Source organism: Panicum virgatum, chromosome 1N, assembly GCF_016808335.1.
Source record: "Panicum virgatum strain AP13 chromosome 1N, P.virgatum_v5, whole genome shotgun sequence".
NCBI classification, from domain to species: Eukaryota; Viridiplantae; Streptophyta; class Magnoliopsida; order Poales; family Poaceae; genus Panicum; species Panicum virgatum.
In genome coordinates, this window is record NC_053145.1 from 43,119,786 (window position 1) to 43,191,550 (window position 71,765).

General features: G+C 47.0%; 2 protein-coding genes, 1 non-coding gene and 3 pseudogenes across 5 annotated transcripts; 4 read left to right on the forward strand and 2 right to left on the reverse strand.

Annotated features, from left to right (window-relative positions):
- The first annotated feature begins 7,118 nt into the window (after nucleotides 1–7,118).
- Nucleotides 7,119–10,558, forward strand: LOC120655940 (glucan endo-1,3-beta-glucosidase 14-like). 2 transcript variants are annotated; one of them, XM_039933924.1, is made up of 4 exons: nucleotides 7,119–7,461; nucleotides 8,559–9,598; nucleotides 10,025–10,182; nucleotides 10,295–10,558. In XM_039933924.1, exons 1-3 carry the CDS (start codon nucleotides 7,335–7,337, stop codon nucleotides 10,079–10,081), a joined length of 1,224 nt encoding a protein of 407 aa, XP_039789858.1. In that variant the 5' UTR covers nucleotides 7,119–7,334; the 3' UTR covers nucleotides 10,082–10,182; nucleotides 10,295–10,558. The 2 variants fall into 2 exon arrangements, with proteins under 2 accessions (XP_039789858.1, XP_039789859.1); XM_039933925.1 differs by having other exon boundaries at nucleotides 10,292–10,548.
- Nucleotides 10,559–10,700: 142 nt separating this feature from the next.
- On the reverse strand, nucleotides 10,701–15,991 carry LOC120655939 (uncharacterized protein At5g03900, chloroplastic-like). Of its 2 annotated transcripts, none has more exons than XM_039933922.1 (13): nucleotides 15,458–15,991; nucleotides 15,272–15,379; nucleotides 15,078–15,178; nucleotides 14,630–14,704; nucleotides 13,911–13,983; nucleotides 13,742–13,807; nucleotides 13,528–13,620; nucleotides 13,301–13,366; nucleotides 12,964–13,103; nucleotides 12,710–12,796; nucleotides 12,565–12,628; nucleotides 12,188–12,331; nucleotides 10,701–11,357 (listed from the first exon to the last, which is right to left on the reverse strand). In XM_039933922.1, exons 1-13 carry the CDS (start codon nucleotides 15,866–15,868, stop codon nucleotides 11,217–11,219), a joined length of 1,569 nt encoding a protein of 522 aa, XP_039789856.1. In that variant the 5' UTR covers nucleotides 15,869–15,991; the 3' UTR covers nucleotides 10,701–11,216. The 2 variants fall into 2 exon arrangements, with proteins under 2 accessions (XP_039789856.1, XP_039789857.1); XM_039933923.1 differs by having other exon boundaries at nucleotides 14,630–14,701; nucleotides 15,458–15,990.
- Nucleotides 15,992–26,416: 10,425 nt separating this feature from the next.
- On the forward strand, nucleotides 26,417–33,880 carry LOC120655941 (annotated as a pseudogene).
- A 7,860-nt stretch (nucleotides 33,881–41,740) lies between these two features.
- LOC120653543 lies at nucleotides 41,741–46,640 on the forward strand (annotated as a pseudogene).
- A 311-nt stretch (nucleotides 46,641–46,951) lies between these two features.
- TRNAC-GCA lies at nucleotides 46,952–47,023 on the reverse strand. The gene has a single exon. It is a non-coding gene; the product is annotated as a tRNA-Cys (tRNA).
- Nucleotides 47,024–62,891: 15,868 nt separating this feature from the next.
- LOC120653544 lies at nucleotides 62,892–63,735 on the forward strand (annotated as a pseudogene).
- The last annotated feature ends 8,030 nt before the right edge of the window (nucleotides 63,736–71,765 follow it).

The window sequence follows — 71,765 nt, forward strand, 5'->3', positions numbered from 1 at the left end:
TCTCAATCCATTCTATGATGAAAACACTTTTGTACCCACAGTAAAGGTACGTCTAGGTGTTGGCTTTACTACCAAACACCTCTCTTTTGGTGAGCAAGACTATCTCTGTATGTATAACTTTACTCGTCAAGTTCCAGTAAGAGTGACAAAGCACTCTGCCATGGTCTTATTAACTGGATAACTTTGAGTAATGTATATAATTTATTCAGAGAAGTATGAGTCGACTCATGTAGCCTTTATATGATATAATTCTCCGGTTATCAAAACTCAAAATGGACCCTAAATGACTCATCGTGACTTCCTTAAACGAGAGTCAAGGCTTTCCGATATCCCAGCATCCGTATTTTGGTGCACCTCTGAGCTGGGTTGTGGATTATAAATGTCCACAAGACATAAAATGTCCTCTAGGTATCTTTCAACCAAAGGTTGAGTTGTATTTACTCATTTAGAAGAAAATTCTTCTATTGCTAGCATGAATAATCTTGCTTTATGGCCATACTGCTCCCCCCTTTATTTACAATTGGGAGTTGAGTGGTTTTACTTAGTACCACTACTCTTTCTGGCACATACTTGCATTAGATTAATGATTAGTAAATGCATGTGGCAGTTTATTTGCAATACTATGCAAATCTTTGAACTCAAAGTTCAGTTAATTTAGTACGTGATCCTGAGCTTGAAATGCTTTATGCATTCAAATATTTTCCGGGCATTATATATGCTACTTCAAATCTCCCCCTAATGCCTGGAAAAGCTCATTTATACTAAAATCCAGCATACAAGTTGTAAATAGATCCTCTCTAAGAGATCTGTACTGAACAATCGACGGAGATTAAATCTCAGATTGATCCCCAATTTCTTGTGTGAACCCATCAATGTATGTTGCGGTGGTGAGAGTGGTACGTATACAACGTAACCAATCTTACGCAAATAGGAAATCTTCATGGATCTCCACGTACTAAATGCATATAGGGGATATGCAGTTAATTATAAGTCAGGAGTGTGTAAATCTACCTGACTGCAACACGAATTTGGTAATAGTATTTTACTAATAATGGTCCTGCTATGACTTAATGTCATACATCTAGATTCCAATTTATCTTTTTGGATATGTAACTAAACCTATGTTATACCAAACAATCATCATTGAAGGTACAAAAGTTTAGTAGTGTTCAGGATAATGCTCATAACAAAAGGCATTATCTATCAAATGCATGGCTGAGTGTGTAAACTTTAGACACTCTAGATCATCTCATAGATGTATCTATACAACCATGAAATGTCTGAACTGTCCATACAATCTTTGTATCGGACCCATACATATTCTTTTGAATATGATCAAGAATTTAATAGAGTCAACCTGATTTTAAGATAAGAGGATCTTATAATCCATATCCCTGTGGTACTTCAGTATCCACACTTTGGGGAAATCAGGACCAAAAGAATTACCAATAATTTTTCACGCATCCCTATGGATGGCCAGTTGATCATTCCAAATCTTGAATGGATCAACAATGTGAAAAATTCTTATACGCAACTGGTTGTACAGGAATGGTTGTATGCATAATACAACCAAAATGAGATCCATCTCATTACTTATATGCCATATCCAAAATTATCTTTTTGTGTTTTCCTAAAAACACATGTGGATATCTCTATACTTTAGTAAAATATGAGTTGAATTAGGACATAATTAAATGTCCTCAATTATTTACTCATATCCTTAGGAAGAATGATAGTGGAAAAGAGTCGACCAAACTATCATTGCATCGCATCAGCGATAGCCAAAAATATTCCCTTTTCTTGTCACAAGAACCAAGAATATTTTGCTTCCGTAATTATAGAGTTTGTGGTACAAATTATCCACTAGGCACAAATATCATTCCACATTGGAATGATTCCCGTACAATCTATATATGACAAAAATTCAATGAAATTCTCATCTAATATATAGAAATCCATAAATATTGTCAAGTATCAAATTCATAATATGATACGTACAATACTTATGCGTTGACAATAAGTATTACAACATGTTTGATGTATAACGAACAACTCTAGATTGAGGTTCATGAAATTTTTCTTAGTCAATGGGATAAAACCAATGCTATTGTCCACTGTCCATGTGGGATAGTGATACCATCTAGAGCGAGTTCATCAAACTCCTCTAAAGTCAATATCCACAACTAGTGACAACCCATTGATGTAATGAGTTTATACCTAAGGTAAACTCAAAATCACTATGGTGATGTTGTAAACTTCAATGCAAAATTTAGGGAATCCATATCTTCACTTTGTTTTGGATAGTTGGAGGTAGTCAACAAAACTTTAAACCTCACAACAATTAGAGTTAGTCACAAGGTGTGTAGACCTCATAGACAATCATTATTAATATGGTACACACATAGCGGATAATCTCTATGTCCGAAACATAGAGTATATCTCTCAGTAGTAGGCAAATAAATTGCTGCTATAGGCACGGTCTCTAGGCTGATATATTCATATGAATATACCGCAGCCAATGCCTAAGACTCTACTACCTGTGTGTAACCTTTAATAATGAATGATGGTAATCACCATAAAAGTGTACCATTTGTATATTTCCAAAACACTTATTTGGGAGAACACAATGTAGGTAATCATCAAGTTTAAAATAAACGTGATGTAGACCTCTCAGCAATGGGCGAATAATCCCTGCCACAGGCACGGTCTCTGGGCTGAATAATTCAATATGAATTAAACGCAGCCAATGCCTAGGACTCCATTACTTATGTTAGGATCCCAAATATATCCAAAATATAGATATAACAATTTTGCATAACCCCTCAATAATTAAGAAATTTTTAATTAAGAGGAACAATCTTTATTAAAATGTTACTTATAGAAAAATAACCAAATTAACAATGTTAACAAAGTACTCTACCATATTGATACTGTTAGAGTGACTCAAATAGAAAATCATATACACAGAAAATATATCTAAAAATTAACATAGTAAAACAACTACAATATATTATATTATGATGTAGTTTATAAAGACTCGTAGGTCTTAAAAAAAATTATCTATTTACTCAAGGTAAAGAATTTGCATCATAAGGCATTTAAACACAAGGTCTAAAACATGGATTTATATCGTCAATTATAAATGCAGTATATTGCAGTGTTGTATCTAGTTTAGGGGCTAAAATAGAATAATCTAAGGCCTCAAATGTAAACATATAGCACTAAATATATTAAAATATATTAATATATTAAAATCAGAGAGCCTTTGTGCAATTTGCAGAGGAGCAAAGCTTGCTTGCGGTTGGTTTGTGCGGCCTGCTTGGCGGCCCAGCCTGCAAACGGCTCGGCTTGGCCTACAAGCCGGCCAACGAGCCGGCCTACGAGTGGGTTCGGGTCGGCTTGCGGGCTGGCAGCCGCAGCTGGCCCGTTGGGGCCTGGCACGGCCGGCCCAGGTGGCCCAGACGGCCAGGCTAAAGGCAGGAAGGGTGGGGCGGTTAGGCATCCACCCGAACCGCCGCCTCCCCTGCAGACTGCAGCCGCCCCTTCAGTGTGCCGCCACCGCCCCATGGCCGCCGGCCCTTGGGCGCGCCGCCGCCGGTGTGCGCCGCCCATGGCGAGCGTCGCCATGTGCCGCACGCCGTCCTGGCGGCCGTTCCTCCAGCCGCCGCTGTGGGTTCGCCGGTGGGGTGCATAATCGGCGGGGTCGTGTGCCTCCGTCTATGCTCCCCTGGTCTTCCCTGTCTCTCCCTTGGCCGCCACAGCGAGCGCCGGTCCAGGACCGGTCGTCGGGCTCCACCGGCCGGAGGAGAGCCCCTGCGCGGCGGTGTGCCGCGGGTGGGGGAGTGCCGGCCGCCTCCTGGTTCACCGTCATTGCGGGGACGGGCGGTGCCGAGGACGCCGCCACTGATGGCGGTGGAGAGGCGGCAGCGGCCACCGATGGCGTTCATGTGTCGGCGGCCACCAAGCGGAAGGGCAAAATCGCGGTCCAATTGAAAAAGTCGTAAGTTACTGGGTTAATTCTTACTCAAAGTGTCATCCTTGTTCCCATTGCTCTTGCCGTGGTCCATTGCCGGCGGGCACCATGCACATTTGTTGGCGGTCGGCGTCTGTGTGTTGCTATGGTGGTCCAGAGGCCATCGTGTCCCTGTCTTCTCGGCGAGTTCACGTGGTCGTCGAGTTCCCTCTGTTCGTGTCGCCGGAAATCCTCGAGTTTTTCCTTGCCCAGGGAGCGAGTTCGCCTCCTGTGTCGCTCAGCGTTCGAGTCAATGCGTGCGTGATAACGTGTTAGAAGTAGGAGAAGGAATGGAATGGAGTGAATGGATTGATCCTCAGTAGTATTCTGATGAACAGTACAATATATATATTAAGCCAATGAGTAGGTGTCCCTTGGCCAAAGGGTGTCTCGTGACTCTCAAGAGGTGTCTATTTGTTGCCTATGGTACAACCGTCATTAGCAGTTGCCAATGACGGAATTATCTCTAGTTGATTAATATTAATTAATTCTAATTAATCCTAACATGTTCTACTCACGGTAAGGACACGGCGTCGTGGAGCCTCGTAATCGCTGGCAGTGCTCCAGTACTCCGTGAGTGAGTTCGAGGATGTTGTTTGAGGTTCGAGATGAGAATGGGCCGGGTCGACTCATTGGGTCGCTAGTCCTACCCACAATAACAAGGCCAATGGACTATCGGGTCGGTCTCAAATGAGAAATAGTCCATTTGGAACCGATACTTGTTGATCCGATGGGTTGATAGGGTCGACCCGTGGCGTGACACTTCCCTCACGCGACCCTATCCACAAGTGCGCCGCCAGACTCCTCCGCTTTGGCACGCGCTGCCTTTGTTCCTTTGTTCCGATGTGCGTGAATCACCTCAGCGAGCTGACGGGTGGATCAAACCAGCAACCAAGCCAAGAAAACGGTGAAGATACCCAACGCGACCGCGGGCATGAACCACCCGAACGAGTCATCCATTCCAAGAAGCAAAAGCCATGACAGCCATGCAGCTAGTACACAACACTCAGCAGAGTAGGCAGGCAAGCTTCACTACCATGATGCGTCATCCATTGACAAATGCAATTATGCAGATGCATTATTAGAGCACAGAACAGGGAAATCAAGCAATCAACAACAGGTTTTGAGTTTTGGCCGAAAATTCTTTTTCCTTCCATAAAAGCTTTCATCATCATCATCAGAGGCTCCCCCGACAGAAAAAACTTCTTGATATTTCCTTTAACTGTAATAACATAGCAACAGCGATGAATAACATCTAGTGCAGTTATATAGCAGCAAAGTCTACAGAGAAAGAAAAGAATTGATCTTTGTTGTCGCTGCAATAACCTTTAACTTTAGAGATTTATAACTGTAATAACATTTGCCAACTGTGGAGATATCTATTGTATAATGATGCCTGAAATGATTGCATATGCATATGTTTAATTGGGCTGACCCGTGATGTCTATTGGGCCATCAAAATTGCAAAATGCTAATTTGGGTCAGCCTATGGCCTCAGAAGTTGACCTTCAGGCCATGAGGGCCAGATCCAAGACCTAGTCCGGACCGGCCCATTCTCATCCTGATGTGAGGTGAGACTGAGGCCCGAGGGCGAGGGGGCCGGGGGTTCCCCCGGCCGACAGCTTCCTTTCCGTCGTGCGGATCAGACTAGACGCTGTTTTTTATTTTTATATTTGTTTTGTTTTTTACAAAAATATATTTTCAATTTAAAAATTTACAAGAATATACCCCGGCCGCCCCGCTGCCGGACGGCAGGGGTTTATCTGCAAAAAAGTCGACAAAAAATTGCGCCGATGTCCCTAGAGGACCGGCCGCCCGGCAGTGGGGCGGAAAAGGCTGGCGCGGCAGATAAGCCCTCCAGGTCGATTTTTTTTTGCAAATAAGCCCCTGCCGCCCTGCTGCCGGGCGGCGGGGCGGCCGGGTATATTATTGTAAATTTCCAAATCGAAAATATATTTTTGTAAAAAACGAAAATAAAAAATAAAAAAAACCGCCAGACTAGACCGCGCGAGCCGCAAACGCGATGCGATCCGCAGGAGCGGCGACGGATCACGCGGAATGCGTGGCCGCTAGCCCCACCTACCGATCGGTCGCCGTCCAGCAGCCAGCGGCACGTGCCGCCGAGCCCGCGAGCCGGGACGAGTGGTGACTCGGATCCGCGTCTCTGCAGACGCAGAGCGCACCGACGCTAGCTCCGCTCTCCCCAGCCGCCCGCCGGGCCACGGTGTCAGCGGCAAGTAGGATCGGTACGGTCACCGGGGACGTGTCACGTGTGAGTGGCGACGGCTGTTGGTTGACTACTCCGAGCGCGAGGCTGCGGCACCAACTGGATCACTGGAACCTGAAGGGAAGAGAAGCTTCCCGGTGAGTCGGATTTGAAAAGCTGTTCCGACTTCCGAGCTGTAGCTGGAAAGCCTTTTTACGTGTGATTTGAGGAGCTGTGTTTAGATCTGTAAAATAGTGGTAAAAAGTATTACATCGGATAGTAAGTATATTGTAGAATTTTTCGTTTGTTTGTGATAATTATTATCCTATCCTGATCTAACTAGGCTCAAAAGATTCGTCTCGTCGTGTACATCAAAACTATGCAATTATTTTTTTTATTTACTGACATTTAATACTTTATGCATGAGGCAAAAGATTTAATGTGATATGTAAATAGTAAAGTTTGGAGAGAGAAATTTTGGAACTAAACACAGCCCAGATCTCTCTTTGCAGGGAGGGCATAGGTCAACGACGCCCGACCCTGGCCACTCGGAGCCCGTTTAGTTTCTCAAAAAATTTCACGCGCTACAGTAACTTACAACGATTGATTATTAATTTGGAGTATTAAATGTAGATAACTAACAAAACCTATTTCATAATCCCCCGGTGAAATCGCGAGACAAATCTAATGAACCTAATTATGCAATGATTAGACAATGTTGTGCTACAGTAACCACCTCTAATGACAGATTAATTAGCCTTAATAGATTTGCCTCGTGATTTCTTGTCCATCCATATAATTAGTTTTATAATTAATTTATATTTAATACTCCTAATAACGGTCAAACGACCAAAAAAAATATCGGGAACTAAACGGCCCCTCATCCGACTGCCCCCCGTCTCCTTCCTCGCACTCTCGCCACCGTCCGCCACCCAGATGAGGCCAGACAGATGCGAGACCCTTTCTGCCTCACCTGCAAGTCTGCAACTGCCTATATAGCCATCGCAGCCACCAAGCTAGCCATCCCCCGGCCGAGGAAACGCAACGCAAGCGCACACGGATTCATATACCTCTCTGTTTGGGGGGAGCGGCGGACGAATCGGGTGGGAGCGGAGGATGGCGGCAGCAGCAGGAGCCGGGAGGCCGTCGATAACCGCGCTGCCGACACCGCCGGCTCCATTACCCTCCAGCAAGCTTGTTACCGCCTGCTTCTTCGCCCTGCTCCTCCCCATCCTCCTCACAGGTGAGTTCAGCCAGCTGAATCCCCATGTGCAATTGTCCATAGAAGAATCAGCTTGCCAAACGCCAATTCTGATAGCATATGACCAAATCCCAAATGCCATTTGTCTCCTTTGTCAGTGTACCTTCTTGTCAGTCCCCCGGTCATTGACTCCGTTACGTTCTTGTGCTGCCTTGCCAATGCAATCTTGGAGCTCGAACCCATGATCCTAGTTGTTCAATCCCGGGTTCATTCAGATCACCTAGTTAGAAATAAAATAGAATGCGCGTTTGATGAGACCAACCGTATCGTCATCCACCACTTCACCGTTTCAAGCAGGCGAGATGGAATGGGACGTTCTCCAGCTCGCCAGGTAGGTGCGCCATGGCGTAAACCGCCGCCCACTACGGCGGCATATCTCGACGCCGAATCACCGCATCAACTTTTTTCACATCTCCTCTCCAAGCTCGAAATGCCCAGTGGCCGCCTTAGTTTACTCGCTCCAGCACAGCACCCCCATTTCCTCCCCCGTCCTCTGCCCAAGCTCAAAATGAGCTGCCCCTCCTTAATTTCTCCACAAAGTTGCAGTCGCCAGCTGGACCCCCCATCCCATGAACATACTACTAGCATGCAACTCGCGATTCGGCATTCCGTGTGGTTTTGGAATAGGTGGGCCGATTTATCAGCAGTTATCTTTTCTTGGGGTTCTTGGGCAGCAGCTCGCAGTGGCAGTCCGGCAGGCAGAACCACATGCCCATGTGGTCTCCTGAGATCTTGCTTCCATTGGATCGCGTACTCCGTACTGTCATACCTGTATTCTACTTGTAGTAGATTTCTTTCTTAGACAAAATTGATAGCGTATTCGACGACATTGCCGTGCGTGGTTTCCAAGTTAGTGCTGCTACAATGGTCAAACTGTAGCACGAGAATCGAAACTGCGCTTGTTCATTCGCTTGTTTCACTTTTTCACGGATCAAGGTCTCAAGGACGATGATCGATCGATCGATGAAACTTGGCAGAAATGTGCAACGAGATCATACTTATTATTAGCATGAATGGTTTACACGTCCTTCCTGGATGATGCAAACAGGAACCAACGAGAATGAACTGTTGATTTGCAGGGGAGGTGGCGGTGGCCGAGGCTCTGTCGATCGGGGTCAACTACGGGCAGATCGCCAACAACCTCCCGTCGCCGGCGCGGGTGTCGTGGCTGCTCCGTTCGATGCGCATCAGCAAGGTGAAGCTCTACGACGCGGACCCCAACGTCCTGCGCGCGTTCCTGGGCACGGGCGTCGACTTCGTGGTGGGCATCGGCAACGAGGCCGTCCCGGCGATGGTGAGCCCCGCGGCTGCGCAGGCGTGGCTGCAGCAGCACCTGGTGCCGCACCTCCGCGCCGGCGCGCGCGTCACCTGCGTCACCGTGGGCAACGAGGTGTTCAAGGGCAACGACACGGCGCTCCAGGCGGCGGTGCTCCCCGCCATGGAGTCCGTGCACCGCGCCCTGGGCGCGCTGGGCCTGCAGGGCCGCGTCAACGTCACCACGGCGCACTCGCTGGACATCATGGGCGTCTCCTTCCCGCCGTCGGCGGGGGCGTTCAGCCCGGCGGCGCTGCCGCACCTGCGGCCGTTCCTGGGCTTCCTCTCCGCGACGCGCGCGCCGTTCCTCATCAACTGCTACCCCTACTTCGCCTACAGGGACGACCCGGCGCGGGTGCCGCTGGAGTACGCGCTGCTCCAGCCCAACGCCGCCGGCGTCGCCGACCCGCACACGGGCCTCCGCTACGACAACATGCTGTACGCGCAGGTGGACGCCGTGTACGCGGCCATCCAGGCGCTGGGCCACACGGACGTCGAGGTGGTGGTCTCCGAGACCGGGTGGCCGTCGCGGGGCGACCCCGACGAGCCCGGCGCCACGCCCGAGAACGCCGGCACCTACGTCCGCAACCTCCTGCAGCGGATCGAGGCGGGGCAGGGCACGCCGCTGCGCCCCGCCGCGCCCGTCGGCGTCTTCGTCTTCGCGCTCTTCAACGAGAACCTCAAGCCCGGCCCGGCGTCGGAGCGCAACTACGGCCTCTTCTACCCCGACGGCACGCCCGTCTACAACGCCGGCGTGCACGGTTACCTCCCGCCGATGTTCGCCGTCTCCAACGCGGCGCGACAGGTAGCCAGCCATTGTTCAGCTCTGCTTCAGGCTTTGTTTAGCAATTGCTAGTCTCGGCACGTTTGTTTCTTGCAAAATTTCGACGTGTCGTGCGTGGTTTTGGATAGCTACGGTTCTTGCCTAGCTACCTTTTGCCTGTAGCCCTACCACTTCGCCGTCGATGCCGTCACCGGATTGTTCCGGCCTAGTCACGTTTTAGTGGAGCTGGGAGATGCCGAGTGGCAGCTAAAGTGGCCATGCCCGGGGTTAGGCGAGGAATAGAGTTGTCCACCAAGGCCAAAGGAAGATGCCGTAATCGGTAGTTGCCTTAGCACAAACACACAAACACACAAACAAATGCATGTGTCTGCAATGATGGGCGAAAGCATCGTTCCAGCATCAGGTAATCGTCACAACTATTCCCTCGTGCATTTGTGTGTTTGGCAGGTGATTCAATTGTTTACGCTGGTGGCCGTCGCGTCCGTCGCCTTCGTCTTATCCTGACAGCATGAGCTACCGACGACGGAGTACTAACAACTACAGACAGGGAATGTGAGCTGAGCATCTCGTGCTGACAGGGTTGGTTTCCTGTTGCAACTCGCGAGGTAAATCAGTTTGAAATTATTTCTTTTTTGCGGGTACAGTTTGAAAAAAATGATTTTACATCATGTGTTTCTCTGTATGTCTAGACAATTAACAAAGCTGCATGTTCAGCAGGGGCTTACTGAGTGGTCTGGTCATCTACACCTTGGTGTACTCTGGATTTATGATGGCGTTCAGGAGCCCCCTTCCTTATTGGACTCATACTGACATTAGGTTAGAGCTGACTGAAAAATGTGCATGATAGACTCATCAGAGCTTATCTTTTGAGCCAGAAAGGTAGGAACAGTAGCAACAGCTGCATTGACTGCTACTATGTATTGGCAGATAATTGATATCGATTCAATACCATGCAATACTATTCTTTTCCAGCTTGGTAGATTTCCCTTGTTTTAATCTGCATGTATGGAGTTAGGAAGCTGAACGCATCGTTATTTGACTGAATGCTTGTCCTTTAGTATTTCAAAAAAATGCTTGTCCTTCACTGGCGAAGACAAGCAACAGGCAGGAGACACGTTTCACGTCAATTCTAGAAATTGTCACTTCCAATCATGAGTCAATTCCCAGAAGGCTATAACAGTGTGTGCCTATCAATAGACAGAGTTTGAAATTAATGCCCAAGTCTGATGGCCCTATTTACGGGTGTGTTTCCTTTTACATGTTCTGCTGGGGCTCCATTCAAAACGAGTAAAATCATACCCCTTGTTTTCGTGCCATATTCTGAATTTGATCTCCAACCCCGTGAATGGAACTACCTATACAAATGTGCAGGTCAATGACACCGGTATGTACATCAGCTTGCAAATCATGGTCTTTCAATTAAACCAACACAGCTTCCAAAAAACTGGCATGGCAGAGTGGTGGACTGGTGGTATGCCGTATGCCTGCCAGTGAGGTCCAGAACCATCAGATTTCACTTGGTTGAATGGTTCAGTCAGATCTTCCATTCACTTGGATGCCAGATTAAAAATTTATCATCCAGCCAGGACAGAAGATCATGTAGAGCTACTATGTGTGTCAAGTATATCCATCGTGCCCATCACTCTGATTCAAGCTCCTTAAATCTCCTCTCCCACTCCTTGACTTCATAATCCTGCTCTAACAGGTCCTTTTGGGTAGTGTAGACAATCTCCTCTGGTGTAATTACTTTCCGTTGTGCCATGTCACGTGCACTGAGTAACTGAAAAGATAGGAAAGCACAAGACAAATTTATGGTACTTCAAAAGTTCATATTAAAAAAACTATCATTTAGTGAAGGTATGAAGCCAAGTATCATCAATTACTATCTAAAATGGGTTAGACACCAAGATAAATTGACTAATATTGAAGAATGCAATAAACATGTGCACAATGAAAACTTTCATGTTCACCATCTATTTTCACTTTATACAAATAGCCAAATATGAAGCAGCTATTGACAACAGATGGTCCAAGCTCCAAGCTGCATAATAAATGAATAATATCGCACGTTGTTATAGGTTAAGCACCTCTCCAGTGGTTTCTTTCTAGAAGCTTCTGATGCAAGGAACAATAAAGTTGCTACCTATCACAAACAAGGATGTCCTATAAGGTTTATGTGCATAATCAAACCCATCCTTGTTAGCATTAATCTTGTTACTAGATAGCTGTGTCCAGGTTCAACTAGTGTCTAGATTCATTGCTATTAGTGCTAGCTAGATTTCAGCTCTAGTTAAAAGAGAATAATATGCAAATCATGTGGCCACTGACTGCGCTAAATATGAGGATATCATGGACAGATGTGCAGCATTGTATTAGCTATATATGTGAGAAAAAGATGAAGGAAGTCTGGCCGCATCAACCAAATAATTCTTGTGTTGTTTTGTGCTTTCGTGTGTGTCCACAAGACTAAAAGAGAGAAACGCTAGTTTGTGTTTGTGATAAACACTTAAGATAGTGAGTGATTTCCAACGATCCCAAGGTTCTTGAACAGATCTATGTGTTGGTAAAAAACAATTACATAGAGTTGTGCGGAACTTCAATTGTTATTACCTTTCTTCTGAGAGAAGAATCTGGTGACAGAAGTTCTTGAGCTTGCTGTTCTCTGGCCTTATTCCTCTTTCTAATATCGTTGTTGGTTTTGCGTACCAGAAACCATCTAAATAATGGTATTGCAAAAAAGGAGCCGGCATATATCTACAAGTGACCACATTGTATCAGGACATATTATTGATAATATTCTTAATTCATAGGTGCACAATGTAATTCCACCAATCAACAATTTGCAACATTCACGACATTTTCAGAAGTTCCCATAAACAGGAGAACGGTTAGTGGTTCCTGTCAGGCCATATGTCTAGCTGAAATGACAAATGAATCGAAGGTCCACCTTATAGAGAACTAAACTGGCATTTCAAGGCCAGTCATACCTGAAGTAAAGGATATAATTGTGCAGCAAATGAGATAAGTCCACCAGGAGTCACTGTCATTTGCCTTCAAGGTAAATTTTAATACATATGTTAGTAAATGGAATCACCATCCAATGGTACTTGGGGCCAGAATTAAAATTCTTACTTCAACAAGTTTCCAAGAATGATGACACCAAAAAGATTAAGTCCTCCCAAACCAGCAACCATTGCCTTCTCTGATGCACTCGCTTTACTGCATAATCAACAGGTGACCGCAATGAAAAATACATAAAATAGATAATATAGCAAATTTAGAGCTGATGGGAAAAAAATACAATCAGGCATTTCAGTTTTTCCTTTTTTTTAGGGTAAAATTTTATCTAGGCTAATTCAACATTGGAATGGATGATATATACTGACCTGAATTTCCACAGTTTCTCCTCTAAGTACTTTTCAACTCCACCAAACATAGCAGACCATTTGGTACCCACATATTCCCTACTCCCACCACTTTTTGAAGCAGTACGTTGCAGTGATGGGAACTGATATAGAATGTTTCCCTAAATAAGGAAAACAAAATCATTAAGTTATTTAAAAGTTCAACACATCAAGCAAGATGTGTTGAACAGTTCAAGTACATTGGCAATTATGTTGAGAAAGCCATCTTTAGTATGTAGCCGGGTTGAAAGTTTAGGCTACATTAGACAATGGAAGTTCTCTAAAAGAGTATTAAATATTAGACAGAATAAAGTTGGACCTGCTCATCAACCTCCGGATGTCCCTGGAAGCGTAAAAGAACTGGAAGAATAAATGATTCATCATCCTGCAATTCAAGAGATTATATGAATATGATAAGCCTCGCCTCAATTTATAATTCAAAGGAAGAGTATATTGCTTTTGAAGGTGCCAAGAGTAGAGAACTAAATTAAGTCTAACAAAATAAGTAATACTACATATGAGCACTTTGGGCCAGAGTTTCCATGCCTTGGACTCTTCTGATGGTGGTGGCACGTCAAGAAACGGTGCCAATTCTTCAGCTGTAACAACTCCACCATTTGATGAAATATACTGCCCAATCTATGAAATATTCAAGGAACCATTAGAAATCCATAATAGCAATAGTGAATTTATGATAGATGTCCATGGCAATTTTGAATAGAAAAATCTACATTTTTTTCTGAAAAGTAAAAGGAAATACCATCTTCCACCGCTTCTCTTCAAGCCCATCGTTTGGATCACCATCCCCAAACACAAATGAAAATACCTGTGGAATTGATTTAATCAACATTACATAAAGTTTCAGCTACCCACACATTCCATCATTACACATTAAGAATAAACAATCAAGTCAAACCCTTTTAGATTACAGATTCAATAAAGTTCATCCCGTCGTTCTCTTTTTCTACTCGACGCCTTCTGTAATAATCTGCATCCAAATACCTGCAGGCCCATGAATAGTGTGAATAATAAGAATGTACATGATCATTTTTGTTCAGGTACAAAGTTGCAGTTCCAAATGATATGTGTAGGTTTATGTCCCATTTCATTAATTCATTGTAGTCGCATTAACAGGAACCGGTATGAGGTATAACATTGGACCTCGCAGCACCAGAATACAGATTCGTCTAGCAATTGAATAGCTGGATAGCTTAAATCATTGCTACTGTAGTTAGAGTTGCCGTCACGAATATTCCACCAGGAAAATTATCATGCCCAAATCATTGGTTTCCATGAAGAGTGTAAGGATGCATTCCAAGAAAAACATATATAACAAGAAAGCACTTCAACTCAATGTGGTTTCTACTATTGGTTTGTCAATAAGCAACATTTCAAATAGAACTTCCTTTGGCTTTCCCCCCTTTCCCCTAGGATGGTTTATTTGAACATGAAATTCTAGAACACTACGCATGCAAAGCACTGGCAGTATCCAACTTGACATGTACTGTAATAAGTTATGTGGTGACACTTTGAGTAGCTCCACAAGCCCAAGGGCAAAGGGGGTTGTCTTTTTGTCCCTTTAAGACAAGAATATAATTGGATAATCCAGCAGTTTAGAAACACCTTATAAAAATCACATGAAACTTACCAAAACATATCTGTCGGAATGATGATAGTTGAACCATAAGATCTCCGCCGCCTACCACGACTATCTTCATCACTGCTAGTAGAAGAGGAAGTACTATCAATCAAATGCACCGTTTGGTTAAATGACAATACCTAGCTTAAGTTCCCAAAAAAATAATAATGAAAATCTTCAAGATTTATTTAGCTTTACGCTTTATGAGTCGAATTAAGACAAGAGCACCTCTAGATATAGTCAAACATCCACAAGAAGAGGTAGACATATTGGTTAAAACTACTCTTCATTCTCAGCATATGTTTTAGTCATCGATGAGTAAGATATGACAGAATGATCACTTCAGGGAATTGAATAATATGACAAAGATGAAGACATCCAGGATAGCTTTGGCATTCAGTCAATAAACATACAGTAATTAGCACACACAAACTCCATCCTGTGATAGCAAACATACCTTGAGCTCGAGAGAATGGCAATTATAGTAGTGTACACTAAGACAATGGAGGCAATAAGTGCCGTCCCGAATGAAACCCGTACCAAATAAGCACCCACTTCCTGAAAAGTGAAAAAGAGCACAAGCACAAACCAGTATCAGCAGAATTCAAAGTAATCAAGAGCACCCTTTACATCTTTCCTTACTCCAAATACCTTAGCTTTATCCACCAGAGGCTCGACCCTCATCCTAAATGACTTGCCTGCAAGCTTTGTCCTGTAATCTTTTGGGAAGACGTATAGAACTTCCCCATCCTCTGACACCTACACCATTCGCAACGATTATCACCAAACACCGGAAGGCAAGCTGCGGAGGAGACAAGGATACTAACAACGGCGCACCTCCAGGAATCCTTCGGTGTCGGCGGCGAGAGCCTGGAGCGCGCGCTCGGCCTGCGCGAGCTGCAGCCCGGCTCGGGAGGCGACGTCGCCGATGGTGACGCGGCCGCCGAAGTGGTCGACCGCCTCCATGGCGCGGTCCCGCACGTCGGAGGGGAGGCGGTCCGTCTCCACGGCGCCGCCGGGGCGCGCGAGCCCGGGCGGCGCCCCGATGGTGCTCCCGGCGCGCGCCCGCACGTCGGGGCGCCACGTGGGCGGCGGGGACCGGCCCGGGGCGACGCGGAGGCGTTGGGGAGGGGGGCAAGGGGTGGGGAGGAGGAAGGCGGCATGGCGCGGGGCCCTGCGGGAAGGAGGGAGGGGCGGGCGGAGACGCACGTGGAGGGATAGAGAGATGGCGGCGGCGGCGGCGGCCATGGCGGACGCCGGCGTGGTTTGGGAGCGGGGTTTAGGCGGCGGTGCAGGGCATTCTGCGGGGAGGACGGAGTGGCTGTGGTCTGTGGAAGGGGAGGAGGAGGGAGGAAGACTGGAAGAGATGGCTCGTGTGTGCTGGCCGTGGCCACGAGATCGGATTTGGTCGAAGAAGCCACCGGGTCCGAACCGGAAGTTGGCTCCGGCTTGGGTCCGTCTCCAAGAGAATTCAGCGGGCGGAGGCGGTAGAGGCCGGTGTGTGTCCGCGGATGATACGTATGTAAACGGGTATGTAATCGGATTTGAATATTTTTAGGGTTGTAAATTGGTGATCGAAGCACTTGCCCCCTTCCACCATTGGGATGCGGTATCGCAGGTATCCCAGGAAGCCATATTTGCAGTCGTCACAGGTACACTGGCACCAAGCTCGGCCTGTAGGCGTCTGGTGTAGCAACATTGCGCAATTAAGTGCAGAGGTGACTCATCCATATGTCCACAAAAAGCGGGCACTTCTTCTGGTTCGGCTACCCCCTCCGATCAAGCCAATCTGTAGTCCACAACTGGTTCTGGTAGGCTAGCCAAGCGAAGATTTTACATTTTGGCGGCACCCACGCTTTTCCATACCAGCTGATCCAGATTCGTGTCCATAGCACCAAAAAATTGAGCCATATTTGGTGGAGTACTCTCCGTTTGCACTTAGCTTCCACTCGATTTGTCCGGCACATCCGGATGTAACTCAACACATTGCAGTCGTATCCAAAGGTTGAAAAACTCCACAAAGTGCTGCTGAGAGGTGAGGAGTGGAATCTTGATGTTCCGCACCCATGAGTTATCCTGAATCGCAGCTCTAACTGATAAGCACTTTCTTTTACTGCAGGCAAATTAGTTGGGAGCCAAGTCTTTTGGTGCTTAGCCTTCTAGCCATGCTGATTGCCAGAAATGAGCTTTACTTCCATCCCTAATAGTGCTTGTGGTGGACGCGTTGAGCAACTGTCGGTCAATCTCATCACATAGGATTTCCATTCCTACCCAAGGTTTGGTGTCGCTCTTCCAATAGTGCCAAAGCGAGCGAATCCGTAGTGCCCGTGCAAACTTCCTAAGGTCAAGAATTCCCAACCCTCCTAGCTTAGTCGCCCTGTTGCATCTTCACCAATTGACCTTGCATTTGCCTCCTGAAATCCTTTCAAGGCCAGCCAAAGGAATCTTCTATGCCTTGAGTCAATTTCGTTGTACACCTCATCAGAAGCCCTGAGCGCAGTTAGGAAATAGATTGTTCCGTCCTGCAATACATAGCAGGCGCCCTTGCCAGGAGCTTAATCTCCCGATGAGTGGTTGGAAGTCTACCTGTCGTAGCCTGTGAATGGTCGGCGGCAATCCGAGATACTTTAAGGGGAATGCTACCCGTTTTGCAAGAAGAGGTGCCACTACCCCTTCGAGATCAACTCCTGCACAGCGAATTGTTGCAACTGTGCACTTCTCAACATTTGGTGACCATTCCCATTGCCAAGCCGAAGTGGTAGAGAATGTCTTTTAGCACTCTGACATCGGTTTCTAACATTAGATCCAAAGGGTGAATTGCTAGAGCAAAAAGCATCGGCGAGAGATGATCGCCCTGTCTCAATCCCCTCTCATGCTGAATCGGTGGCCCCCACACTCCATTGACTAGCACCCTAGAAGACAAAAGGCCCAACTCTGATACCAATTGTAAGGATCGCCGGGGTGTCCGACCCTAGAGGGGGAGGGGGTGAATAGGATCGCTAATTCGCTTTCTAACCTAGGGCTCAAACTACTTGCATAAGATAAACCTAACACGTCCTACACATGCTAGTTATGACTAAGGTTTATCCATGCTACTCTCTACTTACCCCAAAAGACTTGCAACCTATAGCCAATCCTAATCAAACTAATTAGGAAAGTAAAGGCACGCAAGATAGAGTAAATACGAAAACGTAATATGGTAAGTAAAGAGGTAAGGGAGAGAATATGCAAACTCCCCTGAAGACACCAAGACACACGATTTAACGTGGTTCGGTTAGGACACCAAGTCCCTCCCTACGTCCACGGCCACTTGTCCAACAAGAACAAGTGTGATGCCGAGTCTCTTCGCTTGATCACCGTCTTGCATTCGCCACCAAGGCTTTCGGCAAGCAAAGGCTAAGTGGCGCCAAGTCACCAAGACAAGGCCACCGCCACCGTCTCTCTCAAAGCGTCACCAACGGCACCGTCTTCGCTATCGGAGTTTCTCACCAAGAGGGGTCTCCTTCCCTGCACAAAGTGTCGTTGCCACTCCACACCAAGTCAGAGGGTCACACGACGATTACAATGATTGCTTGCCGCAACAAGACTTCTCTCAAGAGAGCTCTCGCAAGAACTAATCCCTACTACAAGCACTAAGCCTACTCTCGCAAGAGTGCTTAAGCTTATATGATGTACAATGAAGCTCTATGGTGGTTGGAGGTGTTCTTCAAGTGTAGTGGACTTCTCTATCTCTTCAGCAACTCCAGCACACACAAAATGAGGCATGGGGTGTGATATATATAGCCCAACCCTCCAAAACTAGCCGTTAAGAAAAGCTGACAGATTTCCTTAGCACCGGTTAATCCGACGCTCAGGAAAATCGTCATCGCCGGTTTAACCAGTGAGTGCATTTTCCCAGCAACTAGCCGTTACTGCTCCAACGGCTACTTGATCAATTGCACCGACGCTCTTGAATTTATCGTCGGTTTAACCGGTGTATGTAAGCTCAGAAAACCCCAAAAAATGGAGTCTCTGGACAACTGCACTGACACTTGTCTTCAGGCATCGTCGGTTCAACTGCCGCTAAACCCTAGCCTCAACTTCTGAGTCCATTGCACCGATGTTGGCGCTCCTTAAGTACCCATTTTATCCCTTGTTTATCCTTGATAATGGCATGAATTCAATATCAAAATCACTAACCGTCCTAACCCCGGCCTAATTATTGGTCATTTTCACATATGCACATATATTTTGGAGGAACTTCGTTTTTGCAGGTTTTTGGCCTATTTTGGAGCACGAAATGACGAGGCCCGTGATCGAGCGCTAACACGGAGAAAGACGAAGGCCAAAGCCCAAAGGAAGGACCAAAGCCCATGTTGATTCAAAGCACATTCATGCACATCCATCCTCCAAGAGAGCCCAAAGGACCAAGCCCACGAAGATGAGATCAAGATACTTCGGGTTAAGCAAAGCAAATGAAGATTTAAGGAAGGATTCCCTATCTTATCCTTTCCTCGAAGATATCTCCAAGATAACAACGTCCAAAGGGGTGCAATCGTGAAGGACAGATACTCTAGAAGATGCGAGGAGTCTACACGCCAAAAATGAGACCGAGGCGAGCCCGAAAAGGGGTAGGCCGGCCGGCCTAGGCCCATGGGGCCGGCCGGCCCAGCCCTTTTCTGAGGCGGTTTGCCTTCCCCTTCGACCGGTGGCTTCCTCGGCTTATAAATAGCACGCACCTTATTCAACTCGAAGCATCCATCCAACCAGAACTCGACGAAAACCTAGGGCCAAGACCGGAGGGAGACGACGACTGCCGCAAGTCTTCGAAGTTGTTTAGGAGATGGCTTAGGCCATCCCTAGCCGCCATGGCCTCCCTGCGTGGTTGTGTCATGGTGGAGTTCATGAGCTAGTTGGAGTCGTCAATGGTGTATACGCGGTGGTGGCGATCCAAACGAATCTATTATGTGAGTAATGTCTTCATGTCATCCGATCTATTTAGCGATCATGTCTCTCCTCTTTCGATTTCGTTCTTGCTTTGGGTGCGCTTATTCCTAGATCTATTCTCGAGATAGATTGCATGGGGTGTTCTTGTAGCTATGGTGGCTAGGAGTTCATACCGGATCTACCCAAAGGGGGTTCGACTTGCTTCAGGGTATCCCATTGAAAGGGGTGGCGTCGTGACAGGCCGTTGCCACTAAGTAGGTTGGGTATCGAGGGATCGGATTGGAGGTTTTGATTTAAAGAGGCTTTGGATGAGATGCATGTTGATCTTACTCGTTTAGCTAGAACTACAACTAGAATGCGTGTGATAGGTTTAGTCATGCCTTCGGTCATGCTTTATCCTTACCGATGTTCATGGATGAGATCAACCTTCGTACATCACTCATATTTATCAAAGGTTCACCTTTTATATGCAATTAATGCTTCATGTTAGGATAGATCCGTTAGATTAGATGGAAAACCCTAGTAAGTTCATTGTCGATCCACGGATTGATAAACCTTAGGGGAATACTCTAAGGGAAAAGCTACCACGAACCGTGCGCTTGCGGTATACAAATCGGGGGCGTTAGTGAACGTCAACAACCGACGCCATCATTTTTCCCATCGTCGGTTCATCCGGTGCACTCTGCTGACTGAGTCTTCTCTGAACTCATTGCACCGATGTATGTAATTTGCCTCACGTCGGTTTAACCGGTCAGTGCAAATTACCTCTATCTAGGTCATTTTTCGACCTGCTTTCTTCGGGGTTTTGTATCTTTTCATCCCTTGGACCTATAAGGCTGATAATGATCATCTTAACACATATATTAGTCCAAGTGTTGTGTGTGTCATCAATCGCCAAAACATTATATTGAAATATGACATGAGAGGCCATTTTCGCTACAATCTCTCCCTTTTTGGTGATTGATGACAACACAACCAAAGCAAACAAGATGAATTGCAAGAATATGAAATTGATACCAATTTGAAAAGTTAGAAACTACTTAGCTTACTCGGATGACATTTCAATGCTCATTTTAAAAGCTACCGGCATTTGATTAGTCCATATGACGAAATACTTCCGGCTTGATAGCAATTGTGAAACAATGGCTTGTGGCCAATGTAAGACAATTGTGTGGTTTGAACCATATGAGCAATGAAAATTTTTTGTACCTTAGTCCATGGGATCATCAAATTGCACTTCTCCCCCATATTGACTAAGTACCTCCCCCTATCACCATGCATGCTTTTGCATTGCATTTTCCATTCCTCCCCCTTGCTAATGGCATCATTTACTCCAGACTATTTGCTTGCTTTTAGGGTACATTTCTCCCCCTTTGTCATCAAACACCTAAAAGCTTCATAACCACTAGCAACAAGGAGCATTAGTAGCAAAAGAAATTTACTAGTGATAGAGTGTTACACCAACTAGATTTGGCATATCTCCCTTTGTTTGAACAAGCTCTTCCTTTTTCAAAGCTTGTGGCACCTCCTATCTTGACACCAATTGTGATGCCAATTATGACTTGTAGGGTTAGTATTCAAAAGAAATTTGAACTCATGGAGATAGCTCTAGGTGACTACAACAAATAGTACTTGTAAAGCATATTAGTCACACAAACACAAGCTATAGAGTTAGCTCCCCCTAAATGTGTGCATTAGTGTTTGAATCACTCACAAATGTATGCACTTGTATTACACATAGTGGGGATTTAACTTTATAACTTGCTAATCATGGCACCATAAGTAAGCAATTGATATCAAAAGCATTTTTACCACGAATATGAGAGATATCAAATTGCAAGATATGCTATGGAAGACATATGCCATGTGAGAGAAACAATTAAGCTCATGTATGTTGCAACAAGATATGATAAAGCATAGACAACCTACCATATGAAATTTCTAGGAAAGCATATCAAATGAAAGATACCAATAGTAAAGATAAGATCATGCATTCCTAGAGAGGCATTGAGCTATAATGATGCATGAAGGATATCAAATGAAATTGAGATCATCCTTTTACCTTGCTCATTACCTCATATGTAGGGGAGGGGAATTTGGATCACTAATCTTTAATTCACAACTTGGCTTTAATTCAACTTTGCATGATGCATCCCTACTCATGCATCCCTAACCTTGCCAAGCCTCCAAATTCCCCATTATGCTTGTTTGGTACCTAAGTTTTAGGGATCCAAACCTTTTGAGAGCCATCCATGGTATGAATAATATCCTTGGGCACCCAAATAGGATGGTTCCATCCATATGTTCTCCACCCCATGACATGAGCCACCACCTTGCCATTCTTCTTCTTTTTAAGTATGTAGTGGTTGCTCTTTTGTTTGTTCTTGTGGGTGGGCTTGGTGTACATGTATGATGCCTTCAAGTATGGAGATGTATTTTTCTTGATCTCCTTAGCCTTCTTGTGTCCCTTCTTGCTCTTGTTCAAGTTCTTGGGCTTGTCATTTTCTTTGCCCTTTGCTTTGCCCTCTTTCTCCTTGCATTGGTAGGACTTGTGGCCTTCTTTGCAACACTTGAAGCAAGTCACGGTTTCTCCCTTCTCAAGCTTCTTCACGCCCGTAAGGGGGTTATTTTGAGAAGGTTGGGCTTGCTCTTGAGTGTACTTTCCTTTGAGCCGCCTCAAGTCCGCCATTAGCCTTTCTACCTCTTGTTTGAGCTCATCATTTTCCTTAGCAATGAGATCATCACATGTTTCTACAATCACATCCTCATTGCAAGGGGTTAGATCACAAGAGTTAGATGCATCTACCTTGATGATAGGTGTTGTACAAGGAATATTGCAAGGAAATGATTTATCCGATGATGATTCACGTTTAGATTCAAGACTCTCATATTTCATTTTAAACTCTTCATGCTCATTGTCTAACAAATTAAATTTGTTTAGCAAGTTCTCATATCTTGAGACAAATGAAGCATGAAGTTTTTCTTTAGCCTTGAGAGCTTTGATTTCTTTATTTTGTTTAGTGAGATGTTCTTGTTGATTATGAAGAAGTGTCATCATCTCACTAATTTCATCAGTTTCAACATCGGATTCATCATTGGAGGAGGAGTCATCACTTACATCGTTATTACCTTGTACCATGAGACACATGGGAGGTGGTGATGATCTCCGAGGGCGATGGGTGGTGGAGCTCTTGGAATTTTTCTTGTGACTTGAGCTTTCACTACTTTTCTTGGGCTTGTAGATGGCGGAGAGAGCTTGAGATCTTGATTCGTTCTTTTTCTTCGCTATCTTCTCCATCCCAACCGCACTCCCTCTAATGAGAGTTTTGTACCCAAGCTCATAGAGCTCATGTACATGCTCAGCAATCTTGCGGTGATGGTATAGCACGGCCCTTGGATATTCTTCATCGCTTGAACTTGATTCATCATCACTCTCATCCTCATCTTCTTCTTCTTCACTTGAGCTTAATGAGTCTTGTCGCCTTGGTTGATATTTTCATGAATGCTTGGCGGCAAGACTTTTGCGGTTTGAAGAAGAGGTGGACTCTTGTTCCTTCTTTGTCATTCCCATACTATACTCATGGGCAATGATTTGATTGATGACTTGGTTGGGTGTAAGCTTGACCAAGTCTTCTTTTTGCAAGAGAGCGTTGATGATGTCATAATCGGACTTGCGAAGGCTTCGGAGGATATTGCGGTTAATTTCCTCATCTTTAAGTTGATTGAGACCTAAGGCATTAATTTCATTGACAAGAGTATTTAATCGTGAGTACATGTCATGAGCATTTTCATTGGGAAGTTGCTTAAAGCTACTAAGCTCCTCGCCGAGAATATGATATTTTTGATTGGCAACATCCTTTGTGCCCTCATGATTCTCGACAATTTGCTTCCATAGCTTATGAGTATTTTCATTAGCAAAAACACGATTAAACACACTATCACATAGAGAGGACAATAGAATTGACTTAGCAATGGCATCATATTATCTCTCGGTCTTAGTCTCATTTTTCTTGACTAATTCGGTGACACGCCAAACATCAAGCCCACGAGCTTGGAGATGTGCTTGCATAAGCACTTTCCATCGTGGAAAACCCGTGCCATCGAAAAACGGAGCCCTATCAGTACTCATCCCTTCCCCGGACATGATACTCACTCGACGGTGAAGTCGACGGGTCTCCTACGAGCTTTCTCACAAATTTACCAATGGAATTGGCTAATCCTCGTAGGAGGTGTGAAACCAAACTCTGATACCAATTGTAAGGATCGCCGGGGTGTCCGACCCTAGAGGGGGAGGGGGTGAATATGGTCGCTAATTCGCTTTCTAACCTAGGGCTCAAACTACTTGCATAAGATAAACCTAACACGTTCTACACATGCAAGTTATGACTAAGGTTTATCCATGCTACTCTCTACTTACCCCAAAAGACTTGCAACCTATAGCCAATCCTAATCAAACTAACTAGGAAAGTAAAGGTCCGCAAGATAGAGTAAATGCGGAAACATAATATGGTAAGTAAAGAGGTAAGGGAGAGAATATGCAAACTCCCGTGAAGACACCAAGACACACGATTTAACGTGGTTCGGTTAGGACACCAAGTCCCTCCCTACGTCCACGACCCCTTGTCCAACAAGAACAAGTGTGATGCCGAGTCTCTTCGCTTGATCACCGTCTTGCGTTCGCCACCAAGGCTTTCAGCAAGAAAAGATTAAGTGGCGCCAAGTCACCAAGACAAGGCCACCGCCACCGTCTCTCTCAAAGCGTCACCAACGGCACCGTCTTCACTATCGGAGCTTCTCACCAAGAGGGGTCTCCTTCCCCGCACAAAGTGTCGTTGCCGCTCCACACCAAGTCGGAGGGTCACACGACGATTACAATGATTGCTTGCCGCAGCAAGACTTCTCTCAAGGGAGCTCTCGCAAGAATTAATCCCTATTACAAGCACTAAGCCTACTCTCGCAAGAGTGCTTAAGCTTATATGATGTACAATGAAGCTCTATGGTGGTTGGAGGTGTTCTTCAAGTGTAGTGGACTTCTCTATCTCTTCAGCAACTCCAGCACACACCAAATGAGGCGTGGGGTGGGATATATATAGCCCAACCCTCCAAAACTAGCCGTTAAGAAAAGCTGACAGATTTCCTTAGCACTGGTTAATCCGACGCTCTGGAAAATCGTCATCGCCGGTTTAACCGGTGAGTGCATTTTCCCAGCAACTAGTCGTTACTGCTCCAACGGCTAATTGATCAATTGCACCGACGCTCTTGAATTCATCGTCGGTTTAACCGGTGTATGTAAGCTCAGAAAACCCCCAAAAACAGAGTCTCTGGACAACTGCACCGACGCTTGTCTTCAGGCATCGTCGGTTCAACCGACGCTAAACCGTAGCCTCAGCTTCTGGGTCCATTGCACCGACGCCATCATTTTTCCCATCGTCGGTTCATCCGGTGCACTCTGCTGACTGAGTCTTCTCTGAACTCAATGCACCAGTGTATGTAATTTGCCTCACGTCGGTTTAACCGGTGAGTGCAAATTACTTCTGTCTTGGTCCTTTCGACCTGATTTCTTCGGGGTTTTGTATCTTTTCATCCCTTGGACCTATAAGCCTGATAATAATCATCTTAACACATATATTAGTCCAAGTGTTGTGTGTGTCATCAATCGCCAAAACATTATATTGAAATATGGCATGAGAGGCCATTTTCGCTACAACCACCAGTCACACCATTTTTTGGAAAACCTTGGCGTTGCATTAGATCCAGCAGGTACATCCAAAATGTTGGACTTGACATAGCTTGAGCCTTACAATAGAAGTTATAAATCTAACAGAAATTTAAATAGAAATCTCTCCAATTTTAATCATACTTAAATGATGCATATGAAGACACAAATTATACTTTTCAAAAAAGTTAAAACATATATTTAGTATTGCGGATACTTGCGGGACGTGTTTTGCTTTAAATTACATAGTCGCTCTCCTTTTAACTAGGGATGAAAACCAATTCACTTTCTCATAAATGTAGTCAATAGAGATATGTTACTAGATTCATCTCAAGATATTTAATTACCATTATCCAAATTCATCATAGTTTTAAAAACTTTTGGGCAAAATTTTTTGGCACCTTTTCCAACACTAATTATGAGTATTAAACATAGATTATTACAAAATTAATTACACAGATGGACGGAAAATCACGAGGCGAATTTATTGAGCATAATTAGTCCGTCATTAGAGATTATTTACTGTAGCACGACATTGTCTAATCATTGCATAATTATAGGTTCATTAGATTCGTCTCGTGATTTCACCCTGGGGTTATGGAATGAGTTTTGTCTGTTATCCACATTTAATATTTCTAATTAGTGGTCAAACGTTCAAAATTACTATAGCATGTGAAAATTTTTGGGAAGGGATCTTAGTCGAAACTTCACCTAGTCGATTCCGTTGGTGTTTCAACCCTCCGCAAATGAAAGTAAAACCTAGCCTACCAGGCTGCCCTAGCTAGAAAAGTTTCGAAAAAAATACCTCTAACAAATAAGAAGGGACATGATATAGGTTGGCTCTGGAAGGATGGTCTAATGAAGCGGGCATATTAGAATCTTTATTTTTGTTGCACTGTTCTTTGAATCTGGTATTTTAAAAGTCAGAGTTTTTTTTTGAGTTATAAAAGTCAGAGTTTGTGGTGTTGTTAAAATTGTACTACTTGTTATTGTTACAACGGTTTTTGAAAAAAAAAAAAGCAAAATCCATTCAAATTCATGTCTCGTGGGTTGACGCCATCCACTCGGCGGGCGCGGGTCCTATCACCGAGCGTAAGGCAAGAGGCCAAAGCCCTCCCGCCCCAAAAAGAAGGCCAGAACACCAGAAAGCCCAGCGTAAAAATCTGCCGCGGCAGAGGCGCAGATCAAACACCGCCGGGACGCAGCGCAACCGGCCACGAGCCCACCGGCCAGTCCACCACCGCAAGGCAACCGGCAAAGCTCGCGGCCGCGGGCCACCGCGCCGAGAGCGAGAAATCAAATGGCGCCGCTGTGCTCCGCTTCCCCGCGGCCGCTCGAAGCCCCAGGCCAGCGTCGCTGGTGCTGGCCCTGGCCTCGCAGGCGCTCGCCGCATCGCAGCGCCGCGCCGCCGACCTCGCCGTCGAGGCCGCCAAGTACGCCTTCTCGTCCCGCCGCTTCGAGCCCCGCACCCTCGAGGAGGCCCTCATGACCGGTCAGTGATTAATGCAAAATTAATAGCGACGGGTTCTGCTCCCAAAACGGCGAAGTTTTAGTGCTCGATTACTGAGTGAGATGCATGTGCGTCTTGCAGTTCCCGATCTCGAGACCGTCCCGTTCCGTGTCCTGAAGCGCGAGGCTGACTATGAGATTAGAGAAGTGGAGGTAATTGTTGTTATCAGTTTTCACCCCAAACGGTTAAAAAGGAATCCCGTGTGAAGTGTGATATGATAGTATCAGGTCCACTGAGTACCACTCTCTTTCGTTCTGAACTTTGGTCAGTCATACTTCGTTGCTGAAACAACGATGCCTGGAAGATCTGGGTTTGATTTCAACGGATCATCTCAGTCATTCAACGTGCTGGCGTCTTATTTATTCGGTAAGGTATTTGCCACGTTTCCACCATATGTCAGAAGTTCCTTGTTCTGTTGGTTAGTCTGAATTATAGGGGAAAATACAAAAGGTTTATTGTTGGGATGCTTGCCTGCAGAACGTAGCTTCAGAGAAAATGGAAATGACTACTCCTGTTATTACTCTGAAGGGTGAGCCCAGCAGTGAAACGATGGACATGACAACCCGGTGATAACAAAGAAGGTGAGAGCTGTATGCTTTTACATATGCCATTGTTTTTTAGTTGTATTTGTTTGGTGATTCATGGTAATTTATTATTGGTTAGGAATTGATGAAGTTTCACCTTTCCTTCAATTTTTTTTCCACCTGCAGTCAGCTGGTGAAAATAAATGGAAGATGTCATTTGTGATGCCAGCAAAGTATGGTTCCAACTTGCCTCGCCCAAAAGATCCTTCTGTGACCATCAAAGAGGTGCCCAGCAAAATTGTAGCAGTTGCAGCATTTTCAGGTCCGTATTTAGTACTTCCTTTTCATATCCACAATCCATTTCATGGTTGTACATTTTACTTCTGCTCTGATTGATTGAGAAGCTTTCCAATTTAAATTCAGGATCGAGCAGGTAATGTAAAGATGTTCTATGAACCTTTCCTTCTGCTTAAAATACTGAAGATCTTTTGCTGGAGATATCATACTGTTAAATAATGAATCAGCCAAACATGTCTGTGGTGCCTTGCATTATTACTAACCATATGCTTTTATTCAATCCGGAAGTGATATAGAAATAGAAGGCTAGGACATTGAAGTTGTGATGTTCCCTCACATTCGAAAACACTAACATGATCTGTATGATGGATTTCCTTTCATGGTAACACAAAAACAACCAGTTTTTTTTAAATAAAAATTTTCCAGATCAAAATGAGGCCTCCATATTTACCTTTATTTTACCTGAGAATGTAATGTGTTTTTTGTTCAAAATATAATAATAGCAAACTCTACCATTGTACCTTCAAATTTTATTTCAATTGAGAAAGTCTTCACGGCCATAAGCACCTCAATTTGTTTTTTAATGTTCTGAAGCTAAAATATGGACATACCGTTAGGTATATAGGTGTTTTATATGTGCTTGTATTGTATTACTTGTACCCAAGTCTATAGAGCCTATATAATGAAAGGTCACCCCCTCCTAGGGTGTGTGGTGTTTACCCAATTCTCTACATGGTATCACAAGTCCGGGCCTCTCCCCTTGCCCTGTCGTGCGCCTACCCTCTTCTGCTGTCCTAGCCACCGATCAAGGGATCCCCCCATCGGCGTCACCCCTTCTCTCCCTGCACCCTTACCCTAGGGCGCCGGCCACACCACCAGCCGCGCCTCTCCTGCGCGCGGGAACCCCTGCGCCGCCAGTTCCTCCACCAGTGGCGCTCCTCATATTGCATCTGCAATCATGTCGACCTCCTCCGCCACATCCATGGCGACTAGAGTCCCCACCAGCCTTCCTTTGTGGATGCATCAGCCGACGCCCTCTTCCTCCACCCCTTCGCCACGATCTTTGTCAATTCTCACATCCCCATAACATTGGATCTGCCGAACTCCAACTACAACAAGTGGTCGTCCTTCTTCAAGGCAATGTGTGGCAAGTTCGGGCATCTTCACCACATCGACGACACTGTTCCTCCTCGCCGCAGTGATCCCGCTTGGGAACAGGTGGACTATTGCTTCCGCACGTGGCTCTACGGCTCCATCTCCGAGTCTGTTCTTGACTTCATGGCCGAGGATCAGACTGCACAGCAACTTTGTGTCGCAAACGCCAACAAGTTCCAAGCCAACCAAGCCCCTCATGCCATCTTCCTGAGTGAGGATTTTCACTCCATGACTCAGGGTGATCTCTCTATTATGAAGTTTGGCAAGAAGATGAAATTGGCCACCGATGCACTCCGCGAGGTCGGACACCCTGTCACCGAGGCTACCCTAGTGGTGAACCTGCTACACGGCATCCACCCCAAGTTCAGCAACACCAAGGACATCATCGCCGGCACCAAGAACATCACCTTCGATGAAGCCCTTGATCAGTTCGCCCTCAAGGAGTTGCGCCTGGCCAACGAGGTGAAGATACTGTCCTCTACAGCACTGGTCGCCTCCACCACGAGCTATGGATCTTCCTACCGCTCCTCTTCCTCCGCTGTGCCGCCATAGCAGCAGCCACCACAGCAGCAGCAGCAACGGTAGCGTCGGCGCAAGAAGAAGGGCGGCAATGGCGGCGGCGGCGGTCCCCCAGCAGCAGTAGCCGCGCAAGCCTACTCCCACCGGCCCGTGGGTCTGCTTGTTCCCGTGGGACCCCTCCGGCGGCCAGGGCCGGTCCTCCACAAGTAGCGGCAGCCCCAATACTGGCGCTCCGGGTGGGAACATGGGTTGGCGCGGTCAGGGCCTACTGGGACCGGCTCCGCAGCAGGCCTACACAGTGTTCGCCCCCTGCAATACTCCACGCTGCCCAGCAGCAGTACTGGCAGCCCGCACAAACATGGGACCAGGCGGGTCTTATTGCGGCACTGCAGCAGATGCAGCTGCAAGGCTCCTCTCCATGGGTGATGGACTCGGGCGCCTCAACCCACATGCACTCCTCGGATGGTGTACTTGTCTCTTACTTTATACTTGTCTCTTGCTCACCTGCTTCACATGTTTCTATCTCGGTAGGCAATGGTTCACATATTTCCGTTATGTCTCGAGGTCATTCCATCCTAACCACTCCTGCATCAAAGTTTGCCCTTAACAATGTCCTTATTGTCCCTTCTATTGTTCGCAATCTTCTGCCTGTTCGTCAATTCACTTTTGACAACAACTGCTTGATAGAATTTGATGCCCTTGGTTTCTCTATGAAGGACTTCAGGACGAAGTGCGTGATTCTTCGCTGCAATAGTGATGGCGACCTCTACACCATCTCTGCTACCACTCCTAGCACCGCCCAAGCCCTTCTTGCTGCATCGCCTTCTTTATGGCACCAACGCCTTGGTCACTCGGGTCCAGCCACCATTTCCAGCCTTAGAAACAGTCATTACATAGCTTGTCATAAAATATACCCCACGATTTGTCACGCATGTTGCTTGGCAAACATGCTCGTCTCCCCTTCCCCACTTCTAGTTCACATATTGTTTCTCCTTTTGAGATTATTCATTGTGATGTTTGGACGTCTCCAGTTCCTAGCATCTCAGGCTACTCTTATTATTTGGTTATGCTGGATGATTTTTCTCACTTTTGCTGGACTTTTCCTCTCCATCGAAAGTCTGATGTGCATGGTCACATGGTTGATTTCATTGCTTACGCTTGCACACAATTTGGCCTTCGTGACAAATGCTTCTAGGCTGATAATGGCACTGAGTTCATTAACAAGTCCACCATACCCTACATGGCAGCTAATGGATCTAGTTTCGACTCTCCTGTCTCTACACCTCACCCCAAAATGGCAAGGCCAAGCGTGTTCTTCGTACTCTCAACAACTCTGTGCACACACTTCTCATTCATACATCCATACCGCCCCTTACTAGGCCGAGGCCCTTGCTGTAGCCACACATTTGCTAAACCGTTGCCCTTCGTCATCTATCAATGATGAAGTCCCGTACACACGCCTCCATCATACTCCTCCCACTTACGATCATCTCCACGTCTTCTGGTGCCTTTGCTATTCCAACCTTCAGGATACTTCTCAACACAAGCTAGCTCCTCGCTCGACCGCCTATGTGTTTATGGGGTACCCATCCTCTCACAAGGGATATCACTGCCTTGATCTCTCTACAAGGCGCATCATCATCTCACGACATGTTGTATTTGATGAGTTTTCCTTTTCCCTTTGCTCGGGATGAGCCTGTTCCTGAGTCTTCTTTAGATTTCCTCCTCGATGACGCGTCAGATATTGTGCATTGTCCTACTAACCATGCAGCAGATTCGACACGTCTGAGTTCTATACCTTCAGCGGCAGCTCCATGCTCCATGGATGTTGAGCAACTGCTCCCTGCTACCAGTCTAGGCGGGCGTGGTCTCGTGCCCCGTCAGGACCTTCTGCTTCCACTGCTGGTCCTTCAGCAGCTGTTGCACCAGCGCCTGCACCTGTTGCGGCACCACTAGCACCTGCAGCTCCTCTTATCCGATTCGGCCAGGTCTACAGTAGCCGCTGTAACGGCCCTCTCCCGGTGCGGCGTTTCCCTGCACCAACATGGGTGGGGGTGCTACAGCCGCTCGAGCCTCCTCCCTAGCCTATGCGCGGGCCGTCCCTGCCTCCCATACTGTGGCGGATGACTCGTCTTCAGACGGGTACCATTCAGGTTGTCAACTATCAGAATCTGTCTGGTTATCATATAGTTGTTTCTCCTATTCCGGCTAATTATCGTAGTGCTTTTGCTGATATGAACTGGAGAGCAGCTATGGCAGAGGAATTCCAGGCATTGGTAGATAATGGTACTTGGCGTCTCGTTTCTTGTCCTCCTGGTGCGAATGTTGTGACAAAAAGTGGATTTACAAGCATACATTTCACTCTGATGGCTCTCTTGCTTGTCACAAGGCTCGCTGGATTGTTCGGGGATTCTCTCAGCAGCATGGCATTGACTATGATGAGACTTTCAGTCCGGTTGTCAAACCTGGTATCATCTTGGACAGTTCTAAGTATTCCAGCTTCTCGCCAATGGCCGATTCATCGCTTGATGTGAAGAATGTCTTTCTTCATGGTCATCTCGACGCAACCTCCAGGTTTTGTTGATCCAGCTCTCCCGGATCATGTCTGTCTCCTGCAGATGTCACTCTATGGCCTGAAGCAGGCACCCCTATTTGTTTACAAGGATGGCGCCAGTATTGCCTATCTGTTGCTATATGTGGACGACATAGTTCTGACTGCTTCATCATGTGCTCTGCTTCATAACATCATTGGTCGGCTTCACACAGAGTTCACTATGACTGATCTTGGGGTGCTTCATCACTTCTTCGGGATTTCAGTCACATGTTCTTTAGATGGATTGTTCCTGTCTCAGCGGCAGTATGCTTTGGACCTCCTCCAACGCGCTGGTATGGGTGAGTGCCACTCTACAACAACGCCCGTGGATACCAAAGCCAAGCTATCAGCCACAGATGGAGCACCAGTGGCTGATCCTTCTGAATACAGAAGTCTGGCTGGCGCCCTTCAGTATCTCACTTTGACTCGCCCTGATTTTGCATATGCTATTCAACAGGTCTGTTCATGCATGATCCCCGTGAGCCCCATCTTACGCTTGTAAAGCGCATCATGCGGTATGTGAAAGGCACACTCTCCTTTGGCCTTGACATTGGTACCTGACCTGTCGACACCCTCATAGCTTACACAGACGCAGATTGGGCTGGTTGTCCTGATTCCAGGCGTTGTACTTCGGGCTACTGTGTTTTTCTTGGCGACACCCTTGTTTCTAGTCGTCCAAGAGGCAGACTACAGTTTCTCGTTCTAGTGCTGAGGCGGAATACAGTGCAGTGGCTCATGCTGTGGCCGAGTGTTGCTGGTTGCGGCAGCTTGTCCAGGAGCTTCACATCACTCTCCCGAAGGCTATGCTCGTCTATTGTGACAATGTCAGTGCTGTCTATATGACAGCCAACCCTGTTCATCATCGATGAACGAAGTTCATCGAGATTGACATTCACTTCGTCTAGGAGAAGGTGGCTTTGGGACAAGTTCGTGTTCTACATGTTACTTCTTCGCATCAATTTGTTGACATAATGACTAAGGGTCTTCCTGTATAGTTGTTTACTGATTTTAGATCTAGTCTTGGTGTCCATCAGGCTCCCCCAGCTATTGCGGGCGGGTGTTAGATATATAGGTGTTGTATATGTGCTTGCATTGTATTACTTGTTCCCCAAGTCTATACGGCCTATATAATGAAAGGTCACCCCATCCCCCCACGGCCCCACCCCTAGGGTGTTTGGTGTTTACCCAATTCTCTACACATACTCTCCTAAATGTGTACATTTCCCTTTTAACCTTTGCTGATTTTTAGGATATCATCACTTACAAACTCGTAACTCCTAACTATATGGCAATGCGATCTTTATAAACCATGCTGCCACTCTCATGATCCATACTACTTTTCTGTTGAAACAGGTCTGGTTACGGATGATGGAATAAGCACGAGGGAGTCCAAATTGCGCGAATCTCTTCAGAAAGATACTGAATTTAGAGTCAAAGATGGTTCGCTGGTGGAAATTGCACAGGTATAGCTTCTAATATTGTTATGAGCCTTATTTTGACCCAAGTTTATACGAGGAATGTTATCAGAGCCTTATTCCCAGTTTTATGAATTGCAGTATAATCCGCCTTTCACACTTCCATTCACAAGGCGTAATGAAATAGCATTGGAGGTTGGGAGGAATGATATATCCTCCTGATGTCCTAGATTAACAAATAAATTGTTAGAATTTGAGAGTATATGCGAATGTCCATTTTTTTTTGAAACTGTACAGTGGGGGAGACCCCCACTATATGCAAATGTCCATTGTCCCTGATGTATATATATGACATATCCATGTTCCCTATTTTGTATATATGTAGACATATTATTTGTCACATGCATATCTTACCGAACTGTAAATTGAATGTTAGGATCTTCTAAGTTTATTTTAACTCTGGTCTCTTCATTTGTTAGTTGTATGACAGTATCATAGCAGAAGATTGGCCTATCTTATGATCCCTGTCATAAGGTAAATTTTGAATTGTGACCAGAACTTTTCTCTGGACATCTGATTAAAATATGGGCTTGTCCTTTTCTTTCTCCATCTGTAATTCTTTTGACATTATATTGACGTGGAATAACTTTTTTACTTTTTCACCAGAAGGGAGTAGTTAATAAGGGTGTCCATGAATTGCACTTATCAATATGCAGCTCTTTGATGTCTGTATGTTGTTTCTTTAGGTCCAAACTCTGGATCTTGTATAGTTGTGATCTTTGTGCAGCACAGGGAGCAAAGGGGATATATTCTAACAAATGAATGATTTACAGGTTTCTTGTTTTTAAATCATTTCGTGATTAAGTATAATAATAAATGCTCTCTGTCATGTGGGGCCGCCATTATCAGCGGAGGGCCCACATGCGCCGCGCAGAAGGAGGCGATCAGGAGGCGCCTGCAACAACCGCAACAACCAGTGTCTAGATCTCAGGACTTTCTATTCAGTTTGTTTCTATGTTTTGCAAAGGCCTGCACGCCTATATCTAGATGTACTCGGATATTGTGAGATCAATCAAGAATCATAAACCCTAATCCTCCCTCTTTCTCTCTAGTCTCCCTCCTTCACCATTGGGCAGCCGGGCAAAAACCCCGACGCCGTTACCCGCCGCGACTACGAGCTACGTAGTCGAGGTCCTGCTGTCTTGGGTCTTGACGCCCTTGAAAACCTGGTATCACGATCTAGGACTTCCTTGCCTAGCCGCCCACCATCCCCATCGCCCCACCCCAGCCCGAACCCTGTGCCATCTTCTCCACGTGATGCTACCGCCATGGCCGATGACAACACCGTCCAGAACACCCTCGACACCCTTGCCGCGTCCCTCAAGGCGTTGCTGGCCTCGGTGGAGGCCAACGCCCAAGCATTTCAGCACCTCCATGAGGCGCAGAAGCCGCCGTACTCGACGTGGTAGAGTGGTGATCACTCGGGCTCCGGCGAGCACCATCAGGATCGCCCGCCAATGTTCCAGAAGCTCGATTTCCCCAAGTTTGATGGCAAGTCGTTTCCGCTCATATTCATAAATCGATGCGAGTCCTACTTTCGCCAGCAACGCATCATCCCGGAGGAGCAAGTCTGGATGGCATCTTACAACATGGAGGACAACGCTCAGCTCTGGTTCATGCAGATCCAACAGGAGGAGGGCACGCTCCCGTGGCGACGCTTCACCGAGCTATTGAACCTGCGCTTCGGACCGCCGCTCCGCTCCAACCCCTTGGGCGAACTCATGGCGTGCAAGCGAACGGCTTCTGTCTCCGACTACCAGAGCCGGTTCGAAGCCTTCCTACCTCGCGCCGGCGACCTCACCGAGGCGCAGTGTAGCAGATCCACCCAAATTAAACCGGCTTAAGTGCGCTAACTATCATCTTACTGAATAATCAAGTTTCCACGCACTTAAAATGGTGTAATCCGGCAGTCCGTCGGGTAATTCCCGATTAAACTACTGTACTCCAGGATCACAATTGCACTAGAAGACTCGCACGAAGACGAGCACAGGTGACACAAGCATACAAATATTTTCAAAATAATTTACAATACGTGTTTTACATAAAAGTTTTGAATACAAACAACAGAGTTCAAACACAGCGGAAGTTGAAACCGAGTTCGAAATACAATAAAGTACTATGAACGACGATAAAAGTGGGCCTCACATCTTGCCCACGATGTGCTGCCAACTGGCCTGAACTTCACGGAGAAGACGGGACCCACTCGACGGTCCACCCAGGAGGAAGCGGTTGTCCAATCCAGGACGCACAAACCTCCTCGAAGTCAGCGGGAACACAACCTGCTTAAAAGGGTTACAATAACAACCCTGAGTATACTAATACTCAACAAGACTTACCCGTCTATGGGTATACTTAGCCCATTACCTAGACATGAAAAGCTCTTTGGCTATGGAGTTGTTTTGCGGAAAAGCTACTAATACTGAATCCTTATTTTCAATATTTTAGCTCCAATTGATTTGACAGGTACAGACTAGGTTCGCCTATTTCTCTAGAGCATACATGGTTGATCATATTATCTTTTAGTAATATACAACTCAATATTTCCATTCCAGTCTCATTCCACTTCTTTACTACGATGTGACAGAGAGATCAAGGTTCTCATATCCGCGAGTCACGGCGAATCGATCCGATTTAACCTTGCAAGGTGGACCTAACTCACACGCCAAGTGCGACCCTGCCGAGTCACACCGAGCAACTGTTCCCACGTTTACCCCGAAACCTGAATCAAGCCCGCCAGCACCTAGATGATGAGCCCCACACAGCGAACACTCGGTGAACCCGTGGACGACTACAACATCCGTCATCCCTACCCAGCACCGCAGGTCGAGAATCAAAGTTCGACGCAATTTAGGTAATTAGTTTACTGGTTTCAACTACCTCCTACTCCCGGCATGTGGTTAGTACTGTTCAATCCTCGATCAATAGTGCCAACAACGGTACGGTCCTCAATAGACACAGGTGGAGTCTCGGTTTTTCCTTTAATCTATAGCCATGTCCAACTTTCCTCCACCCGGTCTCCACTTTCAATCATACAGTACTCTTTTCACATAAACTTCTGAAATAACAACCCTATATCTCGCGGGTGACAGGAAATCACCCGTCTTCTACCGAATCTTATTTATGCGTAGCAGTGCTATCGTCATGCACATATTAGTAGAGACACTGGTGTAATCTAGGGATTTTGCATCTAGGGTTCCATACAACTCCTAGAAACTTAATGCACAAGTACATAATTTAATAACACTTTGTAAATTTAAAGTAAGGGTTATGCTTCGGGGCTTGCCTTGCAGGTCAGCGGGGTTAGCAACTTCTTCGGGAGCGTGCTCAACGGTTTCCTCATCCTGCTCTTCTGCTTGCGGCTCCTGGACCGGCTCAGCAACTAGCTCGTAGACGGCTTCGTTCGCGGCATCTACACGTATGAAAAAGGATGCCATGCAATAATTAAAATGGTGCAATGAAATGCTACAAGCGTTCATGATGCAATGATATTACCGAAAGAAAGATTATTTGGCAACGTAAAAAGGAAAACTGCGGCTAGGAGCGAAATACGTACAAGAACTCAACTTGTAGACATTAATAAAGTGACAAAATTTTACTAGCATGAAGATACATTGATGTTATATGCAAGAAAAATTTATTAACTTTTATTACAAAAAGAAAACATTTATTTTTGCCCTAGCAAAATAAACTGGACAACAACAGATCCACAAACATGCATATAGGCTATGTAACTGAAAAATTTTCAGTGAACTACACACATAAAGAGTAAGCTACCACAAAATTTTCAGGATTTTTAGACAAACAGAACAACCGATACAAAATAAACTAGCTTAACCACAAACCAAAATTTTAGCAGGGGAAAAGTGACATTTCACATGTATGATTATTTTTCCTCTGAATATCTCGATCTAAGCAACCCAACAAAATTTAGTTTGCATTTTTCGCATTTTTCTTTAATTTGTTATGCATTTATGAAATTTCAGCCAAAATAAACAATTTCGGAAAACAAAACAAAAACTAAAAGGGGGGCTGAAAGCCGGGCCCCACATGTCACTGGGAGCTCGGCTCCCAGAGCCCTCCCCTGTTTTTGCCCGCGCCATCGCCGGCGCGCGGCCAGGCCATCCCGCGGCGGCGGCGTGCCACGCCGGCGGGGGCCGGCCGGTGGCGCTGCGCCGCGGGCCCGCGGCCAGGGCGGAGCGGGGATGCGGGGGCGCGCGCGGGGCAGGGCACAGGGGTGCGCGCGTGGCAGGGCACAGGGGTGCGCGCAGGGCAGGGTGGCGGCGGACGCGGGCATGGGTGGCAGCGCGGCGTTCTCGTCGGCGGTAGGCCAGGCCGGCGGAGGGGCGGAGCGCGCTCGTGACCAGGGGGCGAGGCGGCCCCGAGGAGCACGGCGGCAGCCCACGGGCCCGCGCAGTGCGGCCCCGCAGCGTGCGCGTGGTGGCGGCATGGCCGCCACGGCGGCGCAGCAGCACCCCGGCGAGGGTGGTGCCGAAAACGGAGGGGAAAAGGGTCGGGGAGCTTGAGGGAAGTGCGGGGAAGCTCACCGCACGATCAATTTGGATAGAGGAGAGCCGAGAGAGGGAGCTCGATGGAGGGGCGGAACTCCGGCTGGATCGGCAATGGCGGCCGCGGCGTCACAGGCCGATTCGGCCGGGTTTGGGCGCGGCCGAGCTCAGGGAGGTGCGGAGTGGGTGTGGGGTGAGGTCGCGCGGCTCTGGGCGCGAGGAAACGCGGTGGGATGGTGAGGGGCGGCCGAAATCGACGCCGGTGACGAGCTCTGCTCGACGAGCTCGACCCGAGCTGGAGAAGGGAGAAGAAGGGGATGGATAAGGGCAATGTGGCCTTGGGAAGAAGATAGGGACACGTCCGCGCGGATGGCGAGAATCGCCGCCGGCCGACGCGTGGAGTCTCCGGCGGTTGGTCACGGTATGGGCGCCGAGCACACTGAAAGCACAGGGAAACACAGTGATCCTTTTGATCGATTTTGACTCACGTTTGATCGTCTGAAACTCAAAATTTCATATCGCAACTTGAAATTTGGCGAAAATAAAAGTTGTAGAGGAAAAGAAGATCTACAACTTTTGTTTTGGGCAAAAGTTGATTTGAGGCTCGGATCAAGGAGAAAAACGTAGTCGAACACGGCTAAAATGATGTTTAACACGCGAACTCGGTTAACACTAATGACGTGCTTAAGCCATGATTAGCGATTAAACACGTGATTAGCGAGCACGATTAACACAGGGGTGTTACACGCAGATGGTGCAGATCTTCACCGCAGGCCTTCTTCCGCCGCCTAGCCTCGACGTGGAGATCCACAACCCGTAGTCCCTTGCCGTCGCCATGAGCCTTGCCCGCAAACTGGAATTCCACGACCAGTGCACGGTGTCGACGGCACCGGCCTCGGCGTCGGCGCGACCCAACCAGCGTGGCATCCTTCCCGTGCCCCAGCGATTGCTGCTTCCCGCACCACCACCGCCGACAATCGAGGGCCGGCCGGTGAAGCGGCTATCCCAAGCCGAGATGGAAGAACGCCGCCGTCTGAGGCTGTGCTTCAACTGCAATGAGAACTTTGGGCGTGGCCACAATCGTGTGTGCCAACACATCTTTCTTCTCGACCTAGCGGCGGAGGATGACACCGAGGACACAGAGCCGACCGGCGACAACGGCGATGACCCGCAGATCTCCCTGCACGCCATAGCCGGGGTCCGCTCCAGTGAGACCATGCAGATGCGCGTTTCCATCGGCGACAACTCCCTCCTCGCACTGCTCGACTCGGGATCGACGCACAATTTCATCTCCGAGAGCGCCGCCGAGCGCACTGCACTGCAACTCCACGTCAGGGCCAAGATGCAGGTTACGGTCGCCAACGGCGAATGTGTTCCGTCCCCTGGGGTGTACTGCGCCGTCCCATTCACCATCGGGGATGAGACGTTCGCCACCGACTTCTTCGCGCTTCCTCTGGTGGGCTACGATGTCGTCCTCGGCACCCAGTGGCTCGCCTTGCTCGGGCCGATCTTGTGGGACTTCAGCGCGCACACCATGTCCTTCTAGCGCGAGGGGCGTCGTGTGCGCTAGCTCGGCATCGCAGGGCCATCTGCGCCGATCCTCCAGTCCTGCTCAGGGAGGGACATCATGGAGGCTCTCCTCCACGACTTTGCCGCCATCTTCGCGGAGCCCTCCGGCATGCCACCGCCGCGCTCTAAGTACCACTGCATCAATCTTCTTCCTGGCTCCGCTCCAGTGGTGGTCCGCCCATACCGCTACCTGGCCTCGCACAAGGACGAACTGGAACGCCAGTGCGCGGCCATGCTCACACAAGGGATCATCCGGCGCAGCACCTCGGCATTTTCCTCGCCGGTCCTCCTCGTCAAGGAAGCGGACGGAACGTGGTGTTTCTGCATCGACTACCTTGCCCTCAATGTCATCACCATCAAGGACGCCTACCCCATTCCCGTGGTGGACGAGCTCCTCGACGAGCTGTTCCGCGCCCGCTTCTTCACCAAGTTGGACCTTCATTCGGGCTATCACCAAGTCCAGATGCACTTCGCCGACATTGCCAAGATAGCGTTCCGCACGCACGACGGCCTCTACGAGTTTCTGGTGATGCTGTTCGGCCTGTGCAATGCGCCGGCGACATTCCAGGAGCTCATGAACGACATCCTGCGTCCGTTCCTGCGCCGCTTCGTCCTTGTCTTCTTCGACGACATACTGATCTACAGCGACTCCTGGGCGGCTCATCTCCGTCACGTCCGCACCATGATCAAGATCCTGCAGCAGCACCGCCTCTTCGTCAAGCGCTCCAAGTGCGAGTTCGGCGTCACCTCCATCACCTACTTGGGTCACGTCATCTCGGCTGACAGAGTGTCCATGGATCCGGCCAAGGTATAGGCCGTCGCGGACTGGCCACAACCGCGCTCGGCGCGCGCGGGTTGGGGCTTCCTCGGCCTCGCCGGCTACTACCGCAAGTTCGTCAAGGAGTTCGGGACGATCGCTGCCCCACTCACGGCCCTCCTTCGCAAGGACGAGTTCGCCTGGAACGACGACGCGGCTGCTGCGTTCACCGCCCTCAAGGCTGCTGTCACATCGGTGCCCGTCCTCGCCCTTCCGGATTTCACACAACCCTTTTTGGTGGAGTGTGATGCCTCGACTTACGGTTTTGGAGCTGTTCTTCTGCAGGGTCAGCACCCGGTGGCGTTCTTTAGCCGCCCTATGGCGCCACGCCACCGATCCCTGGCGGCGTATGAGCAGGAATTGATCGGCCTCGTCCTCGCCATCCGTCATTGGCGCCCTTACCTCTGGGGACGTCACTTTGTGGTGAAGACGGACCACTACGGCCTTAAGTTCCTCCTCGACCAGCGCTTGGCCACCATCCCTTAGCATCATTGGGTGGGCAAGCTTCTCAGCTTCGACTTCACCGTCGAGTACAAGGCTTGGAGCTCCAACACGGTCGCCGACGCCTTGTCTCGCCGGGACACCGACGACGCGGGACTCCTCGCCATCTCGGGGCCCCAGTTCGACTTCATCAACCATCTGCGACTCGCGTCGGCCACGGACCCAGTCCTGGTCGCTCTCAAGGCCGAGATCGCCGCTGATCAGCGCCTAGCCCCATGGTCCCTCATCGACGGCATGGTGGCGTTCCGGGGTCGCCTCTACTTCCCGCCGGCCTCGCCACTACTACAGGAGGTCCTCGCCGCGGTGCACAACGACGGTCATGAGGGCATTCAGCGCACCCTTCATCGACTCCGGCGCGACTTCCACTCCCCCAAATTGCGCCGGACCGTACAAGACTACATGCGCGCATGCCTCACTTGCCAGCGCCACAAGTCGGAGCATCTCCATCCGGCGAGTCTCCTTCTACCACTCCCGATGCCGACGTCTGTCTGGGCCGATGTTGGCCTTGATTTCATTGAAGCTCTACCACCGGTCGGCGGCAAGTCGGTGATCCTCACGGTGGTAGATCTGTTCAGTAAGTACTATCATTTTATTCTGCTGGCTCATGAATACTTCACAGAATCAATGGCACAGGTCTTCTTCGCCGAGGTGGTTCGCCTCCATGGTGTTCCCAGTCGATGATCTCTGATCGGGACCCCGTGTTCACTTCGGTCTTCTGGAAGGAGCTCATGCGGCTCACGGGAACCAAGCTCCACATGACGTCGGCCTTTCACACATAGTCTGATGGGCAGACCGAGGCGGCCAATAAAGTCATCGTCATGTACCTCCATTGCTTCACAGGAGATCGCCCTCGGTAGCGGCTGTGATGGTTGCCGTGGTCGGAGTACATCTACAACACGGCGTTCCAGACGGCGCTCAAGGACACACCGTTTCACATCGTCTACGGCCGCGACCTGCCCTCCATCCGTTCGTACGAAGCCGGCGAGACGCGCGTGGCGGCGGTGGCCCAGAACATGGCGGAACGCGACGAGTTGCTCGCCGACGTCCGCGTTCGCCTCGAGCAAGCGCAAGCTGTCTACAAGCGCTTCTACGACAAGCACCATCGCGCGGTCCAGTTCTCTGTGGATGACTGGGTTTGGCTTCGTCTCCGTCATCACGCGCCGGCGTCGCTACAAGGGACCGTCATAGGGAAGCTCCGCCCCAAGTTCTATGGCCCATACCGCATCTCCGCCATCATTAACGAGGTTGCCTATCGCCTTGAACTACCCCCGGGTGCGCGACTTTACGACGTCTTCCACGTCGGCCTTCTGAAGAAGTATGTGGGCGCTCCTCCTTCTGCGCCGCCGGCCTTGCCGCCTACACACAATGGCGCCGTGGTTCTGGAGCTCGACCACGCGGTGCGCGCTCGCCTCGCCAGGGGTGTTCGCCAGATCTTGGTGCAGTGGAAAGGTGAGCCCCCATCATCGGCTACTTGGGAAGATGTTGACAGCTTCGTCGAGCGCTATCCATCCTTCCAGCTCGAGGATGAGCTGCTCGTCGAGGGGGGGAGAGATGTCATGTGGGGCCGCCATTATCAGCGGAGGGCCCACATGCGCCGCGCAGAAGGAGGCGATCAGGAGGCGCCTACAACAACCGCAACAACCAGTGGCTAGATTTCAGGACTTTCTATTCAGTTTGTTTCTATGTTTTGCAAAGGCCTACGCGCCTATATCTAGATGTACTCGGATATTGTGAGATCAATCAAGAATCATAAACCCTAATCCTTCCTCTTTCTCTCTAGTCTCCCTCCTTCACCATTAGGCAGCCGGGCAAAAACCCCGACGCCGTTACCCGCCGCGACTACGAGCTATGTAGTCGAGGTCCTGCTGTCTTGGGTCTTGACGCCCTTGACACTCTCCTTTTTAGTTTTTTACCCTCAATTTCTGCATTCCCTGTGAGCAGGGAAAGATAACTCTGCTTTTAAGTTTTTACAAGGGCCTGATTTATACATTGACTGACAAGGATTTGTGTAACTTATATTCTTTTTATGCAATTTTTATGTGACCTATCTTTTTTAGCAAATATTGCTCCTTACAGTTGCACTAAAGCACCAGATTCCATCAGAACTCTGAAGTTAAGTGTGCTTCAAGATCCCATCAGAGGATTGACCTCTTGGGAAATCCTCGTGTTGCATTCCCTTTTTTTGAAGGGCGGACCTGGTGCAGCGGTAGAGCCTACCGTCTGTAACAGGAATGTCCTGGGTTCGAGCCCCAGCCTCTGCACATTTGTGCAGGAAATACTTGGTGCTTAAAACAACCCGTCCCTAGACCCTATGCAGTGCGGGAAGCCTACGGCACTGGATATGCCCCTTTTTTTACAGCTGCAAAGTTCATTGGAAATTACTATCCAAATTGAAAATCTCATAATTTCCCTGGTCGTACCAGTCATCCTCGCATAATGATGTATTTCCAGTTTAATCTCATTATGATGTCACTGAATTGCTTCTCCTTTAAATTTCTTATTACATGTGTGTGTGACATTTCCCACTTTGCTGTATCTGTTAAGAACATTCATCGGATATCTCAGATTGGTTTTGTAGATGCATTTGGCAGTAGTTTTGCCTTCACCAGTCATATGTACACTTAGGATGCTTTTGTCTTTGGAAATACCATACATGTGTATAATACTCTAGTAGTTTGAGTTGTGGACACCTCCTTTTTGGTTGTTTGTATGTGTGAAAGCATAATGTGCTATATATAGGTGTGGCTGTCAACATTGCTGATATCAATCTCAAAACAAGCAAGATATGCCTTCATTGTTGTTTTCACCATTGCATCATGGTATATTTATTTATAGCTACTAAGAATGGTTTGTCTTGTTTTTATGTCTGGTGGAGAAGTTACCTTCTGATTTAGCTGACATTAGTCTAGCCTGCGAAATTTATGCAAACCATCTGTGATGCTACAAGAGGTATCTTGCTATTTCAACTAAGCAATGGGCGACAGCACTTCGTGGGTGCCAAAATACCGAGCCATTGAATTGGTCCACTTATTATATCAACAGGTAGGAGGAAGCTGGCATTTACAACTCTGTTAGGCTTCCTATATATTTGTGCGCACTGCTTGTGGTTTGAGCGCTTGTTGTTTTATGGTTCTCTGCATCCATTGGTAGGATATCAGGATACCAGGAATAGATGGCGACTGCCAAGAAAAGCGCTTTCTATGTTGCATTGGTATACAGTTGCTTCCTCGTGAACTATGCATGTGACCATGGTACGTGCTTTATTTGTCCTGGATTCTTATAAACAGCATCATAACCAAAAAGTGTCATTTCGCAGCTAGTCCATTGTTTAGCTGTGGTATGGTACTTGATATATTGTGAACAACCCATGAGACAGCAGCACAAGTCCCATACCACGTTTTTTTAACCTAGCTAGTTGTTCTAGTGTTTAGCTGCCTTTATGGTAATCTTGGTGACCTTGTTGAGAGATCATGTGCAATGTTTAATATTAAAGCTGCAACTGCCCTTGCTACTGTTTGTAGTTTCCTCCTTTTCATTCATAGAGACATTTTCAGAGGAAATCATTGAGAAGAATAATCTAACTAAAAGAACTCGAGGGGGAGAAAGTGCTTGGCGGCTCATTTCAAAATTGCTCATTCGTTTTTCTTTCAAAATCAAAGTTCGCTGATTTTGAGTGAAAGTCACTTCAGGCTCGGCTCGTTAGGCCCGGTTTGATGTTCGATCTCAAACGATACAGGAAACTACAATAAATAACAACAAAATAAAATCAAGGAAAGCTCGAAAAAAATGGTTGGGCTGGATCATTATCCACCCCATAGTAATGACAACCAAGAAAAAAAGTTTGGTGCTGCGTCGCAGTGATGGTTGGTAAAAGTAAATTAATACATACCAGAAAAATAGGTGAAAACTGTAAAAATTAGAAGAGCATGTTTCTCACTTGTGCTCATAGAATTTGCATCACAAGCCTAAGAACCTAACAAGTTGTTGCGGTTGATATCTGATAAGAGCCTATTTTTGACTTGAAGCAGATGGTGTGAGATTTGGTTACAGTGGGAGTACTGGTCCAAAATATTGGGGGAACTTAAGCCCTAATTTCACACTTTGCGCAAAAGGAATGAACCAATCTCCGATTGACATTGTGAAAGACAAAGCTGTCTACAACCCGCAGTTGGATTCCCTTGAAAGGGATTATACTGCTACAAATGCAACTATTGTTGATAATGTCTTCAACATTGCGGTTTGTTCTGAACCAAGTAGTTATTTTTAATTGTGTCAACAAACTAAAATATGTACATACAACTATTGGTTAATCCTTACTATGGAAACATATTATTTTAGTTTTGTGGTTGATAACGATATCCATTTGCACTATTCCTTTTGCATATAATTGTGTTTTCTTCTCAGTTGTGCGTAAAGATTTGATCTCCACTGAGGAACTGTGGTCTTTTACAACGTTAGGGAAAAACTATATCTTCAAAACCAATAGACAAAAGAGATTGTGATATGATTCGTTCACCTTATGTCACTTCCCATTGATTTTTCAATATGAATAATTTGCTGTACAAGTGCGTTACAATGACACTACTGAGACCGTGAAGGTGGGTGGGATAAAGTATAAGCTGAAGCAATTGCATTGGCATTCAGCCTCGGAGCACACCATCAATGGCCAAAGGTTGCATCTACACCTTGATGTAGTTGTAAATCGTGGAGTATCTGCTGTACTAAGTGTACGCACCCATGACTTGCTCTGAGTCCATGATAGGTTTGCAATGGAACTCCATATGGTTCACTTCACCGAAGAAGGCAACATTACTGTTGTGGCAATCCTTTATCGATATGGCAAACCAGACCCTTTCCTTTTCCAGGTAAATATTTGTGATAGGAACAAGGACTGGCTATATCATTTATCATCTATGCATTGCATATTGCATGATATCAAATAGTGGGAGTATACACTGTAGTAAAGGGAGACTAATTTAGCATTATATTATTTCCATCATGTGATGAGATGTCCTTGCAGAATTCACCTTGTACTATGACTATAGTTCATATAATTTTTGCATTTTGGTCAGTCATGATTAGATGTTTGATACAAAGACGCAAACTTCTACTTATAACCAGGAGCTTCTGACCACAAGAAGCCAGGAACTGAATGAACTGTTCATGGCTAGTATTTTTCTCTAAAATTTCACGGCTTGTAAATGATCTGCCATTGGCATCTGAACTGGATTAGCTTTTGGTGTAGTTGCATGCTTAATGTTTGATGATATATTTTGTGTGACTCAGATAAAGGAGCAGCTGGCTGAATTACGTGCCGAGGGATGCAAGGCTGAGAAAGGCGATCCTCTCCCTGTTGGAGTGGTGGACATGACAGAACGAAGCAGGGTGGAGATAGATACTACAGATATGTTGGATCCCTCTCTGCACCTCCATGCACCGAGAATGTGATCTGGACCGTCCTTGCTGAGGTAACCCATGTTATGTACTAGAAGCATTGTGAAAAGAATCCTCACTTCGTTTAATTTATGCTCTGAAAATTACGGATGCCTTCGCACATACAGGTAAGAGAAATGAGCAATGAACAAGCTGCTGATCTGATGGCCCCTTTGGAGGGGAGTTACAGGCACAACTCCAGACCGCTACAGCCACTGAATGGTCGCATGGTTCAGCTCTATGACAGGTCTCTGAAAATCCGAAAAGTGATGTAGCCTACTGCAGCCGGATCTACTAATGATAATGCATTGGCTCGTCGCAAGCCCTGAACACCAAATAGCGTGTAAATCAACATGGTTGGCTGGAAGCCTGTAACCTGTAGCTGCCATTGTCATCATTTAATCCTCTGTTCCGCCATTAGTTCTATTTCAGCAGTCAGTTTTGGCACTTGTTACAGCGAAGTCATTGATTTGGTGCTTATTCGAAAGTGCTCTGTTACATTAAACCAAATTACTTTTTCTTGGGTTGTTTGTCCGGGATTTGTGGTCCGCTTTTCTTCTTTTGACTGCGTTTTAACTTACTCTTTCCCTTTTAATTGAAAAGTAGAACTCTTGCTCAGTGCCCAGTTCATTCCAAAAACATTAAACAAGTTTAATTTGATTTAGTTGTAGAGCATTATGGCCGAGAGCAGTAAATTAAAAGAGAAAATAAACCATTGGAGAAAACAATAAACATTCAAAAAGTTTAAGGAAGTGAATAGCTCGGCTTAAAAAAGTGAATAATAAAAAATAAGGGCCCATCTGGGTTCGAACCGGAGACCAATCGATCTGCAGTCGATTGCTCTACCACTGAGCTATGGACCCTTTTGTGCAATGTTGAACAACCTATTATCTGACCTGTGAACCTACTTCCCCTTAGTTCTCACAAAAATCTCCCAAATTCTTCCCAGTTCCCACCATCTATCTTCCCGTCAATGCCTAAAATTACCTCAAATTGACCGGTCGCCCAATCCGAAGATTCAATTTTTTTTTTTGTGTTTTGAATCCGAAAACCCAGAGATAGATAGATAGATAGACCTTGATGGATGGATCAAAAACCTCCATCACTAAATAACTAATAAGCACGTAATATTGGCCAAAGCCCACATATTATTATGCACACTAGTGTGTGGGAATCCTCTATTGGATATGCCGTGCCTGACATGCGTTAATCAGTGCTAAAATAAAATAATTAAATTAATGAATGATGCGATGCATATCCATCCATGGAGGCTGCACGTACTATATAAATCGATCCGATTCTGATGTATCGGCGCACAACTCACTCACCCTGCAGGCCTGCATATACACTAGCTGCGTACTCACAAGTCACAACGAAGTAATCCTACTAGCTAGCTAGTAGATCGAGCTGTGGTGTGGCATGGCCGCTGCAAGGACGACCTCCTTGGCGCTCCTCCTCTTCGCGGCGGCCGTCGTCGTCCTCGCCGCCCACGCCGCCGCCGAAGACCTGGTGTCCCAGGCGTGCACGAACGCGACGCGGAACTTCTGCCGGCTGCAGCTGAGCAAGGACTCGTGCGTGTCGGCGCTCCGGTCGGACGAGCGGAGCGCCGCGGCCAGGGACCTGCGCGACCTGACGCTGGTGGCCGTCGACCTCGTCGGGACCTCCGCGGCGGCCGCAGACGTCGCGGTCAGCGCCGCGTCGGCCAAGGGCGGCGACGCGGGCATGGAGCGCAGCCTCCAGTACTGCCGGCTGGACTACGACGACATGGCGCGCACGGTGCCCGACTGCCGCCTCCTGGTGGCGCGGTACGATGCCGCCGTGCTGGCGGCCGACGGCGGCTGGCCGTCGGCACAGTACTACTTCGGCTGCGTGGACAGGCTGCGGGACGCGGCCGTCGGGTGCTGGGACCAGGTCAGGAACTGGGCCGAGCTCAAGAAGGCGGTCGGGAAGGAGGTCCGCGACGTCGTCCAACGGGCTAACGTCGCCAAGCTCATACAGGAGCAAATGCTGGGAATGGAGAACCCCTTCGAACCGCCACAGCATGATTAATTATTTGAACATGATTATAATATGAAGTTGGCAGCAATAAATAACACAAAGCTTACTGCTAAGCTACTACTCCGTCGTCATTGTACTACTCCCTCCTTCCCCGTTTATAAGGCATGGTGGAACATGACACGGTCTTCTAAACAACACTTTGACCATTTATTTATCATATATTATATCACTTTTGATTATAAACTTATAATCATTGTAAAATATATTTGATTATGAATCCAATCATATGAAATTTGCATTATAAAAATAAAAATTTAATAGTCAAATTATTGGTCAAAGATGACAAGGTTTGAATCTTGATATACGTGTATGCCTTATAAACAGGGAAGGAGGGAGTAATAAGGACGAAATCTCCGTCGTCATTGCTGTCCATGCTTAATTGAGTCTTGAATCTTGATCATCTTGAGTGACCGGCTAGGGAGCTCATCAGATGCACGTGGCCCATACTTGTTTTTAATACGTACGTCACGATTTGATATTTGATACTCCCTCGTCAAAAAAAAAATGTAACTCTCATTTTCCGAGAATTTAAATAGTTTCAAATTTGACTAAATTTATATAAAAAATTACAAATATTTACGTCTCCAAAAAGATTCAGTACGAGTATATATTACATGACCAATCTAATGATACTTATTTCGTAATATAAATATATATTATTTTATATAAATTTAATCAAATTTAAATTTTTTTGACTTTTTCGGAAAGTGGGAATTGCATTCGGATGGAGTACCAAACAATTAAAGGTACGGTCATACTAATGGAAACGTGGCCATGATTAGATCCTCACCCCAAATTTTTTTGGGAACGGAATCTTGCCATTTAGAAGTACCAAATAAAATCTATTTACAATTTTTTTTGCACAGATGAGTTGTAAATCGCGAGACGAATCTAATGAGCATACTTAATTCATGATTAAACCATAATTAGCAGATTGTACTGTAGCATCCCTGTTGCAAATCATGGATTAAGTATGTTAATTAGATTCATCTCGCGATTTACAATTTATCTATTCAATTTTTTTAAATAGACTCCATTTAGTACTCCATGAATATGTCCATACATTCGATGTGATGTTTTTTGTTGTAAAAACTTGGGATCTAAACACAGCATGCGCATTTCTGCAAAGTGACATGACATTAATGCAAAAAAAAAAAAGATGGGGACATATCCAGGCTTGCTAGGTAAGGTGCTATATAGACATCTGTGCGGACATGCGGTGCAAATCCTCTGCTTGGATATCCATCAATTGTGAGCTAGTACATATATACCCACAATTAAATTTAGTTTTGAACCTAATAAGCTCTATCCTTGATACTGAGCCCAAGATCTAGATATCTTCATGATAATACGGCACTACTATTTAATAAGCATGCATGCTCCTATAATTAAATAAAATCTAGTAAGCTCTTGGATACCAAGCGACATATCAATCTTGTTAGGAAAGGGGTATACATACATTAATTACGACATATCAATCTTGTTAGGAAAGGGGTATTCATACATTAATTAATTAATATGTGGTTCTTATATATCCTTTTGCTTGAATATATATCTCTATCGCAAGTCAATGGATATGCACGCTTCTACAGTTAAAATTCAATCATAAACTCTAGTTTTATTTGGATATCCAGCCTAAGTTTTATCTTTGGGATGATACTACAATATATCCTATGCATGCTTTGCATCCACAATTACTGTTTAATGCTGAGCTCTCAAGTCTTGGATACCGTGCCAAAGCTGTATCTTTCTATGATTCCATTCAAGTCACTAATAATAATAATAATCCTAACTGTAGTAAGTGGATTGGCTGCCTCTCACTGCCTGTGGCCCTCACCATTACCGGTGCAAATGGTGCAAACGGATGATCCTTAAATGCATCTCCAACCCTTTTTAGTTTAAATATTTGAACTAACGAGGATTGGAGGTGCACCTAAGGGTCACCCATTTGCGCCTCTACTTACCATAAATCTATCCTACCATATCTAGGTCATATAAGAAACAGACGCGGATACAGATATAGGATAACTAGAGCTCACAATCAGATTGGGAAATTAAAAGATACTCCCTCCATACCCAAAAAACCTGACGTTTAGGACAAGGTTTGAGTCAAACCTTGAGAATATAAATCATGAATAACTCTCAAGTTATTGAGTTTGAAAATGTAAAAATTATATGAATAGATTTGTCTTGAAAAATACTTTTATGAAAGTATACATATATCACTTTTTGATAAATATTTTTAGAGAAATAAGAAGTCAAAGTTGTGTTTTGGAGACCGTGTCGCTGTCCTAAACGTCAAGTTTTTTGGGTATGGAGGGAGTATATGAAAGATACTGGCAATCTTATAGTTGATACCAAATATATGGTCATAAATGTGAAGGAACTGGATGTGCATGCTTCCACAGATCCGTTCTGACCAGTACATTTATTATGCGTAAATCCTCGTTTCGGATACATCCATGGTTGCATGAAATTAAACCGATCAAGCTCTTGGCTAATTGCATCATATCGATCGAGCTCTATAAATAAATCTTCCATGCACCATCAACCACATAGCACCGATCCATCGCATTCCATCTCTGGTAGCTAGAGCTAGAGCGTTAGCAGCAGCTAGCTTCCTTCACCGATCGATCCATCGGTATCGGGATGGCAGCATCCACGACGACGGTGGCGTCCTCCGGATCCGCCCGCACCGTGCTGCTCGTCCTCTTCCTGGCGGCCTGCTTCCACGCCGCCGTGCCCAAAGCGGCCGGCGGCGACAGCAGCGACCTGGTGGCGGGGCACTGCGCGAACGCGACGAGAGACTTCTGCCACATGCACCTCACCAGCAAGTACTGCGTGTCGACGCTCCGGTCGCACACGCGGAGCGCGCGGGCCCAGACCCCTCGCGAGCTGGCCCTGGTGGCCATCGATCTCGCCCGGCGCGGCGCCGCCGCCGCGGACGCCAAGGCCGCCGGCGCGCTGGAGAGGAAGATCAGCGAGGAGGACGCGCGCTCCCTGCGCTACTGCCGGTCGGACTACGTGGCCGTGGCGCGCCTCGCCGCGATGTGCCGCGGCTTGGTCGAGGCTTACAGCCCCGGCGACGGCATGCGGATGTACTACAACGTGGAGTGCGCGACGAAGCTGGTCCACGCGGCCACCAACTGTGGGCATCTCGCCCGGTTCGTCGGAGCAGAGTCGGAGGCGGCGCTGCGGAAGGAGTTCATCGACGTCGCCCGCCGGACCGCCCTCGTCAAAGCCATGGTCGAGCTGATGATCGGCGTGGAAGATCCGATCGAGGGATTCGAGGACGACTTTGACTATGATGCATGACGATTGATTGTCCCTTCCTTGCTTTTAATTACTTATTACTGATATCCATTCAGATTAAATAAATCAGTAGCTCCGCTTGCGTTGCGCTGTACTGTTGTTTCTCCATCGAGCATTGTACTGTAAAAGTATAGGGATTTCTGAATATCTCCTGAGTGATTTTCTGGATGAAAAAAAAACTCCGTGCAAGAGGGCTGCAAAACGCCCTCCGTGCAGCCCCTCACCTGATCTGCGCCGCGTGGACAGCCAAAGAATCGAACGCACAGGGTGAGGAGGCTCGAAGACAAATGCTGCTCTTTTTGTCTGCTCTCGCCGCCACCGCCTCCTATCTCCACCGCTGACGCTCGTCACCTCCACCTTCTTCCTGAAGCTCGACCACGCGTCGCAGACGTCCCCACTCACACTCAGTTGGCCTTCCTCCTCGCCGTCGTGGCATTCCGCCTCCAAGGCTCCAAGGCACGTTCGTCGGCTGCTGTGGATGGGCTTGCCTCTGAGATCGTCAGGCTCCGCTAGCTTATCCCTTCTGCTCTTGGTTATTTTTCTCTCGTTGTCTTCTTTTGCTCATAGCTAGCGAATGAGTTGCTGTCAGATTGGATGGTTGTAACGATTCATCCGAAATCTCCCGATTCATCAGAAATCTTGAGATGTCTCAGGTCCTCTCCGATAGCCGCAACAACGTCAGCCTCTCCATGGCGGCTGCTAGTGTTCTGAGCATGATGTGGCGCGGCGGCTACGACAGCACGAGGTTGGCTCAACTCGATCGCGAGTCCGGCGGGAGGCGGCACTTCGATGCTCGGGAGCCGATGCATACTTAATAATTCTTCACCGTGGCTGGTAGCTGGTTGGTGGCCAATGACTGATACTGATTTGGTATGAGAAAAAAGCACGGTTGATTGGTTGGCTGACAAGCTAAGCGAATAGTCTTTTATCCTTACTAGTAAAAATCCCGCACGTATTTAAAAAATCTGTAAAAGATTTAAGGATCCACCAGTTTTAATTATTGGATTAGAAAAATACTATAACTCTGATGGGCCCATTTACTAATTTCGTTGTGTCATTTGCGACTCCTGTGTTTTTTTCATTTGTTTTTTCTTTGGATGTTGGGCTTATTAAGCAAAAGCAAGGACGATGACATCGTATTGGCGCCTTTTTTATTTTTATATTTTTCGAAAACATTTTTTACAAAAATATATTTTCAATATCACATTTTACAGTTTTGTACCTCTACCGCCCGGCAGGGGGGCGGCAGGGGGCCTGCCGCCCAGCAGCGGGGCGGTAGGGACTTATATGTAAATTTTAAAAAAAAATTATTTGCGCGGGAGCCCTTGGCGGGAGCCTGCCACCCTCTGCCGGGCGGTAGGGGTACAGAACTGTAAAATATGATATTGAAAATATATTTCTGTAAAAAATGTTTTCGAAAAATATAAAAATAAAAAAGGCGCCATCGTATTGGGCTGCCAGGTTAGCCACTATTGGCCGTTTACAGCCCCTAGACCCATTGGCCCATCAATCCCACGTCAGTCCTGCTAAGAATATTAGATGGGCCAATGTCGGGGATCTGAAAATATATTTTAAAAGTTTAGACATTTAGATGACACATCAAAATAAATTTTGGGACCGCTGGTATACTTTTCTGTTTTCCAATTGTTGGTGACACAGCCAGGTTTATCATGGATGCTGAATTGCTGATGATGCCACCTATAATTAACTGGGCCGGGTCGGTTTAATTTGCTTACTATAAGTTTATTAACAACTACTTTAATTAATTAGCTTCTATTTACGTAGCGGATGCCAACGACAGAGTATAATTTGGAGTGACTGATGCCGCGGGCGACAGATCGATTCGATCTCTGCAGAAGCAAGTAGCTGTGTCCATCCAGTGGCGGATCTAGGGGGGGCTAGGGGGGCTCTAGCCCCCCTACCGTCTGGGACACCATGGAGCCCCTCTGGAGCCCCCCCTAAGATTTTTTTGCGCCATCAATGGAGGAAGGGGGTGCTCAGTACTTCAGGAGCTCGAGGAAGAAGAAGCTTCAACCCCCCTATACTTTATTCCTGGATCCGCCCCTGGCTGTGTCTCAGCTGGTCTCATCTCATGGCGCGGCTCAATCACAGAGCCAAATCTATTTAGGCCCCAGACAATGACAAAACATTGCATTAGCTCTTGTAGTTGTAGCGATTGCATATAGCAAGTAATGCACAATTAGCTATAGCAGCTGGCTGTACCCAACCTGCTAGCGGCAGATATAACTAGACAAGTGCTGCCCTACTTTTCTTGATTGTTACGGCACTGTGTATGCGGACAAGGCCTGCTGATGAGCGCGTTGTGCCTATATTTGTACATCCCCACCGCCTTTTGATAGAAAAAAAAGGGTACACTAGTAAGATTCATGCTTTAATTTTATTACAATTTTGCTAGTTAATTTTTAAATGCTCCATTGTGTCCGCCCTGTAACCATATCATTAGTTACCTTGCTAAGATATAAACCTCCTGTACATACTGCCCTAGCTACTACATACATACATACATACATACATACATACATACATACATACATACATACATACATACATGTAGAGAGAGAATAGTATATAGGTGACCAACCATCGGAGGCAGGTCTCTGTAACACTCTCTCTCAACTTGATCTGTAGTATCAGGTAGCTGCTAGGTAGTAACTTAAACATAAGTACAAAGATCAATTGACAAAAACGTTTTCCTTTGATCATTTTTTGGGTCTGCGCCCCTTTTGTCGTGTCTGGTCCCACTTTTTTAAGCTGCACTGTGGGTCCAGCATGAGAGGTATAGAAAAAATTATCTAGGTGAAAAACATTTTGAATTGTTTTCGATCTTTATAGTATAGATATAGATAGATAGAATAGACTAGTAAAATCCTGTACGTATATTTTTTTAAAATTACACGGTACAACTCAGACACTCACAATGTACGCATATACGCAAACTCTACCCCTATGAGCATCTTCGAAGACCGAGCCGGCAAATTCTCGAGATTGACAAAGTCACCACAGACGCCTCGCTGTCGACGGAAACGTCGTCTACCACTGAATGCACAACACCGTTAAATTCCAGAATATTCGCTCCCAAGATCCACCAGTTTTAATTATTGCATTAAAAAGTACTATAACTCTGGTGGGCCCATTTACTAATTTCGTTCTGTATCATTTGCTACTCTTGTTTTTTTCTCATTTGTTTTTCTTTGGATGTCGGGCTTATCAAGCAAAAGCAAGGAAGATGACATCGTATTGGGCTCCAGGTTAGCCACTATTGGCCGTGTACAACCCCTAGACCCATTGACCCATTGGCCCATCAGGTCCTGCTAAGGATATTAGATGGGCCATTGTCGGTGCAATTATAGAATCTGAAAATACATTTTAAGAATTTAGGCATTTAGATATCACATCAGAACAAGTTTTGGAATCTCTGGTATACTTTTATTTTTTTTCCAATTGTTGGTGGCACAGCCAGGTTTATAATGGATGCTGATGATGCCACCTAATTAACTAGGCCGGGTCGGTTTAATTTGCTTACTATAAATTTATTAATTACTACTTTAATTAATTAGCTTCTATTTACGTAGCGGATGACAACGACAGAGTATAATTTGGAGTGACTGGTACCGCGGGCGACACATCGATTCGATCTCTGCAGAAGCAAGTAGATGTCCCTGTTAGAAACTGTCCGTGTCTCAGCTGGCCTCATCTCATGGCGCGTCTCAATCACAGAGCCAGTTCTATTTAGGCCCCAGACAATGACAAAATATTGCATTAGCTCTTGTAGTTGTAGCGATTGCATATAGCAAGTAATGCACAATTAGCTATAGTAGCTAGCTGTACTCAACCTGCTAGCGGCAGATATAACTAGACAAGTGCTGCTCACTGTGCTAATGGGATGAGAACTCGACCATAACTGCACCAAACCATTTTACTGATATATATTATCCCACACCACACCATTCCAAACCATCATCTTTCAAAACCAAACTAAACCAGACCAAATGCATCATGCAACGAGCTAACTCCACCAACACTACTGGAAAAACGCACATTCGTCCGCGGCCATTAGTACCGGTCACGGCTTTGGCCGGTACTAACGTGCAAATTTAGTACTGGGCCAAAGGAACAGTGGCCCTAGGAGCCTATTAGTATCGGCTGGTGGCTCCAGCTGGTACTAAAGTCCGCCACCGACAGGCTCTGACATCTGCCACCGACAGCTAGTGACAGTTTAGTACCGGCTGGAACCACCAGCCGGTACTAAACTGCCGCGAGGAAATTTAGTACCGGCTGGTGGCTCCAGCCGGTACTAAATGTGGCACGTTAGTATCGACTGGAGCCACCAGCCGGTACTAATGTGCCCACTATAAATTGGCACCCTTCTTCCTCCCCGAGCCCGAGCCAGTGCCATTTCACCAGAGAAGCTCGAGCTCGGGGTTGTTTTTCCCTTAGAGAGTTGCCGCCATTTGTTCTAGTTTTAGTGAGTGTTCTAGTTATCCAAGTACGCCAAAGGTTTGCAACGTCATCCTCTCTTCATTGATAGTATTTATTCTTCGTTTTATGCTCTATAGTTAGAGAAATTTGTGACTTTTAGAAATAGTGAGGATGAGTATGATTTCTTTGATTTATGCAATGATTTGAAATATATAGAACCGATGACTTGAATGTGGGAGTAGGTTTATTGGCTAGGTTGAATATGAAAAATTTATAGACATATTTTTCAATCATTTTCTATATATTACAAATGACCATAGCACATTTTTTATTTTTAGATTCAGATGAGCATGTGGATAGTAGAAATTTTTTGAATGAGTGTAGACAAAACATGTGATTGTAGTAGATATAACCATAATGTGGATAGTTAATTTTTTTATAATGAACTAATGAAAGAATTATAATAGATTTTTTTTATTATGAATTGATTATTTTGACACTCTAGTGATGTATTTATTCATGCTCCCATTGAAACTATCTATAAGCTAAAAAAATCTTTATTTCGAAACAAGTATACGTCGTTAATCTCCATCCAATAGTGATGACACTACCTTTCGGGAAAACACTATGCGCTATATGGACTTCGCGAATCAGCTGGTCGCATCACCAGCACTTCCGATTGATACGAAGACAACATTTGACGCAGTCAGCGTGGCCGTTGTTGCACTGAGAGCATATCAACGAGCATGCTGCCTGTGCCAAGTGCTGTATTCCTATTAACCGGAAATGTTGGTGCTGCGACTGGCCGATTGGTGACATCCTTGTACCGCACCGTGTCCCCCCGAAAGACATTGTCATCACCGCAGGGTCGAGGTTACCGACATATACATTTTCCGAAATAAAGTTTTTTTCTTCTAGATAGTTTCTGGATATTGAAAAGAGTGTTCTCCTGGAACTGAAGGGTGTCAAAATAATTAGGAGTTATAGAGATTTATTTCAATTAATTAGAGATTTCACTCAATTAATTTATTTAGGTTTTTTGATTGAGAATTAATGTGATTTTGCATTGTAGTTCAAAGACACTTACCAGTAAGTGTGAAATGTAAACGAAGTAGTGTTGCTATTGGGGCATTAGTCACATTGTGCCTGCTCTGTCACAGCTCTTTCTAGACCCTTCATTATGTAGATAGGGTGAGGTCAAGACTGACGAAGAATAAGGACTTAGAGAGAGCTGTGACATAGCACGGCACACAATGATGATTAATACCTCAATAGCAACTCTAATTTCATTACATTTCAGACTTCATTGTAAGTGCCTGTGCAATTCGAATATGAGGATATAATGATGTACATATTTACATTGTAATTGTAAGAGTTTTTTCAATCAATTTGCAAATTAATGTGATTTATTTTAATTAATTTATTCAGATTTTATTGTAATTGTAAGAATTTATAATGTTGTAAAAAATAATAGTGTTTTCCAGTAAAATATGGCTTCAGCAGCTGGAGGGAGTGGCACCGGTGGGGGTGATCGTTGTGGAATGTATGTGTCGTGGAATAAAATGTGTATGTGTTGTGGAATCTATGTATGTGTTGTGGAATGCATCGTTTGGTATTTGTTATGCATTTAGTTGCATTATTTTGGCACTCTAATGATGTATTTATTGGGGCTCATATGGAAACCATCGAGAAGTTTAAAAAATGTATGTTTCGGATCATGAATATGTCGTTAACCTTGATCCTTCGGTGAAAACTCTGATATTTGGGGCTAGAATCGATATCCACGATGCGGTGCGGTATATATGAGGACGCGATGAAGGAGTACGGTCTTGGTCCCAATAATGAAATCCTCGATAGTTTTAGAGGAAGTGACCCTGAAACAAAGCCTTTGCAACATGTATTTATTAATTTGGATTTCTATTAATTTTGTATTTCAATGTTAAATTTGCAAAAATGACTTTTGTATTTCATTATGTTATGTGCCAATTTAAATGATATGAATACAAGTAAAATAATGTTGTTACTTAATTCAAAATTGTAGATCGATGGACTGACAATGGATGTACGGCGACCGGTGCACCATGGCGTGGATTAATGATCTAAAGTTTGCACAGAAAACACAATTGAAATAGATATAAAAAAATTTAGACTCAATATGATAAATTAATTAAGTGCATACTCAATGTGATAAACATAATTAAAACAGAAAATCTATTTAATTAAGTGCATGCACATATATGGTAAAACACCCAAAAAAAACAGAAAATCTATTTAATTAACTATTTAATTAACATGTATGAAATAACTGAGATTTAAAATTTTTAAGCATTTATATAATAATTTGCACAGAAAACACAATTGAAACAGATATAAAAAAATTTGGACTCAATATGATAAATTAAGTGCATACACATTAAATGTATTCAACATAGAGACCTATAATATAGAAATATAATTTTGCATGGTGAAAACAACATATATTTGTATTTATAATCAATTTATTATGAATAAACAACATGTAAAACACTCAAAAAGAAAACAAAAGAGCTATCTAATTAGCTGTTTAGTACCGGGCTGAATCTTAGCCCGGTACTAAAGAGCTACGTGAAAATTTTCCCGCCAGATGTGGCCATTTAATATCGGGCCGTGGCTACGCCCGGTACTAATCTGCGCTGGCGCCAGTTTAGTACCGGGCGATGCCTTGGCCCGGTACTAAAGTGGCACCCCTATATATATAACACAGCCCCCCTCACCTTCAATTCTCTCCTTCGCCCAGATCGATTTCGCCGCCGCCGCTGCCGCCGGTCGCCACTCCGCCCGCGCCCCGCCGCCGCGCCGCGCCTCCGTCTCCACGCCGACGCTCCGTCGCGCCTCTGCCTCCTCCACCACGACGCCGGGCCCTCTCCTCCTCGGAAGTGGGCGCCCCCGATCTCCACGCCGGCCTCCGGCGCCTCCTCGCGCGCTCACGCCGCCGTTTGCCGCCGCGCGGCTCCCGGCCCCCTCCGCCTCTGGCTCTTGCGCTGCCCCGGGCCGTCCGCAGCGCCACCTCCGCGCCGGCCTCCGCACGATCCGCGCGCGCGCCGACGTATGCCTCCTCGAACACGCCGCCCTCCTCCGCGCCGTCCGCCGCGCGCCCTCCGACGATCCTCCGCGCTGTCCGCCACTCGATCCGCGCCGTCGTCCGGGGGATCCGGAATCTCGGGCGCCGCCGCCTCCAGCGCCGCCACCTCCAACGCCGCCGCCTCGAACGCCGCCGCCGCTACTGCCGCCGTCGCCATTTGTGAGACGTCAGCAAAGCTATTTCATTGTTAGAAATTTGCAGAAAATTGATGAAATTGTTAGAAATTTGTACAAATCGATGGAATGTCTATATAGTGTATATATGTATATAGTGTTTGAGACAGAACCAAGGAACCAATCTTTGCGGATACTACGTTTATGAGCACATGCACTTTTTTTGGCAGAGATACCAAGAGAGTGGCACAAGAAAACTTCGAAGTACGTATAACATTAGTAACAATTTCTTGTATCTAATTCCATGCAGGTACTAAATTAAACTATTGGTGTTTATTTGTTGTTGACAGATTTGGAGTATGAAAGAGAACCTCATCGAACCGGAAAGAATCAGGGCAATTCAAGAAGCACTCTGTGGATTCCTGTTGGATGAGGTGATAAATCCAAAAGGTGAATTTCATTCCGATCCATTGATAAGTGTGGCTCGAGCTGATAAACTCAACAAACGCCGCAAGAAGGATGCCGGTGCCGATGACGATGCAGATGATTAGAATTATTGAAGAATTTGTCGGAAAAAACTTATGAGAATTCATACTTGTAAATATTATTGTCTTTTATCCATGTATGTATATAATTTCTAACATTTCTTTTATCCATGTATGTATATAATTTTTTTATTTACTTTGCTCCATATACAAATACGAATTCTAGATACGAGTACGAGTACGAATACACAAACCGCTGCGAGTACGACTACTAATACTAATTAATTGAAATTGAAAGGAAAAGAGAACAAATATAAAGCATCAAAAAGAAAAAAAAATAGTTTAGTACCGGTTGGTATTACCAACCGGTACTAAACTGCTCGGCCTAGCTGCTTGCGTGGCCAGCAGTTTAGTACCGATTAGTGTTACCAACCGGTACTAAACAGGCCGTTTAGTACCGGGCCTGCTGACCGATACTAAGTGCGCGTGCACTTAGTACCGGAGGAGCGGTACCGGTCGGGAAACCGGTACAAACCGGGGGTTCCCGACCGGTACTAATGAGAGATTTTCTAGCAGTGCAACTAGCTCCATTTGTGCACAATGCAAGCCTGCAGCCAATGTTCAGATTTGCCTATGCGCGCTGCAAGTCTGTCCAGCTACACTAATTGGCTAGAACTATCACTCTGAGCCAACAAATGAACTTGAAAGCAAAATCTCAAACCATACCAAACCAACCCATTGTGTAAGAAAAACCAAACCTAACCAAACCAATAGATGCCTAAGCCCATTTAACACTAAACCAAATGAGCCCAAATAACAAAACCAAACCGTTTAAACTAGGTGCAACCCGAACCGTTACCAGCTTGAAGTGCTGCCCTACTTTTCTTGATTGTTACGGCACTGTATGCGGACAAGGCCTGCTGATGAGCGCGTTGTGCCTATATTTATATTTGTACATCCCCACCGCCTTTTGAAAGAAAAAAAGGGTTCACTAGTTAGATACATGCTTTAATTTTATTACAATTTTGCCAGTTAATTTTGAAACGCTCCATTGATCATTGTGTCCGCCCTGTAACCATGGCAGGGGCGCGCGCACACACACATATGGAAACCAGACCTCCTATGCAAACTTTGGAAACTCCAATCAACACCACAGGATCTTCATCCAAAGGCTATAGGCAGAGGCGGGTACATTTTGCACATAAGCACTCGCCACTCCCCCCACCATGACTTGCACATTTTGCACTGCGCCCCCTCCATCCGATTCCGTCAGCCCCGTCAGGCCTCCTGTGTTCCGCTCCTGCCCAGCTCCATGCCGGCCTCCGGCAGCTCTGCCGGCCTACAGCAGCACCGGCCTCCGGCAGCTCCACCGGCCTCCAACACCAGCGCCGCCGACCTCCTCTCCATCTGCGCCGCCGCCCTTCGCGTTCTGCCTGGAGCTGCCGACCTCCTTCTCCATCGATCTGTGCCGTGGCCCTTCGTGTCCGCGAACAAGGCCGCGCTGGAGGCGGAGCGCATGACGGCATCGCTCCTGGTCAAGACGAAGCTCTCCATCTCATTCCCCCTGCATGGTGCACGAGATCCGGCTGGTGTCCAAGTCTAGAACGACTGCCGCGCGTTCGTCTGGGAGGCCGGGGCCGTGCCGCTGCTGATGCATGCCGGGGCCGAGGATGCGGGGCTCCAGCTGCTGAACCTATCCATCCTCGTGGACAACAAGAAGCGCATCATGCACGCCGAGGACCAGGCTGCATCAATGCTCTGCTACTGAAACTAGGAATTGATTTGCTCCGTCTTAACATGCTGCATCATTGTTCTTCATTGCACGGCAGCCCAGGCGGCCGCTGTAGCGAGCGCCCTCGGCCAGAGGGGGCAGCGTCAAATCAAGGCCGGGCAGCCCCAATATGGACGCCACGGGGCAGGTCCATGGCGGCGGCGCTCGATGCGCCTCTAGGGGCTCTGTTCGAGGCAGCTCTGTTCGAGGTAGGCAGAACGAAGGCCGGCGGCGCCATATCCATGGCCTTTCATGCGGCCCGATGCACCTCACGTCTGATGGAAATGGAGGCCGGCGGCGCTGCTATTGGATGCCGGCGGCGCAGATGGAGATTAGAGCTGGGTGACACGTCCTGGGCAGGAGCGGAACGGACGGAGGAGGAGGCCTGACGGGGCTGACGGAATCGGATGGAGGGGGCTCAGTGCAAAACGCGCAAGTCAAGGTGGGGGGAGTGGCGGGCGCTTATGTGCAAGATGTACCCGCCTCTGCCCATAGCCTTTGGATGAAGATCCTGTGGTGTTGATTAGAATTTTCAAAGTTTGCATAGGAGGTTTGGTTTCCATAAGATACGGTGCCATATATATATATATATATATATATATATATATATATATATATATATATATATATATATATATGTATATATATATATATACATATATATATATATATATATATATATATATATATATATATATATAGTGTGTATGTATGTACCGATAATTACTTTGCTGATAAAGAATAGTATATAGGTGACCAACCATCGGAGCTCTCTCTCAACTGGATCTGTACTAGCAGGTATAGCTGCTATATGTAGTAACATAAACATAAGTACAAAGATCAATAGTCAGGCCGCCCGCCTCATTTAGCGTAGCGATAAGATTAGCATTGTCTTGGCACGGCGCTTAATTGAGCCAAAGATTGTTGTTGTGTCTGCAGAAGTAGTATATGCAATAAGAGATGTGGTTTAATTTCCAGCGCCCAGCTAGCTAGTAGTGGTTGATCGAGCTCTATGAGGAGCAACTCCAGTGGAGCTTCTAAATTTGAGTGAGCAAATGTCCATTTAGAAGTCCATTTTAAAATTTTACTCACTCAACTATGGACCTCCACTCCAGCAGGCTGACTAAATTGGACTTCCATTTTTTCAACTGACATCTCGGCCCCACCTGTCATTCCCTCAGCACCCCACCCACCTCTCCCACTCGCTTCTACCCTACCCCATGCCGCCGGCGCTGCTCGTCGTCCGGTCGCCGGCACCCTCTCGTCGTCACCGGAGGAACCCGCACTCCGCTGTCGCCGAAGTTGGCGTTCGCGTAGGACGATGGAGCCGCCATCCTCCTCGCCTCTTTCCACCCAAACCCTCATGCCGCCGCCGCCGTCGCTTCCAAGCACACCGCACCCGGCGAGAGCCCACCCACCCCCCACCTGACCATGACGGACCGCGGAGGTGAGAGAGGCAGCGAGCGCTGCGGCGACCGTGGCGGCTTCGGCCGCGGGTTCGGGCGCGGCCGGCGCAGCGATCGCGGCGGGCGCAGCGGTGGCCGGCGCGGCGGCCGCTGAGGAGGAGAAGTGGGTGCCCGTGACCAAGCTCGGGCGCCTCGTCAAGGAGGGCAGGATCAAAAAGATCGAGGAGATCTACCTCCACTCGCTCCCCGTCAAGGAGCACCAGATCGTGGAGGCCATCGTTCCGGGGCTCAAGGACGAGGTCATGAAGATCAGGTCGGTGCAGAAGCAGTTGCGCGCCGGGCAGCGCACGTGCTTCAAGGCCTTCGTCGTCGTCGGCGACGGTGACGGCCACGTCAGGCTCGGGGTCAAGGGCGCCAAGGAGGTGGCCACCGCCCGCGGCGCCATCATCCTCGCCAAGCTCTCCGTCGTGCCCGTCAGTAGACGCTACTGGGGGAACAAGATCGGCCAGCTGCACACCGTGCCATGCAAGGTCACTGGCAAGTGCGGCTCCGTCACCGTGCGCATGGTGCCGGTGCCCGGGGGGTCCGGGATCGTCGCCGCGCGCGTGCCCAAGAAGGTGCTCCAGTTCGCCGGCATCGAGTCGCAGGCCAGGATGTACTTCTCGGTCACCGACCACGGCCGCCCCCGCACGAAGACCTTGTACCGGTGCCGGCACTGCTCCGCCAGGTTGGGGCCCCGGAAGCCGGCACGGATGGTGGCGCCCCAGTCCTACGCAAACACGCGTGCGTTCCAGTCCATCCGGGCGGAGACATTGCAGCGGAGGAGGTCGCCGCGCTCGGCGGACACGCCGGGGTTGCCCTTCCAGTAGGCGTAGAGCTCCCGGTCCGGCCACGGCAGGTGCGCCATCTCGGCCGGCATCTCCTCCAGTAGCGGCGGGGCGGCGGCGGCTAGGGCGGCCTGCGGCGTGGCACCGGCGGGGGCGGCGGCGAGCGGCTGGGGATCGGGGCGGCGGCCGTCCCTTGGAAGGAAGTGAAAAAAATGGTGGGGTTTATTGTTGGCAGTCCAAATAGAGGGCCACCAAATTAGGGGGTGAGGGGAGAAATTTAAAAGGCCATCTAAAATGACAGTCCATTTGCTTCTCTTATTGGAGATTGATTTTTGATGTCCACCGACTAAATCTCCGTATGGTAACTCATTTGCTATTCCTGCTGGAGTTGCTACGAGGAAAGGAATGGAATCTAATGGAAGCAAGGCATCAGGCCACCGCGGGTGTCGATTAACCAGTCACTTACGAAGCTGCGGACGTGATGAGCCGGGTGGTTGACGTGTCGACCGATCGATTACGCAGACTGGCGCCGGCCACTCACTGGATCAGAGGCACCGTGCATCATCCCCTCTATTTATACCGGCCTCCCTCACACTTTCTTTGCTGCTCCGCACCTCTCGGTCGACTCGATCGCCGCCTGCTCTCTCGGGTGAGTCCTCAGCTCCGATCCGCCCCGGCCCCCTAGCTCCACATCGTCATCTCTCTCTCTCTCTCTCTCTCTGTGCTTAGCTGCCGATCTCGAGATGCCAATTAATGAATAATAATAGAGTAATAGAGTGATTGTTGACTAAACTACCTGGCCTGCTTGAGATTGCTTGTTTCTCGCGGTGATCTAATTTGCATCTGTTGTCTACGTACTTTATCACAGCAGGGAGGAGCTAGAAGGAACGAACCACTGAATCAGCTAGCAGGGCGGAAGATGGAGGGACGCTGGAGGCTGCGTCAGGCTGCATCGGCGTGGGTCCTGCTGATCCTCCTGCTGTCAGCCCACCAGCAGGTGGCTGCCGTTCGTCATCACGGACGATCGCCGGCGGCTGGCCTGCTGCCGCCGTGGCTTCGCCGCATCTGCACGTGCATGAACCGATGCATGGGCCCCTGCCTTGGCGAGGGCCAGACAACGGAGACATGCACCAAGTCCTGCTGCTACAAGTGCATCGGCGCTGCCGCCGGCAACAATCTACAGTCTGCCTCCTCGCCGTCCTACTCCTTCGCCGACAAGCTTGGGGAATGCCGCAAGCGCTGCTAGAAGCCCAAGCGTGCGGATCTCTCTCGATCTTTATTTTTATTTTTGTTCGATTAATTGTCTAGATACATATATCATTTCATCTAGCTACTAATTGAGCATTTGTATGCAGGGCCGCCAACTGATGATGAAGCGGCTACCGGCGGCCTACTACTTAGTACAGATAAATAAATATGTATATATGTCGATCGTGCTGTGTGCAAGGATGACATATATATAACCACTGTGGACGGAGGCCGCGCCTTATGCATACGGTCTAGTAGTATGTAACCAGTGTATATATAATCACTGGGTGGATCGGAGAATATGAACATATGTGGTGCATGCATGGCATGCCAATAAATAAATTAGGTGAACTTTCTAGAATTGTTACTGTCTCGTTTTGCCTGCTCACTTGTATATTATGGAAACTGGAAACAAAAACAAACGATCCGCGATCACCACGGCTCGGCGCTCGCGTTGTCACTCAGTTTGCAGCTGGGATGGGCTCTTAAACGAGCCTGCATAGCCGCCCCGCAAAAAAAAAAACTGGTACGGGCAACTTGGCCCAGCTGTAGAGCTCTGGTGGTCCAATTAATTGAACCAATAGGTATGTCGTAACTGGTCAGACCGGTTGAATCTATATGATTTGGTTGGTCCCATAATTACTAAAACAAGAGCAATATCTCTCTCTCTCTCTCAAATAGCTCACTCTCTCCCTCACCAGTCACTCCCCCTCTCCCTCACTCTCTCCCTTACGAGTTCTCTCTCCCACCTAAGCCCTAGACCTCAAATCCTCCATTTCCACTCGATCTCAGGATCAAGGAAGCTTCAAATCCGCGTGAAGGATCATCTTCCCCATGTGCTCCTCCTAGGGGTGCCCTTGATTTCAAGTTATTCGCACCGCAAAATCTCGTTCAAGGTACTCCAACTTGTGCCGGCGCGATCTATCTATCTTGGAGATTCTAAGTGATTTCCTTTGGTCAATCATCTCTATATGCATCCCTCACCTAGGATCTAAAAGGGTTTCGATTTTGGTTGGTTAGTTTTCCCGCAATAAGGATTTCTATTTTTGGCTGAAAATGTGCTTATCGGAACTTCCTACACATTTATTTTGGGTAGGCCGAGCACCCCTTGACGAAAAAAAGCCAAAACTTCCGATGCTTGTCGAAACTTCCTTCCCTGGGTCGGAACTTTCGATCAGCACTGAGCAGCAGTGTTTGTAAAATGCGTAGAAAATTGTAGAAACATCAGAAAAATGTAAAACTAAGTTTGTTAGCTTCATATTTTCATGCTCAATAGGATAGAACTATAAAATGTGTTATTTGACAACTTTTACTATATAGTTTTAATTATATTAGATAAAATGTCCTTATAGCTTGTTAAATGCATAATTGGGGTTACGAAAATGCTAAAAATATAAAACCAATTGGGTTCACTTTGTTTAGCCTGGTGTAATGTTTAATCGACTTCCGCTTGTGTAGTTGTTCATATTTAGGCAATAGTGACCATGTGCTTGTATTGCTACACTTTTTACCGCATCATCCATGCATTTATACATATGCATCGTTGCACCTCATTTAGGTACGCTAGATGTACAACGTGTGGACGTGAAGCACGCAGTGTTGGAGCCGAACCACAAGATGGTGCTGAAGCTTGGATCTGATGCCTAAGGTGTTCTGGAGTAGGCGAAATAACTGCTGAAGCTGCCAACACCGTTGATGATGCAGATCCAGGAGTTGAAGACCAACATTGTGCCCTCGTCGGGCACGACGCTGGTGAAGCTGAAGGATGCCATCGAATTCGACGATGAACTCGCCGAATCCCCTACCTGGCGCGCCAGCTGTCGGTATTTACCGCCAAACCTGTTCAGGGATTGAAAGGATCTTAAGATGCCTAGAGGGGGGGGGGTGAATAGGCAATCTGCAATTTAAAACACTTAACAAAAATGTCAGACATAGACCAGCCCGGATACTCCGGGTTTTGTGATCCGGAGTATCCGGAGATATATCTGGAGTCTCAGGGTATGAACGACCTGAAAGAAAACTATAAGAATCTATGTAAGAAAAGTAGATCAAGCTAAAGTAAGAGTACCAGGGGTTCCTTAAGATTGATATCCAACAAACAGAACTCACTAGAAACTCATGAGTGAGTAGATCGAGCTCAAACCCTAGAAAAGAAGTCTCACAAGCAACTAGCAATGAAATCAAGTAAACTAGCACAAAGGGGACAATGATTTGTTTCCCGAAGTTCACACCCAAAGATGCTACGTCTCCGTTGAGGAAGGATTCAAGAGACGGTGCTCAAGAACCCCTATGCTCCTCTTCCAAGGGCGAGATCACCTCTCAAGCCCAAGGTTACTTACTATGGATTCCTCGGCGAGGAATGGAGCTTACAAACTTCTTGTGCAGCTCACAATCTTGATTGAGCAATCACAAGCACGCCTAGCCGTCTAGGAGCACAAGGCTCCAAGAGTAACAAACTTGAATCCGCGGGCTTGACCAAAACCAAGTGCTCAAGAGATGGGAATGAGGCTCACTTGCACGAATCATTTCTCTTGCTTGCTTCTCACTCAAATCCCTCAAGGGAATCACTCAAGAATGGAGAAAGGGGAGTGAGAGAGCTCTTTCTTGGTTTAGGTTAGAGTTTAGCTCGTCAAAGTTGCAAGAGAGAGGGCTGAAGGGGTATGGTGGGGGTATTTATAGTCTTCAGCTCAGAAATAGCCGTTGGGCGAAAGGGTACCCGGAGACTCCGAATATATGCCCGGAGACTCCGGGCAACACTAATTTTTCAGCTCAGAAACAGCACCCGGACACTCCGGGCAAAGGGGTCCGGAGTATCCGGCCCTATACCCGGAGTATCCGGGTTAGGCAGGGAAACTTCGATTTTTGCTCTCTTGAAATGTTTTGTGGCTCACAAGTATTTGTTTAGGTTCTCTTGAGCACTAGTTTCAAGAAAACACCTTTGAATTAAGTCCCTCTTGATAGTACGACGTCCCTATACTCAAATTTCAAAAATAAAATCTAATTCCATGAGTATGCTTGAACACCGCCTTTTTCATTTCCTTTTTTTGAGGGGCCATACGCCATCACTTGATTCACCTATACATATTCATCACCTGCACACATGCTTAATTACACAATTAAATATACATGTGTTTTGTCATTATTCACCAAACCCCACCTAGGGGCCTAGATCACTTTCAGGGATACTCTTAGCAGTAGGATTGTAGGTAGGGATCGACTGCTCTGGAATTCGATGGTGCAAGGAACACAAGGATTTAGACAAGTTCGGGTCGCGAGGTGCGTAATACTCTACGTCCTGTGTTGTTGCTTGTATTGCCTTAGGTGTTGATGTGTTTTGAGGGGGTCCCTGCTCACCCTTATATATCCGGGGGGGGACAAGTTTACATAGAAAGTCCTAGCCGAGTATAGTTGGAGTCCTACTACAACACAGCCTGGTAGTTTCCTTGTATTACAGCTAGTTCTACGCCTATTCGGGTAGTTATAGAAGAGGTAAGGTACATCCAAGTGCTATCCCTTACTCTAGAACATTCTATGCCTATAACCAGTCCCGCTGCCCTGGGTCTGACACACGGTAAATGATAGAAGTCCATACATTACAATAAACATAACATTCAATCCATACAACTAGCTACTAGTTCTTACTACCACATACAAAGCGAAATGATACAAGCACACATTGCGCAATGAGAGTCTCATGGCGGCCACTGCGGTGTTGCTCCGTGGGTACTACAGAGGATGGGCACGTAGTCGTGGCATCAGGCACAACTTTCTTGAGTGCTTGCCGCTTCCAGTGTCTCCTCATCTTTGTAATTATTATTCTCCAGAGCTGTAAAAGAGTTGTGTCAGCAAAACGACAGCTGGACAAGTTATTTTGTTTTAGTTGGATAGTTGTATACATAAGGATAGTAACAACTATACCATAGTAATTCTTCATCTTCATCGTGGTTGGATTCTTCCTGGTCGTCCTCTGCAACGTCCATTGGCTGTGTGTGATCTGATGGTGTGCTTGGTGGTGTCTCCATTACTTCGGTGGAACCAGATCCCTGTTTCTCTTGAGGAGGCGAATCTTCTTTTTCAATCAGATCTGCATGAGAATGCACATGAGGTATTGCAGTTTACGGATTGTTTTGGTGCTCAAGTATGTAGTTAGGGGCAATGTATAGACAAGTTGAACCATACATAATTGCAGACGACGTGCTTCATGTTCACCTCCTTGTCTAGAAGTCCCCGCACCCTGGTCACCTTGGGGTTGCGGGTACAGTGTGTATCGGAGTGGAAAGTTGCTCGATGTTGTAGGAAGAGTGACAATTGTTAGACGGAACAGTTTCACATTAATGGAGCAAATGTCTTTTGTAACTGCAGTTACCGTTCGTGCTCGCGGCTAATTGGATTGCCGTTGGGTCACCTGGTGGAAGAACATCAGCACGAATCCAAAGTGGCCATATGCTCAAGTAGGAACCCCCTCCTATCTGAACTCTGTGGACGGCTACATGTACAACACTAGGTATAGCGTTCCTTGGAGAAAATGTGTGCGCCCTGATTGAGAAGTCCACTTGCCTCGTATGGATGTCGCGAAGTTTACATATGTTCACGAAGATTCTATGTAATATCATGGGACACAACAGAAATAATTGTGGTGGCATTCCAGATATGAGAAGACTAAGTGGTACATTATTTCCTTGTGGACGTTGTTGTCTACCTTTTATCTGGTGCTCTACTAGAATAGACTCATCCAAGAATAAAGTAGTGGAACCATAGTCGGGCATCCATCCTAGGATCGCAAGGACATGGTTGTCAACTTGGATGTATGGACAACTCATGATGCGAGTGGCTTCTTCGAATGTTCGGGTTAGCAACACATAATCGCCGAACAAACGTAAGACATTCTGTAGCAGAAGCCCTATCCCAATGTTTTCCCTTAACACCCATAGTATCTCGCGGCGACTGAAAGAACGGGGGACTTCTACTTGAATATGCGGACATGAAGGAAACTTAGTAATTATTAAGAGGCCGGCAAAAACCTGGGCGTGCAAGTTGAACTCTTGTTCCTCAAAGATTGTCAAGTGTTCATAGTTGACATGTGCCATCAGTTGGTCCCCTAAGGATGGGGTGGCGCCGTGGCTTGGGCTAGCGGCGGTGGGAGGAGCCAGACACGGAGGGGAGGAGGTGGCGCGGAGGAGGTGGTGGGGAGGTGGCGGGGAGGCGGCACGGGGAGGAGGTGGCGGGGAGGCGGCACGGGGAGGAGGTGGCGGGGAGAAGGTTGCAGGGAGGTGGCGTGGAGGTGGCACGCGGGGGGGAGGTGGCGGGGAGGTGGCACGGGGAGGAGGCGGAGAGGCAGCACTTGGAGGAGGTGGCGGGGTGGTGGCACTTGGAGGAGGTGGCGGAGGAGGAGGTGGCAGGGAGGAGGCTGCGGGGAGATGGCGGGGAGGCGGCACGGGGGGCAGGTGGCGGGGAGGCGGCATATGGAGGCGGCGGAGGAGGCACGGGGAGGAGGCGGACGCGGCAGTGAGGAGAGGTGGCGAGGAGGTGCCGGATCTACGAGGGGGCGGCGGCGGAGGGAGCGGCGCAAGGGCGGAGGGGGCGACGCGGAGGAGGTGGGCGAGGAGGAGGTGGGTACGGCGGGGGGTGGCGGAGGGAGCGTGCACTGGATCTAACCTAGGGAGCGGCGTAGAGGGCGGCGCGGGGTTGGCTGGGGAGGCGGAGGGGGCAGCGCGGGGTTGGCAGGGGCAGCGGAGGGGGTTGCGGCGGGGGAGCGACGGCGGATGTTGCGGCGGCAGATGGAGCGGCGGTGGGGGAGCACGGAAACTTTTGGCAACCTTCCGGCGTGTTCTCGCGCGCGCCAGGGGAGTGTGAAAATTTTTCTAAGTCCTTATATTTTTAAAGGAGCTCGATTTGTAGGGGCGGGTGAGCGCATCACCCGCCCCTACAAATATATTTCTAGGGGCATCAGCGGCGACGACCGCCCCCTACAAATCTATTTGTAGGGGGGGCATCACCCGCCCGTACAAATCGATTTGTAGGGGCGGTCGGCGGCCACGTCCGTCCCTAAAAATAATTTTCGAAATTTATTCCGGAAAATTCTTTTAAATCAGAAAATATAGTAAACATTATCAAAACATGCTGAAATTTTTACCATAGGTGTATTTTGATGTGTAAATCACAGCAAAATTAATAAACCTACGCTGCACTGTATGTAATAAGAAAATATGTTCAAACTTTATCCTTAGTATCACTACTCTCTCATACAATTTAAGAGCAACTTTGTCCTTTCCACACATTCAAACAATAAAAAACTTGAATTGTACTTTCGATATTTGTTACCAGAGGCACATGTTTTTATACGCTAATGGTGAAAATTTCACGTTTTTTATATGTCGTTTGCTATTTTATTAGAATTAAATGATTTTTCAGAAACAATTGAGAAAATATTTGTAGGGGCGGGTGGGCGCGTCACCCGCCCCTACAAAGCAATTTCTAGGGATGGTCCGCGGCATCGCCCGCCCCTACAAATACATTTTTAGAGGCGGGTGATGCCCCAGCCCGCCCCTAAAAATTGTTTTCTACATTTATTCTGAAAATTCTTTTAAATTAGAGAATGTAGTAAACATTATCAAAAAATGCTGAAATTTTTACCATAAGCGTATTTTTATGTGTAAAACACAGCAAAATTACTAAACCTACATTGTACGGTATGTAATAAGAAAATATGTTCAAACGTTAGCCTCGACTAAGTCACTACTCTCTCATACAATTTAGGAGCAACTTTGTCTTTTCCACACATTCAAACAATAAAAAACTTGAATTGTCCTTTCGGTATTTTCCAC

Excerpts from the sequence above, each read along its gene's own strand:
- LOC120655940 (XM_039933924.1), top strand. The coding sequence starts at position 7,335 with ATGGCGGCAGCAGCAGGAGCCGGGAGGCCGTCGATAACCGCGCTGCCG. Across the intron at positions 7,462-8,558 it reads CCTCCCCATCCTCCTCACAG|GGGAGGTGGCGGTGGCCGAG; the intron begins GTGAGTTCAGCC and ends GTTGATTTGCAG. Across the intron at positions 9,599-10,024 it reads TCTCCAACGCGGCGCGACAG|GTGATTCAATTGTTTACGCT; the intron begins GTAGCCAGCCAT and ends TGTGTTTGGCAG.
- LOC120655939 (XM_039933922.1), bottom strand. The coding sequence starts at position 15,868 with ATGGCCGCCGCCGCCGCCGCCATCTCTCTATCCCTCCACGTGCGTCTC. Across the intron at positions 14,705-15,077 it reads GCCATTCTCTCGAGCTCAAG|CAGTGATGAAGATAGTCGTG; the intron begins GTATGTTTGCTA and ends CTCTTCTACTAG. Across the intron at positions 13,104-13,300 it reads ATCCGGAGGTTGATGAGCAG|GGAAACATTCTATATCAGTT; the intron begins GTCCAACTTTAT and ends TTCCTTATTTAG.